This window comes from Budorcas taxicolor, chromosome 22 (assembly GCF_023091745.1).
Source record: "Budorcas taxicolor isolate Tak-1 chromosome 22, Takin1.1, whole genome shotgun sequence".
Classification (NCBI taxonomy): Eukaryota; Metazoa; Chordata; class Mammalia; order Artiodactyla; family Bovidae; genus Budorcas; species Budorcas taxicolor.
This window is the reverse complement of record NC_068931.1, coordinates 47,425,268-47,497,356: the sequence shown is the minus strand read 5'-3', so window position 1 is coordinate 47,497,356 and position 72,089 is coordinate 47,425,268. Positions and strand designations below refer to the sequence as shown.

Below are 72,089 nucleotides of genomic sequence, written 5' to 3'. Positions count from 1 at the left end.
CCTTTTCTCCAAGGAACTCAAAGCACTTTGTAAATGTTAACTCATTCACCCTCTATGTCCCAGGGGGACAGACAGAAATCCTCACCCCTTGGTTCTGCACTTGGTAAAGAGTAAGTCCAGCAGAGGCAGCAAGCATGATGGAAGGCAGGCTCAGACCAACCACTTCCAAGTCTTCTTTCCATATAAATAGTGCTCCTGGTACTGAAATTAAAGCCCTAGAGTCCAATGAGATGTTTCTCTGAAACTGAATGGCATGCATGATAGCAGAGGAAGGGAGCTTAAGTTGTAAGTAGAGGGAGGAAAAGGAACATTTTCTAGCCACATTATAACAGTCAACATTCACTGAGCCTTCCTGAAGTGCCTTCTTAAATGAACAATACAAAGAAATAAAGCGAACCAACAGAATGAGAAAGACTAGAGATCTCTTCAAGGAAACTGGTGATCTGTGACAACTAGAGGGGTAGGTTGGGGTAGGAGGTGGGAGAGAGGTTCAAGAGGGCGGGGATATATATATATATACACCTATGGCTGATTTATGTCGATGTATGGCAGAAACCAACACAACATTGTAAAGCCGTTATCCTCCAATTAAAATTTTTTTAACTAAAAAAGAAAGAAAGAAAATTGATGATATCAAGGCAACTACAAGGATGGACAGGATAAATGACAGAAATGGTATGGACCTACTAGAAGAAGAAGAGATTAAGAAGAGGTGGCAAGAATATACAGAAGAACTAACAAAAAAAGGTCTTAATGACCCAGATAACCACAGTTGTGTGGTCACGCACCTAGAGCCAGACATCCTGGAGTGTGAAGTCAAGTGGGCCTTATAAAGCATTACTACAAATAGAGCTAGTGGATGTGATGGAATTCCAGATGAGCTATTTCAGATCCTAAAGGATGATGCTGTTAAAGTGTTGCACTCAGTATTTCAGCAAATTTCTAAAACTCAGCAATGGCCACGGGACTGGAAAAGGTCAGTTTTCATTTCAGTCCCAAAGAAGGGCAGTGCCAAACAATGCTCAAGCTACTGGACAACTGCACTCATTTCCATGCTGGTAAAGATTATGCTCAAACTCCTTCATGCTAGACTTCAGCAGTATGTGAACTGAGAACTTCCAGATGTACAAGCTGGGTTTAGCAAAAGCAGAGGAACTAGAGATCAAATTGTCAACATTTGTTGAATCATAGAGAAAGCAAAGGAATTCCAGAAAAAAAAAATCTGCTTTATTGACTATGCCATAACCTCTGACTGCTGCAAAAAGTCAGACGTGACTTAGCAACTGAGCAACAGTAGTATGATGCACCAGGCTTGCAACTCCTGAGTCATCTTGTTGCCTCCTCTTCTTAATCCTATGATTGGATAATAATTATCTTCCTTTTCCAAATGAGAAAACTGGGATTTGGAGAGTTTAAAAAGCTTTCTCAAAGCCATCTCTAGATGGTGGCAGCATTGTGACTAGAACCCAGATCTCATTGCAGGGCGTGTGCTCTAAAGCTACATAGGAAACCGCTACTTCCCAGTGTTAAGCGATGCCAGAAACCATCACTCAGTAATGTAACAAAATCCTGTTCTAAGACAAAGTTACCAACCAAAGTCACTAAGGAGGCTGAGGGATGAAGGAAAACCCCCAAGAAGATTTTCTTACCCTTCCTTCTGGCATCCCATCACTTGTGGCTTACATCTACAGTGTCAATAGCTGTTCATAGTATGGTCACACACACTTTCAAGACTGCCTCTCTCCCACCAGGCTATGAGTTCCTTGCCTTTGTCATCTTTGCATCCCTAGTGCCAACATGATACCTGATTCCCAGGAGGTGTCCAATATGTATTTTGGGGAAAGGAAGAAATATAAGACTTTTGGATAGTCCTTAATCCATGTCTGAAAGTGAAAGTGAAAGTTGTTCAGTCATGTTTGACTCTTTGCAACCCCATGGACTGTAGCCTGCCAAGCTCCTCTGTCCATGGATTTCTCTAGGCCAGAATACTGGAGTGGGTAGCCATTCAACCCAGGGATCAAACTCAGGTCTCCCACATTGCAGGGGATTCTTTACCATCTGCACCGCCAAGGAAGCCCAATACCTGTCTGAACCAGTTGCCAATGATCTTATGATTCTATATTTGTAGCTACTGACATAGGTCATAAGTTTTATTTTTATTTTGAAATTTCTCTCTACCCATCATCTTCTACAAATAGGGAACAATCCATTAGCAGAGTATTGAACATCTGTACCATTACAGGGCTGTGGGTGTTCTGAAGACATCCATGAGCTGATGCTCTTTACCCTCCCAGAGTTTACATTCCAGTTAGAGGTGTGATAGTAAAAAACAAGAGACAGTTGGTGAACGGCATGAGATAAATTCATATGCTAAACTGAGGTTTAAACTGGAGAGTTTGGGGGGGTTGGGACTGGGAAGGTTTCATGGAGAAAGTGATATCTGAAAAAGACCTAAATAGAAGGTTAAGTGTCTGTTAGGAAACAAAGAAAATGGCCCTATTGAGAGAACATGTGGGGCCAAAACAGGGCAATGAGTGTGGGCTGTGGGCAGGTCAGGAGGAGAACCAGCCTTCCAGGAGCAGGTAAGATGTATTACATAGGCATTTCTTTTCTAGGCACAGAAATTCACTCAACTGAAAATCAGCCACTGGCACTGGATGTACAAGAAGCTATTCAACATCAACCTCAGATCCAAAAAAATTGTTTCTCTACTCTCTTGTTCACTAACAAAGAAGAAAGGATTTAAATTGGTGTGTCCTCTTTTAAATTAACTCACTGAGATTCATAACTTGAGTTGAAAAACCTAGAAATCTATAAAGAAGTTATACATTCTACACAAAATTGAAACTTCCTGGTACTGCAGTAATTAGAACTTCAAACGCTAATAAAAGACTGTACAGTTAATTAGCAGTAGTCATAGAAGTCTAAGAACAAATATCCTACGTATTAAATACAACAACTAATGTAATTGCCACATACAGATGGAAAAACTAAAGAGAGAGATGGTTAGACTCTCACCCAATAATGTTTTCTCAGAAACTGAAACATTTTTCCTTGGTGTTTGTGGACACAATTCCTTGTTATTTGTTGTTGTTAAAACATCTTGATCTCTTTTACTTATTCAAATATTTAGTGAGTGCTGAAAATAAGTAACATCCTTTCTTTAAACTGGGGTATAGTTTCTTATTAGTTTCCATTGTACACTGAAGTGAATTAGCTATGGTGGTGGTGGTGGTTTCGTTGCTAAGTTGTATTCAATTCTGGTGACCCTATGGACTGTAGCCCACCAGGCTCCTCTGTCCATGGGATTTCCCAGGCAAGAATACTGGAATTCTGGTTCTCCAGAAACAGCTAGATGTACATATATATCCACTCCCTTTTGGATCCCCCTCACACCCAAGTAACATCTTTGATAGGAAATGAAGGTTGGTATATTTGAGCTTTAGGAAAGAACCACCAGGTTTAGAAGTCATCCGTGATTACTTGCATTTAACTACTTAGTTATATATGTGATTCAATGGAAATGTATGCAGAAGTCAACGCAACTCCTTAGTATAGTAATACTATTTTCACACAATCTTTACTGTTAGTATCAGAATATTTTATTTATTAGTGGACTTTTCCAGTGGCTCAGCGATAAAGAATCTGCCTGCAATGCAGGCGACCCAGTTTCGATCCCTGGGTCGAGAAGATCCCCTGGAGAAGGGAATGGCTACCCGCTCCAGTATTGCTGGAGAATCCCACGGACAGAGGAGCCTGGCAGGCTAAAGTCCATGGGGTCACAAAGAGTCAGACATGACTGAGGGACTGAACGTTCACGGTTAAGCTACCCTCTAAATTCCACATCATTTTCTCATCCTAGAGACCAAATTTGTAAAGACACACAGACAGACACACACACATCCAACTGGTGACTGGTTTTGCACATAGGTGAAGTCAATAGCCAGTGATCTAGCATTAGGTGAGGACGTAAGGAACATCCCTCCACAAATCACTCAGCATTACCTCCCTCACCAGCCTTAAAACACTCCATCTCCAGGACAGCTTGATGAAAAGGCTCCTGGAAGAAAACAATATCCCTTATTAAGTATTCTTACCCCTCCACAAAAAAAAGAAAAATCAAATTTGAATCTGACCATACCTCTAGATTTAATGACCAATTTACAGGAAATAAATCAGATAAAGGAACACATTAAACAACACCATGGAGATAAAAGTAGAAAAATCCAAACTGAAAAAGTTCTGTAAGACAAAAACCTAGTTTCTTCAACAGATAAGTTGCAAGGATAAAGAGATGGAAGAGAAACCTATAGATTAAATATTCAAAGATATCCAGCAATCACACTCCTTTTGTATTTACCCAAAGGAGTTGAAAATTTCTGTGCACACAAACATGCACATGGTTTTATAGCAGCTCTGTTTATAATTTCCAAAACTTGGAAGCAACCAAGATGTCCTTCACTAGATGAATGGATAAATAAACTACAGTACATCCAAAGAAGAGAAAATTATTCTGTGCTAAAAAAAAAACAAAACAAAAAAATGAGATACAAATCCATGAAAAGACATGAAGGAAGTTTAAGTTCTTATTACCAAGTGAAAGAAACCCATCAGAAAAAGATCACATACTGTGTGATCCCAACTTAAGAAATTCTGGAACAGACACAACTTTGGAGACAGTAGAAAGGTTAGCAGTTGCTGTATGCTCTGTGTAGGCAGGAACTATGATATTGTGTGGGATCTCCTATACCAAACACAATGCCTAGGCCCAACCAGGTATCAGTGACAAACATAGAGAAATGTTTGTCAAATTAGCAAAAGAAAACTGGAATCACATGATGATCTGCCAGTCTAAGGAAACATGACTCACAAGAATTTGAAACCAAAAAAAAGAGAGAGTTGAGAGGGATGTTGGCTTTAAGCCTGCCTGATAGAGACAGGGGGAAATCAGTGATTTCTCAATGTGTAAGCCTGGGCTAAGGGATATTTCACTAAATATGGGAGTTAAAGGATGCCCAGGACAGTCAGCTGTAGGGTCTGGGATAGTGCCAGCTTGGAGGTCAGGACCACTGGCTTCTGGCCTCATTTCTATAACCACTTGGCTGTGTACCCTGAGCCTGTTTCCTCTTCCATGAGATACACTGGAGCAGGGATTTCTGCACTCCCAGCTTTAGCACATGTTGACTTTATGGCCAAATCAGTAGGACAGAGAATCAGATGTCACAAACATGATCATTTAACAGAAAAATCTCCCCCGTGTCTTGGTTAGATTTCCCCAGAAATAGACTTCAAGATAGGATGTGAATGCAAATACTTTATTTGAGAGATGACCCCATGAAGCAGCAGTAGTGAAGCAGGAAAGTGAGACAAGGAAAAGAAGGAAAGCAACAATGGGTGAGCCACCAATCAAGCAACACTTGTGGGCACACGCAGTCACGCTGGCAGATGATGTAAAACATGCCAGAGTTCTGCCACCTGCGGAGCAGGTATGCATGCGTGCTAAGTCGCTTCAGTCATGTCTGACTCTTGGCGACGCTATGGATTATAGCCCATGACTCTTCTCCCCATGGGGATTCTCCAGGAAAGGATACTGGAGTGGGTTGCCATGCCCTCGTCCAGGGGATCTTCCCAATCCAAGGATCAAACTTGCGTCTCATTTCTCCTGCAGTGGCAGGCGGGTTCTTTACCACCAGCACCAACTGGGAAGCAGGTAAGGAGGAGATTTACACACCTACTTCCATCAAACATTGGCTGGGGGCTAACACCCAAGAGGAGGAAGCTTCCAACAGGTCCAGATTGCAAGGACAGTCACAGATGTTTGCCCTTGGAAGCCATTTGGGCATGTGATCAAACAATACCAAAGGGATACGGGCAGGGTGTCAACAGCATCAGTGGCAATCTGGGGACTTACCTGAGTACATTCCTTCCTCTTGGTTTGGTCCTAATTCCCAGGGAGTCAACTGCAAGCAAAGTCAGATCTTGAGATTTGGCAATGCCTGGAATTACTTAGGGTGATTTTTACTTCTGTGAATAGTCAAAGTGTTAGTCACTCAGTTGTGTCTGATTCTTTGAGATCCCATGGACTGTAGACTGCCAAGCTCCTCTGTTCATGAATTTCTCCAGGCAAGAATACTGGAGTGGGTTGCTATCGTTTTTCAGTCGCTAAGTCATGTCTGACTCTACAACCCCATGAACAGTCGCATGCCAGGCTTCCCTATCTCCTGGAGTTTCACTATCTCCTGGAGTTTACTGAAACGCATGTCCATTGAGTTGGTGATATCATCCAACCATCTGATTTTCTGTTGCTCTCTTCTCCTCCCACCCTCAACCTTTCCCAGCATCTGGGTCTTTTCCAGTGAGTCGGCTCTTTGCGTCACAGGGACTTCCCTTGTAGCTCAGCTGGTAAAGAACCTGCCTGCAATGCAGGAGACCTGGGTTTGATCCCTGGGTTGGGAAGATCCCCTGGAGAAGGCAAAGGATATCCACTCTATTATTCTGGCCTAGAGAATTCCATGGACTGCATAGTCCATGAGGTCTCAAAGAGTCAGACACAACTGAGCAACTTTCACCTCACCTCGCATCACATGGTTGCCAAAGTGTTGCTTCAACTTAGCAATTGGTCCTTCCAACGAATATTCAGGGTTGATTTTCTTTAGGATCAACTGGTTTGACCTCCTTGCAGTCCGAGGGACTCTCGAGAGCCTTCTCCAACACCATGATTCGAAAGCATCAATTCTTTGGCAGTCTTCTCTACAATCCAGCTCTCACGTCCATACATTACCGTGAAAAACCATAGCTTTGACTATATGGACCTGTGTTGGCAAAGTTGTGTCTCTGCTTTTTAATATACTGTCTAGGTTTGTCATAGCTTTTCATCCAAGGAGCAAGTGTCTTTTAATTTCATGGCTGCAGTCAGCACTGGAGTGTGTAGCCATTCCCTTCTCCAGAGGATCTTTTTGACCCAGGGATTGAACACAGGTCTCCTGCATTGCAGGCAAGTTCTTTACTGTACAAACCACCAGGGAAGCCCTATGTTCATTTGTGCATTTCATCTTTCTATAAGACAAAAAAGTGCCGATTCGACACTGCCTCAGTAGTGTGGCCTTGAAGGCTGCTACAAGAATCTCCTACAAAGGCTCAGAGCAGCAGTTTAAAATTTTTGTCGCCTGAAAACCACTTCATCATGTTTCTGGGTCCTGCTCTTCTTTTACAGCTTCAGGGAAGGACTTGAATTCCATCCAATTAAATGTGTACAACTTCAATTGTTTCGAATCTGCCTTCATGCAAATGATACTCTAAGGAACTGGTTCTTCAAGATGAAAAAAGGGGGCTGAATATCGCCTTGGATTTTTTTTAACCTATGCATGCAAGCCTTTTTAATGACAAAGAATACGATTTTCCCTAAAAGTACTTATTCCTTTAAAAAAGAGAAATAAAAACAGTGTTCTCACTACATTCTTTCTTTTTCCTGTTTTCCCCTACCCGTGAATTTGTTCCAGCCACTGTATTTTTGGTTGCTATTTTTCTTGCTTTGAGACTGTGTGTCTCCATGACTCAGATGACCATCCTAGCTGATTTTTTTCCTCATCAGTGCACCGTTTGGCAATGAGCAGACACAACTTGAGGTGATTTGCAGGCAGGACTGGTTACTGCACCAGAAGCAAATCTGCCAGTTCCATCTGGGGCTTGTCTCAGTTTCACATGCAGGTGACTAAATGGCACCTGCCTGCCTCTGCCTCCTCCATCACCAACACACACACACACACACACACTGTTGTGGGCTTCAGCCAACTCTGTACAGTGCAGTGCTCAATTGAAACTCATCAGAACACTTGGAAATGACAGAGTGAACACCAGGAGCCTGTTTCTAATGATATTTTCAATCACCAGGGATTTCCCTCTAAGCCATGCTTGTCTGTTTTTTCAAATTGCTAGAAAGGACATTAATAACGTTATCCTTCCCTCAAAATAGGGTAAGAATTTCATTGAAAAGGGGTTGATGGACTGGGTTTGAAACTCTGGGCTCCCTCCTTCTCCTCCAGTTAAAGGGTCAAACCAGGCGGGCAGCTCTAACATGCTGAGAAGTCAAAAATTCCCTTCTGAAATGATTCAATATTAAGCGGCAGAATTTTTGTTTGTTGTCAGCCGCTACTCTCACATAACAAGGGACAACGAGACCGAGAAATCAAAGATGAAGAAAACCCACAGAATCTCCAAAAACATTACTTCTTATATCAATTACTGTATCAATGCTACACCCTCCCACTCCATTTTTTAGTCACCAACAAGAGGAAGAATGGCATGGAGGAAACAGCATTGTCCCAGAGAGTCTGCAGACTGGGCTTAAATTCCAGTTCTCGATGAGACTGGGGAAGCCACCTCACCTCCCTGGCCTCAGTTTCCTCATCTCTAATCCCTGCCTTTTCCACCTCAGTTATCAATACTGACATGAGCTAAGACACTGGCAATTCCCAATCCATTCTAAGAAATGATAGTTTTTACTGACCACGAGGGCAAAAGAATTAGCACAGGTCCATGAGGGAAGTACATGCAGATGGGCCTGCAAATCATGGCTAAACACAATGGACTCATGAATGAGACTCCCCGTTGCTATGCAGGGAAGTGAGGATGAGGAGGGGGTGGCAGGAAGGGACTGCGGTGGTCTTCTGCTCAGAAAGTAAATAATTTCCTCTCACTATCCACCTATCTGAGATCTGAAAAGGTGAGCAGATGATTCTAATAAGCAGCCCTTTCCAACCTTTTATTTCTGCTTAGTATGGCAGGTGGGGGGGAGGGGGGGAAGGCTCCAAAGTTCCTTTTCCATGTAAATAAAAAATTCTGGATAAAGTATAAAAATTATATTTTAAATATACCACTAAAGTATCAAAATCAAAGAAATACACAGATAACAAAGATAAAGCGAAAGCAAGAACTCTGGCAGCTAAATGGGTTCCAAGGCTAGACTTGCCCTGAGAGTCTCTTCTGAAATCTGAAGACCCTGAATTTTAATTTTGAGGGCTTTGTGGGAGATAAGGTAAAAAGTCTACATGTGCGACTCTGACATAAAGGGGGGATTGCATACTCTGTAAAAGGGCAAGTGGTAAATAAACCTGCCGCTCAGAAAAGGCCAACAAGTAAACCTGTCTATTTCAGCCTTAGTGTTGGATGGAAAAAAATTTCTTCCATCAGAATCTATGTCTACAAACCGGATCTCACACAGCATTTTGATCTGAATTCATGCTGCTTATGCGGTCCAATAAATCTTAAGGTTTGATCCTGGAAACATGGATGACTCTCAAAAACATTATGCTAAATGAAAGAAATCAGATGCAAAATACCACATATTATATGATTCTATTTATATGAAATGTCCAGAAACAGCAAATTTATAGAAGATTTATAGCAAATTTATAGTCTGGGGCTAAAAGTGAAATGCTGAATAACTATAAGTGGGCAAAAGGATCTTCGGGGAATTATGGGAAAGTTTTTTTAACTTTTTATTTTATATTGGACTACAGTCACTTAACAGTGTTGTGACAGTTTCAGGTGGACAGCAAAGGGGCTCAGCCATATATTTGTATGTATCCATTCTCCCCCAAACTCCCCTCCCGTTCAGCAAAGGTCCCTGTACTGTACAGTAGAACCTTGTTGGTTATCCATTTTAAATATAGCCATGTGTACATGTCAATCCCAGATTCCCTAGCTATCCCTTCCAGAAAAGTTTTAAAACTGGATTGTGGTAATGTTTGTTCAACACTGTAAACATACTAAAACTCATTGAATTGTATGTTCAGAATTTTATGGTATGTATGCGATGCCTCAATAAGTTTTTAAAAATTGTCCCAGGTGTACAGACAACCAGCGAAAGGAGTGCAAGTCCCACTAGAGAAATAAAACTTAAGAAAGAATTCCCACAGATAAAATTCCAAGTGAGATGAACAACTCATAGATGAAAATCATAAAACACAAGAAACCAAAATATTTTGAATTAGGACTAGCAAAAACATAAGTAGCAGATCAAGCCTACATAAATGTCAGATGATGGAATTAACTGACAGAATAAATAATAAATAACCAGATTGCTAACTTTATTAATTATAACTATAAAGTAAAAGAGACACTTGGAAATATGTGCAAGCAACAAAAGGCTCTAAATTCTACCAAGCATATTTGGAAGAGATATTCCAGACATATTATATATATATATTTATTTATACTATATTTATACATATAATGTAAAATTGCATATATAAAACATATTATAATAATATATAATTATATTGGCCACACCACACAGTTTGCAGGATCTTGGTTCCTTAACCAAGAATCAAACCCAGGCATGGCAGTGAAAGTGCCAAGTCCTAACCACTGGATCACCAGAGAATTCCCAAAAATTATATTTTTAAATGCACCGCAGAGGTGGCAAAATCATAAGAAACACACAAATAACAAAGATAAAGTGACAATAAAGATAAAGTAAAAGCAAGAATTCTGAAGGCTGAAGTTTATATTTATTTTATATACACACATAAACTCGAAATTGAAATTTTAATGGACTGCTTAAATAATAGGTTAATAGTAGTTAAAAAAGGAATTAGTTAAGTGGAAGGTAGATCTAAAGAAATTAACCAGATGTCAGGGCAGAGAGTATACAAGACATGTAGGGTAGATTGAGAAGGCTTCTCATATGGCTAACCAGAGTTCCTAAAAGACACAAGAGAGTATGGAAGAAGAAATATTTGAAGAAATAATGGCTAATAATTTTTCAGAACTGTTGATAAAACATTAATCTTCAAAATCAGGAAGCCCAAAATAAGTTGAGTCATTATAGTACAACTAGAAAAACATCAAAGACAAAAAGAAAATATTCAAAATAGGCTGGAAGACGTGAGAGTTCAGCTATAAAGGAACGGCAGTTTGAATGACGGCTAACTTCTCAGCACGACAACGAGAGCCAGAACCCAGTGCTCTGATGTCATCAATGAGCTGACAGAATGCAACGGTCACCTTAGTATCCTACAGCCAGAAAAGCTGTCGCAAACTGAATGGAAAAAAAATGTTCTTTAAACAAAGAGAGAGAAAGAAACAGGAAGAACACACTACCAAGAAACTCTCATTAAAGGAAACTCCTAATGGTGTCCTTTTGTCAGACAGAAAATAATTTCCAGAGGTGAAAAAAAATGATGAATAATAGACAAAAAATATTGACATGTGTATGAGTAAATGTGAGTAAATGTGTGAGTAAACTAAACAAGCATTGGTTGTACAAACATTATTAATAATGTCCAAGTTGTTCGACTGAAAAACAAGACTAAAAACCAACAGAACTAAATATAAGGCAATAGAGGCCAATAAGAGGCACAAGGGGTGATCAGAGTTAAAGCATTGTAAGATCTTTGTATCATTCAAGAAGACGATAAAGATATTTAGTCTTTGTTAAGGTAACTAGGCAGTTATACATGACCGGGACAATTATAAAAGAACATATAAACAATAAAAGAAGGGAAAAATAAAATGAGGATTTTTTTAAAAACTCAATCCAAAAGAAGGGAAGGAAGAGGAAAACATAAAAGCCAGAGAAATATCAACAATATCAACAAATGATAGAAATAAATTCAAATACATCATTAATCAAAATAAATCCATTTAAATAAACCAGATTATTTTGTTAAAACACACAGTCAAGACACTGAAGTAACCTAAATGTCCATCAAGAGATGAATGGATAAAGACGTGGCATATACATGCAATAGCTGCTGCTGCTGCTAAGTCGCTTCAGTCGTGTCCGACTCTGTGAGACCCCATAGACGGCAGCCCACCAGGCTCCCCCGTCCCTGGGATTCTCCAGGCAAGAACACTGGAGTGGGTTGCCATTTCCTTCTCCAATGCATGAAAGTGAAAAGTGAAAGTGAAGTCGCTCAGTCATGTCCGACTTTTAGTGACCCCATGGACTGCAGCCTACCAGGCTCCTCCATCCATGGGATTTTCCAGGCAAGAGTACTGGAGTGGGGTGCCATTGCCTTCTCCGACTAGTCAGCCATAAAAATGAATAAATAATGCCAGCTGCAGCAACATGACTGGACCTAGAGATTATTATACTAAAGTGAAGCAAGTTAGACAGAGAAAGATAAATATCATATGATAGCACTTACATGTGGAATCTAAACTATGATACAAATGAACTTATTTACAAAACAGAAATAGACTCACAGATATAGAAAACAGACTTATAGTTTTATTTTCTTTATTTCTGTTGTTCATTCACTAAGTTGTGTCTGACTCTTTGTGATTGAAATAATAAAGTAAATATGATATGAAACACCAAAAATAATTTTAAAAATTTTAAACCACATTGTTAGCTTTATTAGTCAGTACGTCAGTCAGTCAGTTCAGTCGCTCAGTCATGTCCGACCCTTTGTGACCCCATGAATCACAGCATGCCAGGCTTCCCTGTCTATCACCAACTCCCAGAGTTCATTCAAACTCATGTCCATCAAGTCAGTGATGCCATCCAGCCATCTCATCCTCTGTCGCCCCCTTCTCCTCCTGCCCCCAATCCCTCCCAGCATCAGGGTCTTTTCCAATGAGTCAACTCTTCGCATCAGGTGGCCAAAGTATTGAAGTTTCACAACCTAGATGTCCATCAGCAGATGAATGGATAAGAAAGCTGTGGTACATATACACAATGGAGTATTACTCAGCCGTTAAAAAGAATACATTTGAATCAGTTCTGATGAAATGGATGAAACTGGAATCGATTATACAGAGTGAAGTAAGCCAGAAAGAAAAACACCAATACAGTATACTAACACATATAAATGGAATTTAGAAAGATGGCAATGATGACCCTGTATGCAAGACAGCAAAAAAGACACAGATGTGTATAACGGACTTTTGGACTCAGAGGGAGAGGGAGAGGGTGGGATGATTTGGGAGAATGGCACTGTAACATGTATACTATCATGTAAGAATTGAATCACCAGTCTATGTCTGACACAGGATACAGCATGCTTGGGGCTGGTGCACAGTGATGACCCAGAGAGATGTTATGGGGAGGGAGGTGGGAGGGGGGTTCATGTTTGGGAATGCATGTACACCTGTGGTGGATTCATGTCAATGTATGGCAAAACCAATATAGTATTGTAAAAAAAAAAAAAAGTATTGAAGTTTCAGCTTCAGCATCAGTCCTTCCAGTGAATACCCAGGACTGATATCCTTTAGGATGGACTGGTTGGATCTCCTTGCAGTCCAAGGGACTCTCAAGAGTCTGCTCCAACACCACAGTTCAAAAGCATCAATTCTTCGGCGCTCAGCTTTCTTCACAGTCCAACTCTCATATCCAAACATGACCACTGGAAAAACCATAGCCTTGACTAGACGGACCTTTGTTGGCAAAGTAATGTCTCTGCTTTTCAATATGCTCTCTAGGTTGGTCATAACTTTCCTTCCAAGGAGTAAGCACCTTTTCATTTCATGGCTGCACTCACCATCTGCAGTGATTTTGGAGCCCAAAAATATAAAGTCTGACACTGTTCCACTGTTTCCCCATCTATTTCCCATGAAGTGATGGGACCAGATGCCATGATCTTCGTTTTCTGAATGTTGAGCTTTAAGCCAACTTTTTCACTCTCCTCTTTCACTTTCATCAAGAGGCTTTTTAGTTCCTCTTCACTTTCTGCCATAAGGGTGGTGTCATCTGCATATCTGAGGTGATTGATATTTCTCCCAGCAGTCTTGATTCCAGCTTGTGCTTCTTCCAGCCCAGCGTTTCTCATGATGTACTCTGCATATAAGTTAAATAAGCAGGGTGATAGAGGGCAAGTTAGGCTGAGGTGAAAAATAAGTGACCAAAAATCTTAGCTGCTTACAACAACAAAGATCTGCTTTAGTTATTTATTGCTTCAACAAGTCACCCCAAGTCTTAATGGATTATAACAATGACAATCTCTTATTTTTCATGATGCTGTGGTTTGGTTGGGCAAGCTTACGGGCACTCATCTGCTGGATCAGTGGGAGCTGCAAGTCTAACCCGGCCTCACCTTGGTAGGAACTGCTAGAAGGTGGAACTCTCTCCATAAACTCTCTCATCCAGTTGTCTAACCCAAGCTTCTTTACATTGCAGCTGGGCCCCAGGAAAGTGAAAGCACCTTATGGCCTAGACTCTGGAGCTCATTCAATGTCACTTCCACCACAATCTAACAGTCAAAGAAAATCACAAGCCAGCCCAGATTCAAGTAAAGGGCAGCACAGACACGCAGTCGCCCCAGTTTATTTCCCAGTCAAGCAAGATGTCCACTGCAGGGCCATTCCATGTTGCTTTCCACCCAGGCTGATCAAAGTTTCAAAACACTTCCAGTGCCAGGTCACAGGGAGATGAGATCACAATAAAGAACATGAGAGCTCCTAAAGTTCCCAAAGTGATCTTTGCTCATATTTCCAAGTATGTAATTGGCCAAAGCAAATTACATGGCCAGGCCTGCTGGAGTGTGCTGGCTTTACAAGGGGACCTTAAAAGAGATCATCATTAGAAATGCTACTGAAGTGTGAGCTAGTTGGGTGAGGAAAGAGAAGGAAACCACAAAAAGCCTCAATAATATGCAATGCTAAGAATCACAGGCCAAGAGAATATTTCATGTGATGCTAACAGAATTAACTGACACTGACAGTTACAGGCTATTATGGAGCCCATGCCCAAGATGCCAAGTTATTAGAAAGAGTCTCAAAGGGCTTATGCCACTTCTGTGTTCGACACATACCAAGTCCCCTACTGCCATGGAAAGATTTCTGGTTATAAAACTGCAGTGCTAGAATCCCCCAAATTTTCCTCTAGGCCAGCCTACTCCCCTGAGGATCACAGGTACAGGAAAATGTTAGGATAAGTCAGTGTCAGTGATCATTTACTGACCATCTCCTCTCTACGTGGGCTTCCCTGATAGCTCAGTTGGTAAAGAATCTGCTTGCAAGGCAGGAGACCTCAGTTCAATTCCTGGGTCGGGAAGATCCGCTGGAGAAGAAATAGGCCACCAGTCCGGTATTCTTGGGCTTTCCTTGTGGCTCTGCTGGCAAAGAATCCGCCTGCAATGTGGGAGACCTGGGTTTGATCCCTGGGTTGGGAAGATCCCCTGGAGAAGGGAAAGGCTGCCCACTCCAGTATTCTGGCCTGGAGAATTCCATGGACTATGGGTTGCAGAGATTCAGACATGATTGAGTGACTTTCACTTCTTTTCTTGGCTTCTCTTCCTCTCTATGTGCTGTAGTGAATGCCAAACTGAAAGATAACCTCAAAGGTCAGGAAGGAAAGATGTTAAATAATAAAAGATCAACACAAAAGCTTACATATAACAGACAGCTATTGTCTGCTTTCTGCTCTCCAGGCCACATAGGCCACTGAGATATCTGTACTTCTGTTGGCTGTAGTTTAAGGTACACCTAAGACATGCTTACTCCTTGGAAGAAAAGTTATGACCAACCTAGATAGCATATTGAAAAGCAGAGACATTACTTTGCCAACAAAGGTCTGTCTAGTCAAGGCTATGGTTTTTCCAGTGGTCATGTATGGATGTGAGAGTTGGACTGTGAAGAAAGCTGAGTGCCAAAGAATTGATGCTTTTGAACTGTGGTGTTGGAGAAGACTCTTGAGAGTCCCATGGACGGCAAGGAGATCCAACCAGTCCATTCTGAAGGAGATCAGCCCTGGGTGTTCTTTGGAAAGAATGATGCTAAAGCTGAAAGTCCAGTACTTTGGCCACCTCATGCGAAGAGTTGACTCATTGGAAAAGACTCTGATCCTGGGAGGGATTGGGGGCAGGAGGAGAAGGGGACGACCAAGGATGAGATGGCTGGATGGCATCACTGACTCGATGGATGTGAGTTTGAGTGAACTCCGGGAGTCGGTGATGGACAGGGAGGCCTGGCGTGCTGCGATTCATGGGGTCACAAAGAGTCGGACACGACTGAGTGACTGAACTGAACTGAAGACACAGGGAAGTAGAGCAAACAACAAGGCAGCCTGTAAATGATAAAGCAAGCAGTAGAGAGTCCAGGTGCTGGAAGAGATCCAAGGAAGGAAAAATCGCCAAAGCCTGAAATGGTCATATTGAAGGAAGAGGAACCAGAGATGAAACTCAGATGATGACACAAAATTATCCTTTGAAAGAAATGGAAAACTTTTATAAAAAGTGGTAACAACATGAACCAGGCCACTCTCCCCAGAAAGTCCCCAAAGAATGGGGTACGGGAAAGAACGGAAAGAAAGGTCCTGCAAAGAATTACATTATGACTTCCTCAGTGTGGGCTCCGAATCTCGACACACACACACACACACACACACACACACACACACACAAAAGCACTAGTAAGAGGCTACAGCAGGTGACCCACTCTTCCCTAAGCTGGTCAAGCCTCCAGTTAAAACAACCTCCCACTTAGTTCCACTTTTGCCAGTTCGTTGTTGTTCAGTGACTAAGTCATGCCTGACTCCTTGTGACCCCATGGGCTGCAGCACTCCGGTTTCATCTGTCCTCCCCCACCTCCCAGAGTTTGCTCAAATTCATGTTCATTGAGTCAGTGATGCTGTAAGGGGAAGATAAGGGGTCTTGTTGACATTATGTTTGAACCCCTAGGTACCTCCCCCAATGCTGGGCAGCGCTAAGCCTGGTGAATTGGTAAAGTAAGTGCATCCTCTTCTAGGTCCCTTTCCTCCTGCTCTCTTTCCCTCTGTGGATTGCAGCATGTTCTCTCTAATCCCAACTACCTGCCATTGTCACACTTTTTACACCTTCAAGCTAATCAAAGTATATAATCTTGGTGGGACTTTTTGGCAGTGCAGTGATTAAGACTTCCCCTTCCAATTCAGGGAGTTCGAGTTCTGTCCCTGATTGGGAAGCTAAGATCTCACATGCCTCACGGTCAAACAAACAAACAAAAAACCCAAAACATAAAACAGAAGCAATATTGTAACAAAATTCAATGAAGACTTTAAAAATGGTCCATGTGAAAAAAAACTTTAAAATATATTTATATAATCTTGGGGGAAATCTACTAATTTATCCTAACTTATAAATGGTTACTTGAGTTTGAAGAAATGTCCAAAGAAGCAAATCACCAAAAGTAGAATTTCAAGTATTAGCAAGGTAGCAAGGAAGTTGTTCTGAGGGGCAGATATTTTTGCCTGAGCCTCTGAAATTCCAGAATTTCCCCCTGGTGGCTCAGACAGCAAGGAATCCACCTGCACTGCAGGAAACCTGGCTTCGATCCCTGGGTTGGGAAGATCCCTTGGAGGAGGGCAAGGCAACCCACTCCAGTATTCTTGCCTGGAGAATCCCCATGGGCAGAGGAGCCTGGCAGGCTACAGTCCGTGGAGTCACAAAGAGTTGGATACAACTGAGTGACTAAGCACCTCCTATATCTAACACTTTGGGCCTATATACAAAATCTTTTCTATCAATTCTTACTACTTCCTGCTTATAGCAAGCTTTAAAAAAAAATCTGTGGGGTTTTTATTGTCTCCCTGAGCAAGAAAAAAAGAGATGAAATTATATCAACCCCTCCTTCAATGCCCTATTGCAGTAGGATAGCTTGACTATCAAGTAATTTCATATAATATGATATAAAAGTGGAAGAGTGACATCTGGCATTTTTGTTATATTAAATACATCTTTGCTTCTGAGCTAGCCAGATAAACACAGAATATGTGTCCTCCAAAAGGCAGCAGAGATGAGCACTGCACTTAAGTTTGTTGTTGTTTAGTCGCTAAGTTGTGTCCAACTCTTTGCGACACCATGGACTGCCATGCCAGGCTCCCCTGTCCTTCACTATCTCCTGGAGTTTCCTTAAACTCATGTCCACTGAGTCGGTGATGCCATCCAACCATCTCATCCTCTGTTGCCTCCTTATCCTTCTGCCCTCAATCTTTCCCAGCATCAAGGGTTTTTTCCAATGAGTTGGCTCTTGGCATCAGGTGGCCAGAGTACTGGAACTTCAGCTTCAGCATCAGTCCTTAAAATGAATACTCAGGGTTGATTTCCTTTATGATTGACTGGCTTGATCTCCTTGCAGTTCAAAGGACTCTCAAGAGTCTTCTCCAGCACCACAGTTCAAAAGCATCAGTTCTTCCACGCTTCTGTATGGAAGTGTGTATGATCCAACTCTCACATCTCTACATGACTACTGGAAGAGCTATCGCTTTGACTATATAGACCTTAGTTGGCAGAGTGACGTCTCTGCTTTTTAATACACTGTCTCAGTTTGTCATAGCTTTCCTTGCAAGAAGCAGGTTCTTTTAATTTCATGGCTGCAGTCACTATTCACTGCGGTTTTGGAGCCCAAGAAAATAAAATCTGTCACTGCTTCCACTTTTCCCCTTCTATTTGCCATGAAGGGATGGGACCAGATGCCATGATCTTAGTTTTCTGAATGTTAAGCTTTAAGCCAGCTTTTTCACTCTCCTATTTCACCTTCATCAAGAGGCTCTTTAGTTCCTCTTCACTTTCTGCCATTAGGGTGGTATCATCTGCATATCTGAAGTTATTGATACTTCTCCCAGGAATCTTGATTCCAGCTTGAGTTAATAATGTGCTATTAAAACTACATGTGTCAAATTATTTCATGCACATTGCAAATGTATGATATATCACAGTTAGGACAGTGCTATGGTCTAAATGTTTGTGTCCCCCCAAAACTCATACTGAAATCTCGACACCCCCCCTCCCCCACCAAAGGTGATGGTATCAGGACTTAATCAGCTTTGGATGGGCTTCCCTGGTGGCTAAGAGGTTAAAGCGTCTGCCTGCAATGCGGGAGACCTGGGTTCGATCCCTGGGTCAGGAAGATCCCCTGGAGAAGGAAATGGCAACCCACTCCAGTACTCTTGCCTGGAGAATCCCATGGACGGAGGAGCCTGGTGGGCTACAGTCCACGGGGTCACAAACAGTCGGACATGACTGAGCGACTTCACTATCACTTTCACTTAAGTCATGATGGTAAAACCCTCATGAACAGGATTACAGGCTCCAGAGAGATCCTTAGCTCTTTCCACCAGGAGAGGACACAGCACAAAGGTGTCTACTGTGAACTAGGAAGAATATCCTCATCTGACCATGTTGGTGCCTTGATCTTGGACTTCCCAGTTTCCCAGAGTTGTTTATAAGCCACCCAGTCTTTGGTACTTGTTACAACAGCCTGAACAGACCAAGACAGTGTCAGTATGCCTGAGGGCCAAGCTAGATTATGGGCCTAAAATATTTAGGTTTCTGCCACAACCTTACAGGACTGACTAAGCAGGTAAAAATCTCCTACTGTCTGCTTTCACTGATCCCATTTTTCAAGGGTTAAGATGGTAATTCGGGCTTCCCTTGTGGCTCAGCTGGTACCTGGGTTCAATCCCTGAATTAGGAAGATTCCCTGGAGAAGGGAAAGGCTACCCACTCCAGTATTCTGGCCTAGAGAATTCTATGGATTGTATAGTCCATGGGGTCACAAAGAGTCGAACACGACTGAGTGACTTTCACTTCACTTCACTTCAAGACAGTAATTCAGTTTAATCTTAGTGCTAAACATTTGTCTGAACCTAAAAACACGGAAAAACAGGAGACTTGCTCATGGAAGGTTTTGGTTAAAACATACATAGAATTTAGTGTGACAGAAGAAAACAAGAGTTTATTGGTACCTGGTGGATCTAGAACCCATCTGCTTCCATGCATATAACTCTGGGTAGAATTTAGGCTCCACACACACCTAGAGGGGAAGTCCCAACCGTTCAGATGCAATGCACACTCCCAGAGCCCCTGATTTAGAGCTTTTCTTGAATTGTATACATCATTTAGGTCCAGATATTTGTCCTCTTTGATTGTATTTCCCACCCCCTTCCAAGCCACACTCTTTAATTACGGACACATTTTTTCCTTCTCTTCAGTAAATATCTCCAACATGAATGAGGGTACATGTCCTGTTTTACTAGTACACTCTTACAATGCTTTTCCCAGCTTCAGTCTTCCCTTTTATAAGCAAGTGCCCAGGCTCTCTCATTTCCTGTTAAGCCAGGCTTGTACATAGTTACTAGCCTGCTTATTTGAGACTAATAAATGTCTTTGCTTTCTATCCCATTCCAAAGAGTTGATTCTCTCCTGTTTCTCCCCCTCCTCTCTGCCCACCCTTCTCTCTCAATTTACAGACCTAAACTATGGGGGTAATAGGCCTGCCACTAAAGACACCCTTCGAGAAAGCTAAAAATAATTTTAGCATATTAACAAACATTTGATATCTAAGGATATATCTTCACGGTAGCTGGTATTATGGATGGTTGAAAAAGAAATAGAAGGAAGGCAAATTGCAAGAAGCCAAAATGTTAGCTTAAGTTGACCCAGGCAAATCCCTAGCAGCTATGCACCCTAAATGGCCTCCTTTACCTTTGTTCTCAGGTAAAAAAAAAAAAAAAAAAGGAGGGTAGGGGTGGAGTGAAGTTTGGACAAAAGCACTTGATAAACAAGGCCATCTCCTTGTCCCAAAGTCAACTGTAGAGTCCCCATCTAATGTCAGGAAGCCATCCTCCTCCAGCAGTCAATTCTTAGTAATCCAAAAACGTACTTATTTATCCCACTGTCAACAGAAATAAATTATATCCTACTTCCCTGTCTTTTTTCATTAAGGAAGGGGAAAAAAAATGAAGGAATATAATCTATTTCCGCTGTAATTAACACTGGGCATGAGGGATCTTTGCGAAACCTTTGCCCTAGCAACTTTCCCCCTAGCAGAGGATAAAAGGGTGAGAACCTTGGAGTTCCCCTCAGACATCTAACTGAACTCCAAACCCGGAAATCCCAAGAAAGAGAGCGGTTTCCTGCGAGGCTGTCAATTTACACGCATTTCTCATCCCACTGCCGCCCTCCTTAATTTTAGGCGCCCTGATCGCCTAAGGTAGGCATTCGATTTTTATACTTTCAAAACACTCTGGGCTGGAGAGAGGCCCTCCTCCAGGCAAATCCCGCCCGGCCAGTCCTAGGAGCGCGGGAAGGCGCTGTTGCTGCGGTAGGAGGACCAGGGCCGAGCGGGGAAAAGGAGCAGCGAGCAACACTCACGAAATCTGCTGAGCCTTGGATCGCGGACCTAGGTCTGCACCCGTGTGCGCCACACCCGCCAGGAAGCTCCTGCCCCGCCTCCGCCCTGCGGTGACCCGGTCCACCGCGAATCTCCAGTGCCGAAACCATGCTGGGCCACACGGTTCTCCCCAGCCGACTTGGGAATCCAGGGAGAGCGAAGCCTGGCATGACCCCTGTTCTCAGACTACCCAATCTGTTCCCACAGCACTTCCTGCCTCTAGGTAGAGAGAGGAAAGGGGTGGGATAGACTGAAAGTTAAAGGCTTTAACCTCACCCTCTTAAGCTTTCCAAATGCACAGAAACTAGTCAGAGAAGCTCGGACTCGCGCCCTGAGCTTCTGGGGCACCATCCGGCTAGGCTGCGAGACGCAATGCCCTCCGCGGAGAGAAATCCAATGCATCCTCTGCCTTCCAAGACGAGTTGCCTCTCACGACAGAGACGAGAACGGCCTAGGGCCTGCAGAGGCACGGGCAACCCTAGGGAGAAACTTCAGGATGTAGAGGGCAAACGGCCTCTGGCATCTGCTTGAGGCCCAGAGGGCAGGGCGATGGTCCGCGCTAACAACAGCCTGGGGAGTCCCGGGCTGCCTGCAGAAGGCGGAGCCGGGCTAGCCCTGCGCGAAGAGAAACGAAATAGGAATACCCAGCGGGCGCGGTAGGCCGCTGCGCGCGGCCAAATTCTTTCTCCCAGCGAAAGAAGGCGCCCAGAGCAGGAATACAAAAGGGGCGGAAGACCCGTTTCTAAACCAAACCCGCACCGCTTAAAACTGGCCCTTCCCTTCTCTTTGGAAACTCTACACTAGAGCCTAGAGACCTACGAGTTCCGTCCTACCCGAAAGGTAGGACGCTCAGAACACGCCAGCACTTTCTTCCGAGAACCCGCCGCGGAGGGGCACTGAAGGAGAGAGGAGCGACTCGAGTTGGAATGTTTGCACTCTGCCCCTTGATTATTAGATGGAAAGACTAGAAGAGTTCTCGTTGCCTGTGCGTAATTCATTCTGAAACTCTCTGTCCCCGTTTCTTTTCCGTAAAGAGGGCCGGTCTCAACTGACAAAGTTTCAGATGTGGCTGTAACCCCCGTCCTACTCTCAGGCGTAGAGATTATCGCAAAATAGAATAGGAGTTTACCATTCAGATAGCCATTCCTCTGAGCCAACAGTCTCCTCCACCTACCTCCAAGTCTCCCACCCCCATCCCGGAGAAAAAGAAAATCACTGTCTGATTTATATCTTAGCTTCTCCGGGTCAGAGGGTCCTGAAGCTTGCAGCGGATATCCAGAGCTGGGCGCTAAGGTCAGGTCTAGATTTTCCCCCCAGAAGCTAGTACAAAGTGAAAGAAGCAAGAGGGAAAGTGCACCATACCCGGAAACTAGATTTGACTTTGGGAGTGAAAGACGCATTTAATCTAGAGATTTTCCCGCCACCGTGCTTTAGCCCCACATCACCACTCCGCACCCAACAGGTTTGCAAACCCGGCCTCGAGCCCAGGGAACTTGAGGCCCGTGCATCTAGGGGAGGGCAGTCTAACTGCATGAAGTCACAGGGTTACCAACCTGACTTGCTCTCACGCAGCGCTAGAGCCGGCAGCGGCTTGCGCGCGTGTTGACTACGGCGCACAGTCGGTCTGCGGTGCCTTCCACCCGCCAGCACCGGGCTGTTCTCTTAATGAATTACTAATGAGTTAAAATTGGGCAGCAGGCTTAATTAAAGCGTAGAGGCAATGTGTTTACCACATTGTAATTGAACTCATTAGGGCTATGGCTTTTTGTTTTTTAAGCAGCCGCCTTCCTTCTCTGCGTCGAATAATCTATGGGAAGCGTTTATTAGAGAAGGAGGGGGTAGCGGAGAAACAGTCCATCAATTCTTTCAATGAAAAAGACAGGATGAGAATGGTAGGGGGTGGGGGTGAGGAAGGAACCTCCAATCCGTGGATGTCTCGGTGGACTCAGGGCTAGACCGAGGCTTCCCAAAGTTCCAAGGGAAGAGGGACCCGATGAGAGTGCCGGCGTTTGGAAATTTGCCTAGGGAGGGACCAGGCGGGAGCCAGAAAGATGGCCTCTGTGACACCCCAGTACTCCCAAATGTGGCCCATATCCCCACCATCCCCCCTGGACTTCGATTGGACTCGCCCCTCAAACCGTCTGATACTCGTAACGAGATGGATTCGCTAACTTTTAAAAGCAGCATATGAGTTTGGTTCCAAAGCTTTTTTCCCTGGTGGTGCTGAGATGGACTAATTCTCCTTTTGCCAGTTTCCCGGCACCCCTCCCCACTCCGCCCCATTGCCTTGCTGAAGACGCATAAAGGGTGCCCGCGACCAGCGCTCCCTGTGGACTCCGCCCTCTGGGCCTGACCTCACCTCAGGTGGTCTTTTCCCCAGAGGACTGGGGGAGGGTGCCGGCTTTTAGCCTAGGCCCTCAGGCAGCGAGAGAGACGCCCACCTGCGCGCCCTGCGATAACCCTTCTCCTGGCAGGGAGCCCAAGCTTGCCTGCCCGGGCTGCACGCCCCCAAAGCAAATTGTTCCCTCTTGCCTCTGGCCCCGCTCCAGTTATCAGGCCTCCAACCCTGGCCTCCCTTCCCTTAATTTGTACCACTGGGCGTGGAAGGGTGACGGGTGGGAAGCCGAGGTTGGCGCAGCGCTCCTCTCCTTGCCCTGCCCTGCCTGACCAACAGGCGGCGTCAGACACCTAGGTCTGGGCTGGGGAGTAGGGTAGGGGGGTGCGGATCTGAGCAAGCTAAGCGGAGAAGCTGGGCTCCAGGAGAGCGACCCTCACCCCAAACTTACGAACTTGGCCGGGAAGGGACTAGGAAGAGCTAGGTGTCTGCGGAAGACCGCAGAGAACGGGAGAGTCGGGCGGGACAGACTCGCGGCGGAAAACCCGACCGCGAGCGGGAGTGCAGAGGACCGCGGGCGGCGGAGAGCGGCGGTGGAGCCGCGGAGCGCTAGGCAGGAGCGGCGGACCGCGCGCGGACGGCTGAAGACCGCGAGGGCGGCGCAGACAGGTAAGTGGCCCCGTCCTCCGCGCTCGGCCTCCCCTCCTTCGGAGAAAACTGGATTGAAGGGGATTCCAGGAACTTCTGATCGCCGCCACAACCCTACAGCTGACCCCTACCTCCTCTCTTTCCTTACCCCCACCACGCCCCCCACCCCGCTTTAAACGCACACCCATTCCCAATCCCCACCCCGCACCGTTTGTGGATTTTGTCAAACTCTTCCACCCTGTCTATCCTACCTCCTCTCTCCGCCTGACCCGAAAGGTTGAGGTAAATTGTCTCTAATTTGTTGCTAAAAGATTAATTGCAGAGGGTGGGTCGATTTGATTAAGGCAATTAATCTTTGGTTACAACGTTCTAATGTCACTTGCGGGGGTGGGGCGAGGACTGGAGACAGAGAAATAGAAAGAGAAGTTTTTTTTTTTTTTCAAGACGCTGTGGAAAGAGACTTCCCTGCCTGGGACTACGGCCGCATCTTCCCTCCCACACCCCCGCAGCCCTCAGCCCCAGAGCCCACGTGTGGCTTCAGCACCTCTAAGCTGGGACAGCGACTCCCTCGCGCGCGCCTGGTAACTTCCGGTCGCGGGAGTTCACACCTGGCCAGCAGAGCAGGCGCTGACCCGGAGTTTACACTTTGCAGGCAGAGGCTGGAGCTGACCCAGACGAGGAGTACACCCTCTCGCGTCCCCACTGCCCAACCATTGGGCTTCCCTCTCCCCACTTCAAAGCAGGATCCAACCAAACTGAAAATCCCCAAGACTCAAGCCCACCCGGAGGTGGGAAAGGCAGAAACACCCAAATGCTCCTAGTAAAGTTCCCAAAGCTGGAGTTTTCTCTTTTCGTGAATAATTAACGCTGGTCATAAATAACTGATGGAGGCAGTGGAGAAAGGAGGGAGGAGGAGGCATCGAAGAGCCAGGGCGGCCAAAGAGAGATCGAAGAGTTTGTTAAAGGACCATTAAGTAAGCCTTGCTGGGAACGGCATTTCTCTGTAGATGGCAGAGCAGTTTCACCCAGGCACCCAGTCATGGGATAGAAGCAGGGAAGCAAGGCACCCAGGGGATTGGGGGTTGTGCTGACCAAGCCTGCAGCACCCATCAAAGACCCAGTCTCAGCACTTTACCCATTCCTTCCCCTCTAGACCAGACTTATCTTCCCAGAGCCCTCTGAACCTCTAGTCATCCTCCAGCCATCTGTCATTCCCAAAGTGCTGAAGTTCTAGGCTAGATAGTGGAGACAAAGGGATGGATCTAGGCTTTGAGCTCTGTCAGTTCTGCCCAGGCCTTTGGCAAGTCCTGCCCAATCCCAGCTTGCAGGCACCTTCCTAAAGCCACCTCCTCACTCCATCCCAAACTATACCATTTTATTCTTTTTAAAAACCTGTCCGAAAATTTGGGACTTCAGCCTCTTGCTGGTTCATTCTCATCCTTCCACATTAGAACCTTGAAGAACAGGGTAGTACAAACACACACATACCCCACTGCTAAAGGGTCTTACCCTGCCCCTCCACCATCTCCAATTCCTGACTTTCTTTGAGGGTCTTAAGCATGCTGACCTCGGGCACCTTGTATGCACCCCAGTTCTGAACTGAGACTCTTAGGCAGGGGTCTCAGAATCTGGAAGAAAGCCCAAGAGGAAACCCTTCCTCCTAGGTTGGAGGCCAATGCCAGTCTTTTGACCCCTTTAGGAACACTGGCCTCTCACCAGATGGCCAGGCTCAGATGGCCAGCATATGCTTTCAGAGTGAAATTTCTGAGGACCCTTAAGCCAAGGATCCAGCACAATCCTCAGGCCTTCAGTGAGTCCATTCTGCAAGGAAAGTCATGTCTTTTCCTAGTACAGCTTGTCACAGACCCTGGGAAGAAAATATTGTAGACTGTAGCAACCACCACTGGCTGAGAGGTTGGGTTCTGACTTAGGGGCAGGCAGGAGCCTTGTAGCCTTTCCATTGGTTAACAGCTTCCACCAGCCTTACTTCCCTAAGGACCCAATTTGGATATACCAAAGGCCAGCCTGGCTTTTCTGGGTGGGAGCAGAGAAGAGCTTCCAAAGTAGGTTGGTGGCCTCAAGGAGTCTAGATTTTTAACGAAAATTCTCACTTGTCATCATGTGATATGAAAGAAAACACTAAAACCAGTTTTTCTCATCTACTTCATCCCCATCCCAACATTCCAAACCCTGAGCTCTTACCTTTTAAAGAACTGGGAAGTTCTGAATGGGGAAAAAGAATAGGACAGTTTAGGGAATTGTCTTTCTGCCTCAATAGGGACACAACAACCCAATAGGGTTGTGAAACTAGACAAAGGGGTGGGAGGAAATCAGATCTGGAGGAGAGGAGGCCAGCCCTGGAGCCGAGGGTTGTTTACTTCTCATATAAAATATAACTCCCCCAAGCAGGAAGTTGCTGCAAACAAGTATCAATAATGAATGAATCTCCTGTAATAAAATACTTACATAATTAGCACAAGTCAAGTGGTTGCATTATGTTAACCTTTTGCAACTTCAAGCTGGAAAATTTTGCTCCAGAATTCCTCCAAATGCTGTTTTCATTCTCACAAGAGGATGAGAGCCGAGTGCTTGCCCAACCTTCCTCTCTGTTATAAGATGGTTTTCCATTTCTGAATCAGAACGTAAGTACTTCTGAAATATAACAGAAAACTCTCTTTGGTGAATTCAGAACAGTCATTAACATTCAGTTTTAAGTGAATGTTAACAGTAAATAAAGAAATCTCTTGATTGTAATAGTAGTAACAAAGCAATAATTACCCAGTAGGTGGTCATCAGTAATGATAAATGTATCATTATTACTATGTGAGTCTGGGAACTTGGTTTTGGAAACTACTTCAGACTTTTTAGTAGCATGGCTGGTTACAAAGCATTTCTTAGCCTGCAAAAGCCATATAATTTTATACACAATTTAGGTGAAAATAAATTTAAATCTGTATATTACATTTTTAATTTCAAGTTAGTAATTAAAGTTGGTTCATTATATCTCCTCTGAAACCCTCAGTGCTCATCTCCGTGGTTTGTTTGTACAATTTGTTTCTAAGACACCCAAGGTTACACAGTTCTAAAAGATGGAAAATTTAATTATTTGCCAACATTAAGAGTTTGTCGATGATATCATAATGCATCTTGCAAAACTTTGGAACTGGTTATTTTGTCTTTGATCTGGTTAGCTCTGCTTTCACTTTGAACCCCTAACCTCAAGAGGGAAAGCCTTTTTGCTTAAAAAGTACTTTTAAGTACACAAAAATAGAAAATTCCTCTCAATATTCTCTCTGAATATTCAGTGCTTGCTATTCTTTTCAGGGGAAAAAAAATCAATGACTCAGATTTCTAACCCCCTCTACCCTGGGATTTATTTTGCTAATATCTAATTTCACCTTTTGCTACCACTGAGCTAACAACTGCAGGCAGGAGGAAAGCTGAAGTCATGAAGCTTATTGGGCAGCCTGAGAGCACATGATACTTTAATAATGTATTAGCTAATGGGATCAAGCTTGATGGCAAAGGAAAAATTTTTCAAATAGGGAGGAGTGAGAGGGAAAAGAACAGGAAATGGAGGGGAGGGAATGTCTTCATTTCCCCAGGAAATAAAATCCAATGTTCCTTCCACCAGTGTCAGCTGGGGAGATGTTAAATGTATATCTATGTCATTTTCTCTCTTGTGACATGTCAACAGACAGTCTACAGCCCCTCCCCCTACTCCTATTCCTCTGCCTCCCCTCTTCAAGATATAAAAGATCCTGCTCCACACCCGTTCTGCATCCTTAGCCTCAGTTACTTCTTAAATTGCTTCCCTGAAACAAAAGAGCCAGTTTTTTGTTTTTTAAAGCCTCAAACCACATTTCTTGGTCTTGGTGGCAGTTGAAGTCTTCATACAGTTAGACTCTTTTTGCACAAATCCACTAAAATACTCGCCTTAGTTTTCTCTCCCACAGTCTTTATTTCTTGTTCCACTTTCTCCTTTTCCTTTTCTCCTTTCTCCTCTCCTTTCTTTAGGAGTGGCAATCAAAAAAGGCAAGCATCTTGCCTTGTTATTCATGATTATAGCAGCATCTTTGAGATGCATCTTTGCCAATGAAAACTCCATGTAGATGCCTATCCTTTTGTTGTAGCGGCCTAGGTTATTCAGGAGCAGAGACAAAAGCCTGAAGTGATGTGATCTAAATGAGCTCTGGGGTTTTCCAGCTGGGACCACCTCCATTTCAAAGGACTCCCTCCTTCCCAACATGGGGAGGAGGGAAGTGGAGGGGGCAGGCACATATGTGTATGCATGCACAGAAAAAGAGAAAGGAGAAGAGAAGGAAGGGTGAGAGCCTAGTGGGCTATTCCTTGTGCCAATGTCCCTCTTTGATGCACATTCCTAGGTATGTTCAGGGAGCATGCATCTGTAGCCTTACATGTGTCCTCAGGTATTTTGTGTTCCTTTGCATTTTATCTTGGTCCACTAATATTTGCTAAGTAACCACCCAGTATACCAAGTTCATGTTCCATTCTGGATTTTACTACTTCATGTAAACTATGTGTGCATGTGTGTACTTTGCTGTATTTACAAGCTTGTGAGGACTTATGAAGAAATGTGAATTCCTTTTTATAAAGAAGAAAGTCCAGTAGCAAATATTTCCATTAGTCCTTGGCCTCTGTGACCTGGTGGTGTAACCGCTCTTTCTGCCACTCACCCAAGGGCAAGTTTTCTTGGGAGAATGTTTTAAGGGAAATTAAACATTGGTTCCTTCTCCTACTGTCTTTATTTCTTATAAAGGTTTGCTTGAAAGATAAGAAAGAATCTCACTGATTCCCATAGTCGTTGCTGCATGAGGAGCTGAAGGAATCACTGGGGCTGAGATACAGTGCAAAATGTATTCATTTGCTCTTCCTTTCCTCTATTCTGATTTAGATTTTTAGGTTTGTGCTCTCATTGTACTTCTCTTCAGATACTCTGGCCCCAGGAAAAGGGTTCCCATTTATGAACAGTATTTTAGAGAAGGCTCAGAGGATTTTCTCATATCTTCTATGACTTCCATAATGGATGAGTTTTGGTTTGCTTCTGGTCCTTTGTTTCCTTCATGTAATTCCAGCCAAAGCAATGGAGGAAAAACCAGGGAGTCTAAGCTCAGCTTTCTAGGTTGCAGAAAGCTCTTTTGGGTAGAAAGGGGGAACTAAGGACTATCAGCAATTATTATCATTACAGCAATTACCACTGCTAATTTTTATTATCAACTTATTTTAAATGGGTTGAACAAATAGAAGCAAAGGTTCTGGCCACCTGTATACAAAATAAACACTAGACCAATTAGGGGGCAAGATAAAATTTTAATGAAAAGAACTAAGGTTCCTCCAGGGAACCTGGTTCCCTCTATGCTCACCATGAAACTAAAATGCCTTTGAAATCTTTTATTCTGGAGCTATTAAAGACTCCAAACATATCTTGGAACTGTTCAGGCCTAACCCTTGTCTCCATTCTCCAAGGAAAGTGCTTTTAAAGCTAGCATATATTAAGTGACTACTTTGTGCCAAACATTTTACATATATTATGTTATTTAATCCTCACAACACCCCTGTGGGTTACATATCAATCTCTTCATTTTGCAGATGAAGAAACTGGGGTTTAGGGAGGTTAAGTATCAAAGCAGAATTCCACAACTAGTAAATGACTGAGGAGAAATTTGTACCCAGTTTCAATCTAACTGAATTGCCTGTAGTTTCTGATATACAAGAATTCTTCCATCTCTGCTAGTTCTGCTAGTCTTCTGGTTTCGTTCTGGGCCATGCAGGTCTCCTTTTGCAGACTTGGAACTAACAGGAAACCATTTCTTGCCTTACCTGATGCAGAAACATCAATTCCAAGGACACTTCTTGCAGGGACACAGAAGCAGTAATATTTCTGCTGAGAATGGGATAAGAGGGAATGAGTGAGAGAGAGAGAGGCTGTTTCTTTGATCTGTACTGTCATGGGCTCTCCAGTACCGAGACTGGGAGTAGAAAAAGAGGGGATATCTGTTGTTTCTGATTTTAATGAATTTATATTAAGGCCTTTATCTTCCTTTTGGGTCAATGCAAAACACAGACGTGGGGGTGGGGAATGGCTGGAGATGGAGTCCTTTGAGATGGAGCAGGTGTGGCAGAAGTTGGGGCGGGATGCGGTTCTGTGTCGTCTCTTGCCTGTCCCTTAAGTCTGCAAGGCCATGCTGGAGCCCAGAGCCCAATATAAGGGCTCCAGTGATTATAGGCTGGGAGGCTTCTTCCGGGAGGGCGTTGAACGGGGTAGGATCTGCTACGCCTCGAAGCGCTGCACCGCGTCAGCACCGCGGACAGCTCCTCTGTTTTGGCCTTCGACTCAGACCCCAGAGATCACACGGCGCCTCTGGGAAATAGTCACCTTCCAAGGTGGAGGAAGCCCCGGTCAAGTGTGGGTTCGCTTCAACCGATTGTTAAGTTCTGAAGCTGGAAACCTTCATCCACGCAGCCGCGCCCCGCTACGTGCGCCTGCATCGAGGAGTCGCTTCTCCTGTTCAGAGGCAGCCAGCTAGGTTTGTGGTTTTCCTTTGGGTCCGGTGTCTGGGCTCCTTTACCTGTCCCTGGCCTGGGTAAACCGCAGCCGCCCAGAACGGAGATGAGAGTGGAAATGCTCTCCTCCGTGCGGTGATAGATCATGCAAACGGGTGACACCAGTTTAACCAATAAAACAATTTGAATCAATTAGCCGGCTGAGGAGAGTCCCGACGTGTAAAATGCATGTCAGCTCGAATAGGAAAGCATTGATTAACTCGGCCCCTACCCGCTGCCTCCCGCCACCGCCTGCTCCTCCCTGAGCTAGCCAAGCTCTCAGGGGCCAGGAAAGGGACTGACAAGGATCAGACGCCCCTGGTCTGGAAGAAGAAAATGGAAAGGCAGTGGAAAACCATCAGAAAGCCTGTTCAAGCTTAGGAGACAGCAAAGAATCAGAGAGATAGTGAGTGGCAGAAAGTTGCTCACCATCTCAAAACGTATAATCAGGCTGTAATTCCGAAGTCCAGCTCCAGACTGGTGAGGATTTGCTGGAGCATGGAGTCTAGCTTTGAATAACAGTTCTCCACCTTAATCTTTCAAAAATATGATTGGCCTGACAGGTCAAACAGACGCCCTAGACTCACTGGGGTAATAAAAGGCCATGCTATTTTTAGAATTATTGGTGCAAAAGGGCTTAACATCATACATTTCTCTTTCCAGTGAAACTTCTTTGCATTAAAAAAAAAAAAATCTCAGGTTTGTATGGCCAGTAAGTCACCAAGGTAAAGTATAAATGTTTATGTTGAAAGATGATGTAAGGGGGTGGCTACAGGTACCACTCAGATGTGGATTCAGTCCTCAGAGTACCAAGGGTGGGAGGAAAGGCAAAGATTCATTCCATTTCTCTTTTCAAAAAAAAATTTTTTTTTTCTTAAAATAGGGATCTGTAGAGGACAAGGAGCCTTTGGGGGCACAAATGGGAACAGCAAAACCAAAAGGGAAGATCCTGTGATTCTTCCTGCTTGGCAGTGACCACACATCTCCCTGTGGTACATTAATGAGAAGACAGGCTTTTCATTGCTTCCCATTTTTGGTCTTAAAATTTGTCCCATTTCCCGGCTTTCTTTCCATGCAGTTCAGGCTTTCTTTCTAGTAGCCGGGTTCTAGAAAGTGTGAGGAAGCCGAGCCCTCCTTTTGTGCTAACCCCTGACTTCAGACCTCAGACCTCAGACCTGACCTCAGGCCTCAGGGGCTTCTCTGATAGCTCAGTCAGTAAAGAATCTGCCTGCAGTGCAGGAGATCGGGGTTCGATCCCTGGGTCAGGAAGATCCCCTGGAGAAGGAAACGGCAACCCACTCCAGTATTCTTGCCTGGAAAATCCTATGAACAGAGGAGCCTGACAGCCTACAGTCCACGAGGTCACAAGAGTCGGACACAACTTAGTGACTAAACCATCATCTGACCTCAGAGAGGAGGCAGAATCAGGCCAAGGCCCTGGAAACTTCAGAAGAGCAGGTGGGTGGGCAGCCTTCAGCTTTCCACAGAAATGGATTTGTGAATGAAAATGATGCTCTTTTGGCAAATGAGCTAGGCAGGCACCCTGTGAGTTTTCCTTCCTTTAGGATAGGAGGCTCGGAGGGCACTTAGAGAGCATTCAGTTGATTTCAGCCCCTTAGGACAGAGCCCAATTTGTGCCCATAATGTCTTCAGAAACTAGAATTTGGGTGAAATATTACTTCACAGCCATTTGAAACATGCTTGAAGAAACGTTACAATTTTTGTGGCTCTGAAACTGTTTTTTGCATATTCATTTAAAATAGCCACAATCCCTGTATCCCTCACTTTTTGTTCAATTGACTCTTTTGTATTACTGACCTTTAATGAAGTGCTTTCACACATTCATGCTCAAATTTAGTGATGGTCTGTTGATGCTATGAGGCAGTCCTGCCGGGCTTCCAGGTTAGTGCAGGTTGTTTTTTCAACCATTTCCACAGTGTGACTACCCAACTCTAAGCCTGTGTGTTTTACCAGGCGGCAACTGAAAAATTGGCTCTGATAGTAGAGGAAAAACTTAAAATATCTCCCAATCACACTCCCTGTAGGTATTCTTCTTAGAATGTCCTCTAAATAGGCAATTTTATCCCTTTCTGATAAAGGAGAAGTGGTCATTTTGACTCCTAATAGCTGATCCATTAGGAAGTGATACACTGACACTCCACTATATTGTATGTATGCTTTTCTTTGTGAAAGTTATGGGAAATGGTCCTTTCCCATCATCATTATTGTTGTTGTTATTTCCTTTTCTTAAAAGAGCTTGCTTCTACATAATTCCCTGAGAATTTACTTCCCTGGGAGCATCCTCAACTTGCATAAGTGCAGGTCAAGGTTGGGGCCCTCCTTGCTTTCGTGTCTCAGCTTTTCCTTGTGCTGAGGTAGCCTGCATGGCTTTTACACAATGGGTTAGAGAACTATTCTGAATGAAGCTGATTGATGAGTGCACACGTGCTCTCATTGGGGTCCTCACTCAATCGCACTTTCCAAAATAGAGAATGCCTCTCTGCATCTTGCCCTAAAAAGGGGGCAAACGTATATCCCAAAGTGAAGACATTCTCCATGCTTCCTTCCAAGTTTTCAGATTGGGCACGCTACTCAGAAACTCTCTTCCTCCTCGGCTTTTCTCATTGCCCAGTGTTTCAGTGGACCGCTGAAACTATTCTATTCTCCGCTTAAGTGCGGTTCCTCTATCTTCGGAGACACAGTGAGGCTACAGATTTGCGCAGCGTACCCGAGGGAGCATTCGCAAAGCAGGGTGGCTCAGAGAAATGAGGGGAGGAGACGATAACAGGCAGGAATACAGTCAATTTAGAGGCGTCCTTCTAGAATCCGGGGCCTCCGGGATCCAGGTCCCCGGGATGCACGCACACTACAGGGCTCTCTACGGCTGAATCAGATCTGCAGCTCCAGCACCGCGGCTGCGCTTGCTCTGGGTTGGAGAGGTGGTTGTCGATTGCGGGTGGGTTTAGGTGTTAGCTTTCGTGCCTGCTGAGAAAGGATCTGCTCGCTCTGCCTTTCGCTCTCCCTCCTCCCTCCCTGTAACATGCCAGCCCTTTAATGTGGAGTGTCAGGGAGACGGTGACGTCACCTTGCCCGCTGGGTGGCGTCCCCTCGGTCCGACACGAGTTCAGAGACAGAGAAAGGCGCTGTCAGACTGCGCTCCACCTGGGGCTCGCCTGCCGCGGTTTCCGCGCGCCCACACTTTCTACGGTCGAGGGGACGCTCCGCCGCAGTTCCGGCGGTCCTTCTCAGCCGGCCGGGGTACCAGCGCCGTTAGCGCCGACGAGCGCCAGCATCTGCACGCGGAGCCCTCCGAAGTCCCGCCCGCTGGATTCGAGGACTCGCTTGGATGCTTCGCCTCCGAGCGACCTCGGAAGATGGGCCCGCAGCCACGCGAGTAAAGACAGCTAGGGGTTACCAGGTACTGCCGGAACCAGCCGGCCCCCACTTGGCGCACAGCTCGCGGTCCATGATTTGGGATCCCCAGCGGTGGGATTTTCCTGGTGAGGTTGAGGGGCAGCGGAGGGCTTCGGTGGTGATTGGTTTGGGAGCCAGGGGAGTTTAGCTGGGGGTCATTGGCTCGTAAATCGGATAAGGAAGTTCGACAGCTTCCTCGGATAAACTAACTTTTAATTGTCTCTTCTTCCCTCACTCACATTAAAAAAAAAAAAATCTCCCTACCTAAAGCCTCTTATTTGTGTCTCTGCTCTGACAGGAGTTTCTGGGAGCGCTTGGGGTGAAATTGGAGCACCCCAGTCGGACACACGTCTGCCGGGGCAGCGCTGCGGAGGCGGCGGGTCTCTAACGTAGAGCAGCTCCCCGATAGGGCCAGGCCCGCTGAACACATCGCTCCGGAGCGAGAGTTGCCATTATCCCAGGGTCTAATAAGATGAGAATCTTGTTTGGGGAGCGGGGATGAGCACTGAAGGACCATTTGGCAAAGCTAGGATTGGTTATTTCAGGCCCAGGTATCACGGTGCCATTTATCGCCCTGTCCCCTGGAAATACTGATCCATCCAAAGTGACAACAAGCCCAGCTTTCCTCTCTTTGATCCCATTTGTTCAACCTTCCTGGAGGCCACGGAATGTAATGAGAACTGAGGATCCACGGGTCAGAAGGGCGAAGGTTGTCAGGATAGAAGCTACAGGAACCCAGAGAGGACAAGGATATGACCATCTGGGTAAAGGGGTATGCTAGTGTATTCAGTGAAATCTCTATAGTAACAAACTCCAGCGTACTTGGGGGAGGGTGGTGGATACCACTGCCACTGGTGATTTTCCAGGGCAAACCATACTCTTAGCAGCTGCCCTGGACAAGAAGCTGTGCAAAGGTCACTGTTGGTTTCTCAGGGAATGAGCCACTTTGCTTGCTTTGACTTAGTGTCATCACAAAGGTTTCTTTCGCTTGCTTTTGGTGTATTTTCAATTTACTGGCTGTTTTCCCCCATTAAGTACCCCACTGACCAGAGATGACAGGAATTGCACCACAGGCCCAACTCTGGGCTTCTGCTTTCAGCGCTCCCACAGATTATCAAGGCCAAGGTTTATCCCTACCGTGGGGCACTTCTTCCCCCTATAAGGTGAAGAGATATCTACACAAATCAGAAAAAGAAATGTCACAGAAAGTGGTTCACCTTACAACTAAATTTGCCTTTTAAAGCCCACCAGTAAGGATCCCCAAGAGCTGTTCGGTTTCTTTGCACTGTTTCTGGGCTTAACACTCTCGCCTGTACTTATTTGCTCATTGTCATGGAAATGACAGGAAAACAGTATCTGAATATTTTCAAGTCTACAACTTCATTTTTTTAATCAACCTGTTAGAGCCAGAACCACTCAATTTAGCAAGCAGCTTTTAGAAAACTTGAAACACCTATTTTGGTGTAATCTTGCATATAGCTCTGTACATTTTTCCCCAAAATTTTCTAACTGAAGTATCAAAATATCTAATGGCAGAGATCAGGGAGAAGGGCTTTCGTTTGCTTTAATGAGCTATGCCTCAACCGGCAGTGAATTTACCCCAAGGAAACCACAGATACCACAAACATTGCTTTTTTAAAAGCTTGGGTTTATTGTTTTAACCAAAATCAATCTATTTTCAAGCAAATGTGAATGGTCTCTCATTTACAATTTGGGCTTCAATGGCCAAGCCTCAGTTTTCCATGACTTAACAGGCATGCAATTTTATTCTAATGGCTTCCATAAATGCGGGATAAGGTCTTGAGTTCCTTAGCAAGTGACTTTTTTAAAAATTTACGTGGGATATTTAGAACTGAAGTACTTCCAAATCCCCGCGTTTCCAAAGGATCACCTGAAGAAATTTGAGAGAACTTCCCTGTGTCCGAAACTTGGTCCCCTTGCCCAGTGATAATTATATCTTAACCGAAGGAAGTTATTATGATAATTCTTCAGTTAGCCGCACAACCCACCCCTCTGGTAATCTAAAAAGGCTCTAGCCAACGCTTTCTCCTTTCCCTTCCAGTCTCCAAGGCTGACCCGGAGGGCTCGGCCCGGGCTTCCCCGGCGGAGGAGATGGCTTCCAGCCCGCTGCCGGGGCCCAACGACATCTTGCTGGCGTCGCCGTCGAGCGCCTTCCAGCCCGACGCGCTGAGCCAGCCGCGACCCGGCCACGCCAACCTGAAACCCAACCAGGTGGGCCAGGTGATCCTCTATGGCATTCCCATCGTGTCGCTGGTGATCGACGGGCAGGAGCGCCTATGCCTCGCACAGATCTCCAACACTCTCCTCAAGAACTTCAGCTACAACGAGATCCACAACCGCCGCGTGGCGCTGGGCATCACGTGCGTGCAGTGCACGCCGGTGCAGCTGGAGATCCTGCGGCGCGCCGGGGCCATGCCCATCTCCTCGCGCCGCTGCGGCATGATCACCAAGCGCGAGGCTGAGCGCTTGTGCAAGTCGTTCCTAGGCGAAAACAGGCCGCCCAAGCTGCCCGACAACTTCGCCTTCGATGTTTCGCACGAGTGCGCCTGGGGTTGCCGCGGCAGCTTCATCCCCGCGCGCTACAACAGCTCGCGCGCCAAGTGCATCAAATGCAGCTACTGCAACATGTACTTCTCGCCCAACAAGTTCATCTTCCACTCCCACCGCACGCCCGACGCCAAGTACACGCAGCCGGACGCAGCCAACTTCAACTCGTGGCGGCGTCATCTCAAGCTCACGGACAAGAGCCCCCAGGACGAGCTCGTCTTCGCCTGGGAGGACGTCAAGGCCATGTTCAACGGCGGGAGCCGAAAGCGCGCGCTGCCCCAGCCGGGCACGCACCCCGCCTGCCACCCGCTCAGCTCAGTCAAGGCGGCCGCGGTGGCGGCGGCGGCGGCGGTGGCCGGGGGCGGGGGGCTCCTGGGCCCGCACCTGCTGGGGGCGCCGCCCCCGCCGCCGCCGCCGCCGCCTCTGGCCGAGCTGGCCGGCGCGCCGCACGCGCCGCATCACAAGCGGCCGCGCTTCGAGGACGACGACGACTCGCTGCAGGAGGCGGCCGTCGTGGCCGCCGCCAGCCTCTCGGCCGCCGCCGCCGCCAGCCTCTCGGTGGCCGCCGCCTCGGGTGGCGCCGGGGCGGCCGGGGGCGGCGCCGGGGGCGGTTGCGTGACCGGCGCGGGCGCGGCGGCCGGCGCCAAAGGGCCGCGTAGCTATCCGGTCATCCCGGTGCCCAGCAAGGGCTCGTTCGGGGGCGTGCTGCAGAAGTTCCCGGGCTGCGGGGGCCTCTTCCCGCATCCTTACACCTTCCCAGCCGCCGCCGCCGCCTTCGGCTTGTGCCACAAAAAGGAGGACGCGGGCGCCGCGGCCGAGGCCCTGGGGGGTGCGGGCGGCGCGGCCGCGGCGCCCAAGGCGGGCCTGTCGGGCCTCTTTTGGCCGGCGGGCCGCAAGGACGCCTTCTACCCGCCCTTCTGCATGTTCTGGCCTCCACGGACCCCGGGCGGGCTTCCGGTGCCCACGTACCTACAGCCCCCGCCGCAGCCGCCCTCGGCGCTCGGCTGCGCGCTGGGGGAAAGCCCGGCCCTGCTGCGCCAGGCCTTCCTGGACCTGGCCGAGCCCGGCGGCGCGGGCGCGGGCGCGGGCGCCGAAGCGGCGCCCCCGCCGGGTCAGCCCCCTCCGGTCGTGGCCAACGGCCCGGGCTCCGGCCAGCCGCCTCCTGCGGGCGGCGCGGGGGCCCGCGACGCGCTCTTCGAGTCGCCCCCGGGCGGCGGCGGCGGGGACTGCAGTGCGGGCTCCACGCCCCCGGCCGACCCGGGCTCGGTGACCGGGGCCGCCGGAGCGGGCCCCGCGGGCGCCCGAGGGCCCGCGGCCCCCCACCCTCACCTCCTGGAGGGGCGCAAAGCCGGCGGAGGCAGCTACCACCACTCGAGCGCCTTCCGGCCGGTGGGCGGCAAGGACGACGCGGAGAGCCTGGCCAAGCTGCACGGGGCGTCCGCGGGCGCGCCGCACTCGGCCCCAGCGCATCACCACCACCACCACCACCCCCCGCACCAGCACCACCACCACCACCACCACCACCACCCCCCGCAGCCGCCGTCGCCGCCGCTGCTGCTGCTGCCCCCGCAGCCCGACGAGCCGGGCTCGGAGCGCCACCACGCGGCCCCGCCGCCGCCGCCCCCGCCACCCCCGCCGCTGGCCCCGCAGCCGCACCCCCGAGGTCTCCTGTCCCCCGGTGGCACCAGCTGCAGCTACCCCAGCGAGGACAGCTCCGAGGACGAGGACGACGAGGAAGAGGAGCAGGAGGTGGACGTGGAGGGCCACAAGCCCCCCGAGGGCGAGGAGGAGGAAGACGAAGGTCGAGAGCCCGAGGACGACGAGGAGGAAGACGAGGAGACGGGGGTCCTGCTAGCGGACCCCTTGGTCGGCGGCGGCCGGTTCCTCCAGGGCAGAGGGCTGTCGGAGAAGGGGAGCAGCCGGGACCGCCCGCCGGCCGCCGCGGGCGCTTTCCCGCTGGCGCTGAGCTCCTCGCGGCTGCTGCAGGAGGACGGGAAACTGGGCGACCCCGGCGGCCCGGACCTGCCCCCACCGCCGCCCCCGCCGCTGGCCTCGCAGACACAGAGCGGCGGCCTCGGCAGCAGCCCCGGCAGCCCGGTCCACCATCCATCACTGGAGGAGCAGCCCTCCTACAAAGATGTAAATATCCCCTTTAGGCTCCTTCTAGCTAATTATTATTATTTAAATGCACCTTTAGGCGGAATCGGTTACATATGCGCAGGAAAGATGAATCACCAGATTTCCCCACAGAAATGAAATATTCAGTGTGTTTGGAAGGGCTTCTTTCCTACCAAGGGTCCTCCATAAAATGTGGTTTCTGGTCTCTCTCTTTCAAAGCCTCTGGAAGGCCTTGGGGCCTCTTTTTCCCTCCTGTGTTCAAGTTGGCTGCTTGTAGATGTTGGGAAAGACCCCCTAAGTTGACCAAGTCCTTCCTCTAGTCTACCGGTCTCCTTTGCCCAAGCCGGGGCGCCCCCCTGAGCACAGCTGTTCCCCCAAAAGCAGTGGGGCCACAAACTGGTGCAGTCTGAATAATCCTATTATTTTTCTTCTCTATAATTCAGTGCCTCCCCCAACCCTGACCCCAAAAGATCAAAAATACCTTGACTTCAAAAGTTAGATTCAGTTTCGTTTGAACTGCTTTAATGGCTGCTTGAACCCCAGAGCTCTAGCCAGAATGAACACGTCTGTAAGATATTGTGTCCAGTAAGACAAAAGACAGACTCTTTAACAAGACTGGCTTCTCCCAAACCAGTCTCCACTCAGAGAAAGTGCTACCCAGGACCCCTAAAGACCAAAGTTATATTTAAGTGGCTCAGCATTCAGTGTTCACTCAAGTGTGCATAGAAAGCACTCTCAAGGACTTGAAAGTCCAGTGACTCTGTGCTAACTCAGTGTAGATGTGGCAAATAACTTGGCATGTTACTTTACAGAGTATATAATAGATGTATGTTTAACATACTACTTCGTAAAGGATAGGGCAGGTACATGGAGTCATACACTTGTATTTAAGCACAATAACTATTCAAAGAAGATAATCATCAAAAAAAAATGAAGTCTCCTGAGGCTCCACGGAGTCACTTTTATTGATGCTTCTTCCTGCTGACTGTTGACATTAGCATATGGTTTCATCCAGGCATTGATTTGTGTGTCTAATTCTTCTCCATACAGAATCAGAAAACTAAGGAGAATAATCAAGTTATTTTATCTACAAAGGACGACAACAACTTTTCAGGTAAAAGAAAATAACCTCCCCGTTTTCTTTCCTGTTTAATCATTTCTGTGAGACTTATACCCAGCATTTCCTGCTCAGACCACCATTCTGTGGGTTTTCATCCACTGAATTTTATGGTTTTTTTTTTAAATATCACAGTTTATATTTTAAAGAGCTGCATTTCTGTAGTTTCCAAGCAATGACAATTTTTCAAATAACAGCACTGTTGTCCCCAATCTCAACATATCTCTTTGCATTTAAATGGTGTCAGTACTCAAAACATACACAAATACATGTTAAAATTTTTGGATATCTTTGTTTCCCACTTGTCTATACAGATCACTTGTAGATTTTGTGTTTTGTTTGATTCTAGATAGGAACAAGGAGCATAGCTTTTTCATCACGGACTCTGATGCTTCGGGAGATTTTTGGAGAGAAAGATCAGGTAGGCTGGGACAAATAGAAGGAATGAATAGTCAGATGACAGAGAGAAGGGTTGAAATTCATAATCAAAAGACTGAATATTTAGTACAAGGGTAAAGATAAAAAAAATCAATTCCTAGTAGATATAACTAAGAAAAACACAAATGAGAAAGCAGTGACATTAATAGCAATAAGATTATTAATTGCTGGGCATATTTCAGAAGAAAATTCAGAAATATATCAGGTTACACAATGAAACAGGCTGGAAAAGCATAAAATGACAATAATTGAAATGTTCTCTTAGAAACCTTCCATTAAAAAGGATCACAGCTTATTGCTTTTAATATCTGTCAGAAAGACATTAAAGGTGTTTTATGACATCTATGCCAACATTTATATTATCTCCATGATAATGATCTCTACACAAAATGTATAATACATTTACAAAAATTACATTATACAAATTAAATGAAACCACCTTTTACTGATTGCTAAATGTCTCCAAGGGGTTTGGGAAAGACGTGATTAGAAGTTTTGATACTAAGTTGTCTATTGCAGTGTCTTAAGGAGAGGGTTTTGTTTCTTGGGAAAAAGGAATCTAATTTTCCATTTATGTAATGCAAACTGCCTTGGCTTTGACTATTCACGGTTAATTGACTGTCAAACGAGGTTGTTATCCTGCGGCAATGTCTGCAAATTTGCCTGTCAAATGAGACAGAGAGAGCAAGCTAGGAAGTGAGGGAGAAGGAAAAAGAGTGGTGTGGGGAGCAGAAATAAAGAAAATAGGATCTTAAAGAAATCTTATATAACAGCAAAGTACAATGGAAAAGGTCTCCAAACCTTTGTTTTTACTTTCTCATAAAGGAAACTTCTCAATACTTTAAATGGGAAAAGGCAAAAACACCTATTTTAATGAAAAAAAAAAAAAAACCTTTATATATCATAGGAAGAAAGCTGTATATATTATGAGATATTTCCAAATTATTCCCTGAATATTTTATATAAATATCAATCAACATCCAGTTTGGGTTGACTATGCTAAGGAGTTACTAAGAATAATTTAGTGGTATGTCTTTGGCCACATCAAGTCTCCATAAAATTCACAATGCTGGCTTTTGTGCCTTGTGATTTTACCTGGTTGTTAGCACATTTTAAGTGTTTTTCTTATCACTTTCACACTAAAGTATAGCCCTTAAAAAAAAAATTTTTTTAATCACCTTTCACGAATGAATTTGCTCTGTGTCTAACATGATAAAGTTTTTAAATGTGGATTTTTCTGTGATAATCTAAAGTGCACACATAAAGTCACAAAGCAGTGATTTTTGCCCAGAAACTACCTTTTCCCTAAGTGTGATATTTGACAAAATTGAGGCTTGAAATGGAGAGGATTGCTACCAAGGCATTTCTGATGGGTTTGCACACACACAGACACACACACACACAAACACACAGGCACACACACACACACACACACAAGGGTTTATAATTCTATTCGATTGATTCTCTAATATCTAGCCATTTCCCAGACATTTCTGGATAGTCAATTGCTTTTCTTTGTTTGATATGTGTAGAAATTAATAGCCACTGGAAACAACACATTCGTGAATATAAAAAAACAATTTTGGAAACATTCCTCAACCTCAGATCAAATGATATTTAGCAGCTCTGTATAGCTAAAAATAAATTTAAAAGTAGCCCAATTTCTCCCATGCCTGGAAACCACTGATGGGAGTCTATATGTATCCCAGTGAATACAAATTAATCGAGCTGTTTCAATAGCTGACGTGGATGGAGACCTTTGCTAGGTCGGTGTTGTACAACCAGTGAGCACTTGAGAGAATTCCCATTCCTCTCTAACCAAAACAGACACAGCTTGGAAAGAGTTTAAAAGCAGTGTCACATCCTAGTGGCACTGTCAAGTTAATTTGGGGGGAATTTTTATCTGTTTTTATTTTATTTTATATGCAGCCCTATCTTTGAGCATCCCCATGAAGCTCGAAGTCTAATAAAATAAGAAAACTTGCATATAGCAATGACTTATGTTTTCGAAATAATGTATAACCCACTCAGAGACAGAATAGGGATCCCACTTTTCATTTACTTAAGACAAGTTTTAATTTCATGTTGCTTGTTAAAATTAGTACTTTGTAATGTATATGCTTAATTTTAAGGTTGTTTTTCCTAAGTTTGGAGGTTTTTATTTTGGAGTTAGCTATTGGTGATTTTAAAGTTCAAATTAGACTATATTTAATATAAAATAACACATTTAGGGAATAATTCACATCAGACTTCATTTTGCTAAAACTTGACTCATTAGAAGTCTCTTTGCATCTAAGCTCTAACTCTGGGTGCAAACTTTAAAGAAAATAAAAATAAAATTTTATAAATGTTCTATAAAAGATTAAAATATACATAGTTTTTAAAGAGGTATCAATAATTTGTACAAAATTGTGGTATAATTTGATGTTTAAATTGTTAAAATAGTTTTCATAGATTTAATGAGAAGGTCCAAGTTTCACAATCTGAAATCATCTTTTTGGAACTTTAATTTCCTACCTTGTACCTAATAGCTAGTATTCATAATTCTTATAAAAATTTTAAATCAACATTTCAACAAATGTATATACCCGTTAAAAATCTGAATGTTTTAGAACATACTGATTTCTTTACTGAATTATCTCTTCTTGATTCCATATACATGAATAGTCTCTGTAGATTTGTTAAAAACTGAATTTCTCTTCTATGTCTTCCTCCAATTTTCATGACTGGACTGGTTCCATTTGAATATGAGTTCCTCCTGGCCTTGGAAGGGGTTTGGTTCCCCCATACTTAGTAAGTTCAGTAAACTCTAAAACAGGCATTAGAATCAAGGATGATAGCGAGAGTGGATCAAAACCACAGACTAGACTGTTGTTTGATGTTCAGATGGAAATAGGAATGCCGAAAGGAAGGAAGTCAGGATCTGTGTTCACATAAAAATTCCTCAGTGCCTGGAACTCAGGGCAGCACAGTCAATAGTTATGTTGGTAATAACACCTAGTCATACTATTGATCTATTACTAGTCCCTACCTCACAATAATTAATTTAATACAGATTCCCAGAGAAACTTGTTCCACATCGATTTTCCATATTACAATTTCATTCTCACATTATTCAGGGAAGCATGTAGGTAGTAGGTTATATCGTATTATTATTATCCTGTATTGAATGGGAGACAGGTGGGACGTGAAAGGGATGAAAATATATTATTGAAATGAACAAATGTTTGGGTGAAAAATATATTTTTAAAAATTTATCTTGGAGTCACAAGAATTTCATCCTCATGATTCCTTTGCCGAAAGTGTTAGGGAGTTTGGGCTTTTGTAGGACTTGCTGTACTTATGGCTGTCCATGCTTGTAGGGAAGATCAACTCATGGTCTCACAATGGAGAAAATCCCAAAATGGTCACTCAGTTGACCTATGTGCACATGTTTATTTGCTCAGTCATGTCCAACTCTGCAACCATATGGACTGCAGCTCACCACACTCCTCTGTTCATAAAATTTTTCAGGCAAGACATACTAGAGTGGGTTGCCATTTCCTCCTCCAAGGGCTCTTCCTGACCCAGGGATCAAGCCTGCATCTCTTGCATCTCCTGCACTGGCAGGCGGATTCTTGACCACTAAACCACTTAGGAGGCCCCCTTTGGCCTGTTTTGGTATTAAGGTACTTACTTAAGATCAAACTCCAAGAATCCATTCATTTAGCAAAGTGTCAAAAATCCAGATGAACCAAAAAAATTATGAAGCCTTGTGACGAAGTGCTTTGGAGTGGTAGCAATAGACTGCTTTATCCAGAACGCCTTGCTGGTGAATGGAGTTATTTTTCCCCATGTAACAACTGTTAACTTCCACATGTACATGATAGCATTCATTTGTTTATTTACTCAATTACTCCCCAAATATTTCCGAACACCTGCTGTTCAGTTCAGTCGCTCAGTCGTGTCCAACTCTTTGTGACCCCCATGAACTGCAGCACGCCAGGCTTCCCTGTCCATCACCAACTCCCTGAGCATGCTCAAACTCAGGTGCATTGAGTCAGTGATGCCATCCAACCATCTCATCCTCTGTCATCCCCTTCTCTTCCCAACTTCAATCTTTCCCCTCATCTAAGTCTTTTCAGATGAGTCAGTTCTTTGCATCAGGTGGCCAAAGTATTGGAGTTTCAGCTGTAGCATCAGTCCTTCCAATGAATATTCAGGACTGATTTCCTTTAGGATGGTCTGGTTGGATCTCCTTGCAGTCCAAGGGACTCTCAGGAGTCTTCTCCAGCACCACAGTTCAAAAGCATCAATTCTTCGGCGCTCAGCATTCTTTATAGTCCAACTCTCACATCCATACATGACTGGTAGAAGTACCATAGCTTTGACTAGATGGACCTTTGTTGGCAAAGTAATGTCTCTGCTTTTTAATAAGCTGTCTGGGTTGGTCATAACTTTTTTCCAAGGAGCAAGCGTCTTTTAACACCTACTGTATGCTAGCTGTTTCTCCAAGTTCTAGAGATTCAGAGGTAGAATCAATACCAGTCCCTGCTCTCAAGTTACTTTCAATAAAAAAGAGGAAATGTATGAGCTGTAAGACAGCATGAATACTGTAGTAATCTAAAACAATATAACATCCAGTAAGATTTATATAGCCATATGTCTCTTTAGCCAGTGTTTAATTCAGTCATCATTATTGGATAATATCAGTATTTTATTTCTGTCCATATACAGTATAACATAGAATAATGAAATGTCTCTTTAAACTACCTAACAAGTCAGTATGCAATTTTTTATTTTTACATGAATTTTTCACTCCCATGACAATCATTATTATAGTTTATCAGGAAATTTCTGACCTTTTTCTAAACATAAAGACTTGCTTCAATATGTCCCTAATACAGATTCAGTTTAGCAACAACATTTAGTTCTGCTTGGATTTTTTAGTACACCATTTTAATTAAGTTTGGCCTTTGTTCCACCTTTCAGCCCTCTTAGTAACTGTTGAGTGAAAGTGAGTGTTAGTCGCTCAGTTGTGTCCTATTCTTTGCAACCCCGTGGACTGTAGCCCACCAGGCTTCTCTGTCCATGGAATTCTCCAGGCAAGAATACTGGAGTAGGTAGCCATTCCCTTCTCCAGGGGATCTTCCCAACCAAGGGATCAAATCTGGGTCTCCTGCATTGCAGTTGGATTCTTTACCAGCTGAGCCACCACGGAAGCCCCTGGTAACTGTTACTTTTCAGCAATTTTAAAGAAATTACATTTTTTTAAGATTTTTAAAAATCCTTTCTATTAGTGTTCATTAACCTTATTCATAGCAGATATTATACTTCTTTGTAATTAGAGGGACCAAACAAAGTTTTGAGCAGCCAAAATCACCCAGAATCCAGAACCTTTATCTATAGGGCTCTTTAAAATAAGACCCATGGCTTTAAAGGCAAGTAATATAAGATTAGGGGGATGCCAGTTTGGTCAAAATATTACCTACTCAAAAGCGTAAATGACAGCATTTTGCTTGCAATCCCAGAGTCAAGTTTTGCATATCCTTTTTGAATAACTTCAGTGAAGTTAAGTGATTTGAAATTGAATGCAGTGGGGTAAGCCGGTGAGACAGCTGAAAGCTATTGCAGGTCACGGAAATCACGTGAAGTGGAGTCATCCTCCATTTCAGTCCCTTTCATTGTGTAGAAACGCCAGCACCATTGGACTCTCAGCGTGGCTGCATCTTGTTTCATGTATAGAAGTTTTAAAATCAATTTGATTTTCACTGGTATGATTCTCTAGTGTACTTAATATGCTATGGACAGATTCCTGAGAATAGTAAGAAGCAGTTACATTTCTCATGAATATATAGCAGATGAGGCGCTCTGATTTATTATTCCATTCTATTTTAAAACACGCTTATGATTTTTTTTGTAATAAAAGAAGAAGAAAATTTCTAAAAAGCATAGACTGGTAGATCTGAGTTTTAATTCTCTCATCTACTAGATGGCTTTGGGTAAGCCTTTTGACTACTTTGGGTCTCAGTTTATACAACTCTAAATTACTACCAACATTTTTATGAACAATGACTTGAGGTATTTAAATATATGTATTTGAAATGAACTAATCCTCATAATATAGATACAAATTTCTTTTTATTTATGAAAACATTTTCTTTTTGTGGCTTTTAATAAGACATATGAAACTCAAGGAGACAGAGGACAATTTAAAACTCTTCAGAAAAAAATTAAAAATAGCATTAATTGACAAGTTCTAGAACTCAAGAGAATTCTAAATGAACTCACAATTCACTAATCAAAAAAATTTGATATGCTGATTTAAGAAGCAATGTGAATGCAACTCACGATAAATGTTGATCACAAACTATAAACCCACCGATATTAATCTTGCTCTTGTTCATTCTTTTTGGTTAATGGAGTTAATATTTAGTTAGCTCATTTTGTAGCATACCTTCTCCAGTGGTATTGATTTTCTTTTCTCTTCTGTTCTGTGACCTCACTACAGTGCCAAAAGTCACAGGGGAGAAGTTTAATGTAGACTTTAACACCAAGAAATTAACACAAGTCCACGTCCCACTGATAGAGGAGAAAATTACTTAACCTTGCTTTCTGTGTAATTGATTTTTTATACCTTAATGCAGAATGTTCTTAAAAACCTCTCTAAACCATACATTGTGCTAAATCTTGACTATTGTTCAAAGTACCAGTTATATAAATTGTAAATTAACTTTGACCCCATCCAAATTGTACCTCTAAGATAGATTATTAGGGAAACAAAAAATTAACTTCCAGGAGTCTTAACGTCAGATGATAAAACTAAGATTAATTATGAAAAATCAGTGTTTCTTCGCAGGTAAAATACGCATAAGAAGAGTCTCTCAATCAACAGATGCCAGGCTTGTGCTAGGGCTGCCGGGAGTCAGAGGGCGGGACCTCAGCCCAGCCCAGAGAGCATGACAGTGCCCCGGGAACTGTGTGCAGACAAGCTTTGTGTACACATCTTGCCTTCTCTTTCAGGGTCCACTCCCCTGCACCAGAACACATGTGGTAGCACATGAGTCCCCATGGATGACAAACATGTGGATGAAATTTTTTATTCCTCATCCAGGTGTTAGAATGCATGTGTATCTCGTGTATAGACACAGCCCCAAACCAAAATAGTTTCATTGACTGAATTTACCCTTCAGTGTGCATTTTCTGAAATGTATTTTCTCCAAATGTTTTTCATCAGTTGTTGTCAACAGCCATCCTGGGGGAACAGAGAGGACCTTTCAAAGACAAGCAACTTGCTAACCCTGGGGCTGCTGGCTGGGGTAATGCCGCTGAGTGCTGTTTGCAGGCTCAAAGGAGACTCTAAAAGGGAGACAGCCAAGATAAGGAGTAGCAAACAGAGTGGGGCTGAAAGGAGAAGGAAGGAGGATGTGTTTCCATAAGAGGGATAGGCAAATGCCCACAATTTTACTCTGCATCCAAATGTCAGGCATTTTATATTGTACCCTATGTACTTAGATGCCCTGTGCACACACAGGATACAAGACTTAAATGATCTTATTTATTGAATTGAAGTTTAGCTTGAGCACATACTATCTTTTTAATCAACTTTTCCTCCCATCTCACAGCCACCAACAAACAGAACAGGTTATCTGACCTACTCATTTGGCTCTTCAAATTAAATGAGTTCTAAAAAAAGGAAGATTTTTTTTTTTTTTTTTGCAGTTGGACGCCACAGCAGACATGGATGTGAATTAGCATTTTCATCTCTTGGTTAACATTCAGTGCTATAGTTTTGTTTGTCCCTGGAAGAAATTTTCCAAATGGCAGATAGAAACAGAAATTGAAATAATCACAAACTTCTCCAGTTAACTGAAAATAGAGAGTAAAGCTTAGAAAGTACAATGGATCAAAATATGCTTTTTTGGTCTGTAGGAATGAGTTAGTGCTTGAAAAACATTATAATAATTGGAGTTTTTCAATAACATTAATTTGTATTTCTTTCAGAAACCAGATTGGATTAAACGAATTACAAGCATTTGTGGAATGTACCTGTACCCTTCCCTAGAGCAGAGGCATTGGAGGTTACCTGTAGGGCAGGATTCCTCTGCCTTCAGAAAGCAGATTTTCTAGCTGAGGAAGACCAAACTAGCGTAGGAAAGAGTCAATGCCACTTGGCGGACTTCTGATAATGGATGGACTAGTGGGGGTGCACCATAGGGAAGAGAAACCACCTAAAAGAGAGCCAGGAGATGTGGGAAATAAAAGTCTGCCTTGGGGAAAGGGTTTGTGCTTAGTGACAGAGAAATTCAGGTTGGTGGAGCTGGATGGGACAGGGTCACTGGAGAACCTGGAGTGGATCATGCAGTGTAGACCACAGGGGACCACTGCAGGGTCTGTAAGCAGAGGTGTGCCATGGTGTTTAACAGAAAGTCATTACCATTGTGACTTGAAATGTAGCCCTGGTCAATATGTTGGCTTTTTTAAGGTTTTTTCCCCCCTACTTTGGATACTCCAATTTCCCCTTCATCTGCTATTTACTGCTCATGCCTGCTTTGGCATGGCGAATTCTCACATCCCTCTCTCTTGTACTTGCAATTTCTGATGGCTGTGTAAGTGAGGGCAGAACCAAGGGTCGGGTGGAGATGTGGGACTGCCTGGTCCCAGAGGACCGTGGAGAGACCAGGGAAGCAGGAACCATGTGGCTCCAGGCTCTCTGGGCTTCGCTGCACTCAGCAGAAGTGGAGTTTCTCTGATGTGCAATTGTGCTGTCTGTACCCTCCTGGGGCGAGCAGGCTTCACAGGCAATGTCACAAATGTGCGTTTGTGTAGACTCATCCAGAACCACGGCTCTTCATCGCATCCATCTGCAGGATGGATTTTATGCCCGAATTATCCATCATTTTTCAACTTTAAGCTATTTTCATCCATTTTCTTTATAATTAAGATCTCATGCCCTCCTCCACCGTGGCCTTTGTGTAACTTTTTTGTTTTTTTTTAAGGGGGAATATAATGGGAAGATAGTAAGCATTTTAGTTTTGGGATGTCTCCAAACCCATTCATTAATTTTGGAGAAGTAAAATGCATTTAACCTGATGGAATATGTATAAAAATGGGAAGCTCATTGTCAACTAAATCTCATTTATTTAATCTAGTGTTAGACTGCTTTCTTTTCTTTTAACCAGATGGAAAACATTAGCAGTAGTAGTGAACAAACATATCCAGGCTCCCAGAGGTCATTTTTAACCACCATTAAGAATCTGGTTTTCACAGATTAGTAATATACAAAAGGCAACGGTCCAGTAAAGGATACACAAAAGGCAGCTGAAGCTTCTATGCTCCTTATTTACCTAACGCTGACCCACTTTTTAAAACCCTTTGTAAGTGAGACATTTGAACCTTCTGAACTCAAAATTGGCAGATTTTCCTGAGAAGCTGTAGCAAAATATCTGTTTAAAAAAGACACTGATGTAAAATATTATTAACACCTCCACAAAATGGATAAAAAGTTTATTATAAATGTTACCGGTAGATTTGCCTGTTATTTATTTAGTTTTCATTTACTACCTATTTGTTTAATGCTTCATAGCTATGTAAACTTACTAACTGTGAAGTGGAAAAGATAGATGTTTTTATATATCATATATTAATTTTTGAAATTAATTATCTAGTTGAAACGTAATACAAGGTAAGTAGTCCACAAAATACATCAATAGATCAAAAAGAAACTAATAAGCAAGTGGCTTCTAGAGTTGCTTATTGAGAAACTCTCTCATTTAAGTCCTGGGTTGTGGTTGGGGAAGCTGCAGACTGATGAAATCTCACTAGGTTCTGTAGATAGGTACAGACATGTGTGCATGCTTGTTTCCTTTCTTGTTCAACCTCAATATGTAAATATGAAACATCTATGAGTTTAACTGGTTAGCTGACTTTAAAGTAAACATAAGCAAGGCGGCACATAATATGAATTTATCTTCATTTTTAAATACCCTTTTTCTTGGCTTATGGGGCTTCCCAGGTGGCACTAGTGGCCAGTACAGGAAATGTAAGAGACGTGGGTTCAGTCCCACGGTGGGGAAGTTCCCCTGGAGGAGAACATTGCAACTCACTCCAGTTTTCTTGCCTGGAGATTTCCATGGACAGAGGAGCCTGGTGAGCGACAATCCATAGGGCTACAAAGAGTCAGACATGACTGAACCACCTTAGCACGCATGCGCGCGTTCTTGATTGATGTCTGTGTGATTTGTGGTCAGCCTTCATGTTACTCTTCTTTTAATGTTAGTTGCTCCGTCATGTCTGACTCTTTGTGGCCTGGTGGACTGTAGCCCACCGGGCTTCCTCTATCCATGGAATTCTCCAGGCAAGAATACTGGAATGGATTGCCATTTCCTTCTGCAGGGGATCTTCCCAACTCAGGGATCAAACCTGGGTCTCCTGCACTGGAGACAGATTCTTTACCATTTGAGCCACCAGGGAAGACTTTCTTTAAGATAATAGTAATTTATGGGAATTATATTGAGATATGTATGTAAAATGCTTTGCAGATATTTTCTCATCATTTTACTATATGGAGAAGAAAGCCAAAGTATTAATATTCAAAAGTCTGTAGAGAGAGGTAATGTCCAAGATGAGAGTGAGAATGAGTTTGTGCAAATATGGTCTAGATGGTACAGAAAATGGCTGCCATTAAGGAATTCAGGTATGCCTTGGATATTATTAACAATGAGGAGCCAGGGGAAGCGCCTTCCTGTAACTGTGCACATGCTTGTGAACATTTGTGTATTTCTATTTACATGTGCTCACATGCTCATCTGCACATACATACTCCTGACAGTCATCAGGTAAGCTACAGAATCACTGGTTATAATATCATGTTGAAGATTTCTCTGTCTGTCCTTCATACTATATATAGGCAGTGGCTTTGGGAAGAAATTCTGCTTTCCTTTTTGCAGAAATTTTTACCTTCACAGTGAAGTTCTCCAGTATTCCTGCAGGTCCCCAGGACCACTTCCATTCTATTTCTTGCTGAGGAAGGAAAATTAAAAAACAATGAGAAGAGAACTGAAATGATCCATCTGGTCTGTGCTATAATTTAGAATTCATGACCACCCAGTGTCCCTTTCAGTAACAGCTGAAAAGATTTTATTGAATACCTAGCATGTGACCAGCACTGTGCTAGGCACTGGCCATACAGAAAAGACAGAGCACCTGTTTCCAAATAGTACGCTGCCTACTAGGTGCAGAAGGCTGCAAGGAAACAGCACCAAGGACACAGAGGAGCTAACCCGAGGGAAAGAGGAGGGGGATTCAAGAAGCCTCCCCAGAGCACATTTGCTGGACTGCCACATCTCTTTAGAGGAAAATGGAAAGCTTCATTAAATTATTTGGATAATTGCAGATAGCAAGTTGAGATTTTTTTTAAAATTCTGATAGTTGAATGATTACATTTCTTTGCTTATGTTTTCTGGATTATATAGACTCAATTTATGACTTAGCTATACACTTTCTTGGCTCGCTATCATTCTAGTTAGCCCTGCAAAATAGTTAAGAACAACAATCTAAGCTCTATCCATAATATAGTTTGTATGGTTGAAGACGAGTAGCTAAGAAATTATCTTGTTAAGAAATTATCATCAGTAAGCATGTGATTCTTAGAAAGTAACATGACTTATTTCACACCTTTCACTTAGGTTGATTTCCTCTTAAACAACCTATCAATTATTAGGAAACCGCTTCCCTGGTGGCTCAGAGGGTAAAGAATCTGCCTGGAATTTGGTTCGATCCCTAGGTCAGGAAGATCCCCTGGAGAAGGGAAAGGCTACCCACTGCAGTATTCTTGCCTGGAAAATTCCATGGACAGAGGAGCCTGGTGGGCTACAGTCCATGCAGTTTCAAGGAGGGGGGGCTTCCAAGGTGGCACTAGTGGTAAAGAACCTGCCTGCCAATGCAGGAGATGTAAGAGACACGGGTTTGATCCCTGGGTTGGGAAGATCCCCTGGAGGAAGTCGTGGCAACCCACTCCAGTTTTCTTGCCTGGAGAATCCCCATGGACAGAGTAGCCTAGTGGGCTACAGTCCATAGGGTCACAAAGAGTCGGACATGACTGAAGCGACTTAGCACGCGTGCACACACACACACACCAGGCTCATATATTCTATCCCAGGGACAGCTACAGCCACCTCCCACTTCTTCACTGCCCATTTTGGCGACCCAAGAAGACTGAAGGCTGCTTCTGGTCTTGGGGGCCTTCCAGTTAACAGCAGGCTTCTTCACTTCTGATCAGATTTCTACCAGACACGGCGACTCTTCCACCTCCTCTTTTGCTGTTCTAACAGTTAGCATCGTTGTAAAGACTGGCTGGTGATGGGGACGGGAGGGGGTGACGCAGAGAGTCTGCTCTCACGGAGCCACTGTCGCGGTGTAGGTGGCCTCTGACCTCATTTCTGTCACGACCCGCCCCGACCCCGCCCCGCCATGGTTTAGGGGAAATACATGAGCAAATGAGGACAACATTTGGCTCTGAGGACTCCCACTTTGAAGTTATATTAAATACACTCTTTTATAGATAGATAGAAAGTGAAAGTACAAACTTGCAGAAAATAGTCTACACAAAACTAATACTTTTTCCTCCTTTTTCACAAGGTGAACACACACAGGAGACGAATTCACCTCATTCACTCAAAAAGGATGTAGAAAATATGGGGAAAGGTAAAGAAAAGTTTTAATTTTGTAGAACTTCTCTTAGCTTTAAAAAACTAAAGAGATAACAGGAGGATATATTTGCTCTACACCATATTTTAAGCTTGACAAGCAACATATGAATAATATATGGACCATTGGGTGGATATAATTGAGATTAATGCATACATATCAATCAATACATGACACTGTAATATAATACTTTAAAATAATATATTACATTGATTTATATTCATGGATTTCTGCACAAAATCTATCCTATGTCTATGCAACACTTTTTAAACTAGTAAAATATTTTGTCTTATAATAATAAATTGCCATATATAACAGTTCTCTGGAGAGTTATTTGTAAAGATTAGTAAAATGACTCTTCTTTTTTTCTTTCTTAGAAGAACTTCAGAAGGTTTTATTTGAACAAATAGATTTACGGAGACGACTCGAACAAGAATTCCAAGTGTTAAAAGGAAATACATCTTTCCCAGTATTCAGTAAGAAATCACTTTTATTTCATTGCATTATGATACTTGATAACATTTTTATTAGTCAGTGTAAGTACATGATCTTCCTGTGACATCTTTAGTGTTTGGAGATTGTAGCCTGTTATTTATTTTATCCACTCACAGATAAAATTTCTTATAAGAACGTTTTAGTGTTAACTGTATTGGTAGATATGTGTTTGTGCATATATATAGTGTACATTTAAAACATGTATGCAAATATACCCTTAAATATATAGATATATTTAAATAGATATATTAATATTTTTAAAACAAAAGAACTACTGAAGTATTTTTTTCTCTAAGGTAGGAAAAACAAAAGAACAGTTAATTCCTTTTCTCAGATAGTGCTAGAGAGCTGTCTGGTGCTTGAAATATGAAGATTTAAAATTTAACTATTCAATATACCTATATTTTATTAATTAAAATTAGTATAATTTTAGTAGTTTGGGATTCTCCATCCATATTTAGCATTAAAATTTCATTTCAGATTTATTGGCAAAAGAAATTATGGCATAAAAACTTGGTTCTGCTCCCAGAGTCCTAGAATTTCAGAAAGACCTAAGATGGGTGTCCAGATTTCTAAAATTCTTCAGTCATGTTCTGAATCACTCTTAGATAAGTAATGGGTTGACCAAAAAGTTCATCCATGATCCAGTACATCACAGTAGTGTTTTTCAAACTTTTTGAAGTTTCATTTAGTCATATTCCTTTCTCCAGAGAGAGGAAAGTGGGAAATAAAATAATATGTAAACATATTTTAAATTATATACATTTAATTTTTTTCTCAGACTTTGAGCATGTCAGTACCCTTTGTTTATTAAACCAGAAATCAGAAAACTCATGTTGATAATTCCTGGGCAAGAGTCACAAGCAAATATCTGGAAAAAGACTTTTCAGTAATCGTGGCAATTTTAATAGTATGAACATAAAGGTCTACCAGAGCTTCTCAAATGTGATCGTCAGCACGACTGAAAGACTTGCCCTCTTGGCTAGTAGGTTTGAACAGTACTGGGTTCCTGGTAACATGTCAGACTAAGTTGCACCAGAATGTTTAGCAGGGATAAAAATGAAGAGGGCTCATGATGGAAGAGAGTACTGGCCACAACGAACAGCAGAGTTGGCCAAGTTTGAGCTCTGTCAGTATCCACAAGGGAGGTTTGGCGCTCATGATGATACTTGAGTATTTTGAATTTGAAGAATGCCTCCTGTGGCTCAGAATAAGATCAAAGGGAGGAGAATGACCAATAGCTCTTGATAGTGTATTAGGCTCATCATGACATTTGTAGTGCTAAGAAAAAGAGGAACATAGTTAAAATATCTTTGAGACCTTAAAAAACAGGTGCTTCCAAATAATCCAGGATTCCCTAATTTCTAAAACTGTACCTTAAGATAAACTGTACAGATCCTTGCAGCAGTGAGCAGACACTAAGTGATTTGTGTCCCCTCTAAGCTGATGTTTATCTAATTGTTGAGTTTGCGGATCCAGCAGACTGGATCCAGACCCCAGTGAGTCCCCGGAGTGTCTACCTAACTCCCTGTGAAGCCAGGGTAGCCATAATTTTTACCACTAATAAAAGTTGATCAACTGTTTTAAGGAATTGGGACTTCCCCGGCAGTACAGTGGTTAAGACTCTGTACTTCCACTGCCTGGGGCATGAGTTCAATCCCTGGTCAGAGAACTAAGATCCTACATGCCATGGCGCAGCCAAGGAAAAACAAAATCATTTTAAGAAATTAAGTAATTTGTACATTTCTTGCTAGTTATCATAAACATGCAGATGTTTCTGTTTTTTCAAAAGTTGGGATCCCAGTTTCCATTCAGACCCCTCATTCATCCTTTCGTTGTGAGTTAAGATGACTCCTCTATGTTGCCATGTGTATGAAACACTTAGATTAAAAAACAACAGAAAAGTTTTACTCCTTTTTATCTGCAGTGTACTCCACTGACCAAGGAAGTGGTGTGGGTACCCAAGTTTGAATAATGCGTGGTTTAGACCCACCACAAAGAGGCAGTTAATTTCACACCAGTGAAATAGCAAATGCCCATTATGTGCTTGTTAACTAAATGTGAGAGGCCATGAGGCTGGCAGACAGATTTAGCTTCACTCCGGTGGAAAGGGGAGGATGGAATTACTAAAGCCACATCAGAAGGAAGCAGAGAGGAAACCCAAGCAGAGCATTTTACTAGGAGGTGGATTCAGTCAGGACACTTCAAATCTAATTCCCTTAGAACACTGGATACTTAGGCTAAGTTATCACCTGTAACTTACGATTCCAGGCTCAAAATCCCCTGAGCTACTTTGTGGCTCTGCCACTTCCTGGTTGTAGGAGCTTGGAAACTATAACATGGGCCAGATAATCCTTGTCTCATAGAAAGATGAGGACTACATGAGAGAATCCACATTAAAGTCCGAGAACATCCCTAGCACAGGATAAGTGCTTAATAGCATCGGCAGTGACAGTGATGGTGATGAGGAAGCAGGAGGAGGAAGAGGAGATTATTCATTAGCATTGAGTTCTTGAAAAGCATTTCTGGAATACAGAGCATGGTGGTTAGTAGCCGGGTCTCCAGGTTTGGACGCTGACTTCCCCACGGAGTAGTAACCTTAGACAGCTTTTTACCTGACCTCCTTTTTAGCTGTAGAACAATACTAGTGCCCACTTTGTGGCATTGCAGAAAGGATTAAAATGTATAAAGTGTTTAGCATAGTTACTTATCCGTAGTAATGTGAGTCGTTGTTACTATTACCACTTTAAGTATAACATTTATGTTCCTACAGGGGCTTTATTGTAAAGCAGCTGATATTAGAAAGCAGAACTTCTAGAGCTTTATCGGGCTGTAGTTATAGAGGATGGGACAGGCAGCGAAATTGGTTTTGATACAAGACAATTTTGTTTAGTTGTCCAACTTAGCAGAGAAGCGAAGAGAAGTCAGGAGGGGATCCTAAGGAAAGGTGGGAGAAATGTAATCTAGAATTGGGTAGAAATAAGAGTTGGAGGAAACAGATGAAGAGGAGCTTCACCTCTGTCAAAGTCATTGAGGTGACAGTAGAACAACTGGTCCCACATCCTGTGGCGACATCCTGTGTTTAATTAGACAGAGGCCCTGCGCCCAGCAGGCCACCAGACTCTCCCACTAAGGACCAGTCTGATCATTGCTGCAGCTGCAAATCCAGTTGTCATTTTGTTATGACACTGTATCTGCCTTCCCTAGTGAATCTCTCCTTCCTCCCTTCTCCTCCAGCACCCAGCACCTTCCTTTATTACAGCATTCAGGCCTTTGCTGTCATTTTTTAGTCATTTTACTCTCTTGCCACTAGCCATCAGTGTAACCTCAGAGCCTAGCCCTGACCTGGGACCTGCCAAAAGGTTGCTGGATGAAGTCACCAGTGGAGAAGGCCCTTACCCTCTCTCTCTCTCTCTCTCTCTCTCTCTCTCTCTCTCTCATGTCTCTGCTGCAGGGTGTAACCCTGGGTCCTTACCTCCCTTCCCAACTCCAGCTCTTTCTGCTTGCTGCCACTAGCCCAGCCTTCCTAAAAATCTACCTTTGGTGCCACATCTTCCACGCACTATAGTGGTTTTCTGGTGCTGATCATATTGCAACTAATCTGACTCCTGACTGGCTTTTAAAACCCTCCATAATTGCCCCACTCACCCTACATATTTCTCCTTCTCCCCCTGTTCAGCTCGTTACCCCACGGACAGCCCTCACCTCTCATTTTCCACCTCTGCACCCCTTGTTTCTCTAGTCTAGTTCCTCGTCTAGGTGCTCCTCATCGTTTGGAACATAGCTCTAGTCCCGCCACCTCCAGGAAGCCTTCCTGCTCTTGCAGTATGCACGCTTTGCTGAAGTCCTAGTTCCACTGGTGTTTTTTGTTAACTCCTCACTGATTCTTTCACCCTCCGCCTGACAGTTGTAAATAAGCTCAGGAAGCTGTCTTTGTTGCTGCCCACCCAAGAAATTGTGGGCATAGAGTGTACTCTCAATCAATGGTTGATATAAGTTTGGGTGTCATATTCAAAGAGATGATGAGATTGGATCACTGATAAAGGAGATTAGTGAGGACTCATGAATTGAGTCCTTGGATTTGCAGATATGATGACAAATTCATGGCACTGAGAGAACCAAGTAAAAAGGCCAATGGTTTGCAACAAGGAAGGCCTAATGACTGAGGCTTTGTGAAAAACTTAACTGGTAGGTGTTAATCATGTCATTGTTTTAGATTTTTATTTAAAAATCTGTTTCCAAGTTCCTTTTAAGATTACTTCTTAAAAGACCCAACTATATTTCGTCCGTCTGAATATGGTCATCCCGTCTTTCACCTGTGGCTGTTACTAGCTTCATTCTGTGATCAGTAGAATCACAGAATTCTGCTTTGCTCACTCTTTATACAGTGTCCTCTGGAGAAGGAGCGAAGGGAGTTTCTAAAACATGGTATGGATCAAAAGTCTCCATTATTGTTTAAAAGCAGTGACAACAAAATGAAGACTGTGTAAATGAAATAAGCCCCCAAAGCTTATTGCGTGATAAGTAGGCTCTACGGGGGGAATTAGAGCTACCGTATGAGTCCTCTCCTTATTTCTAGTGCCAGGAACGTAGGCTGGATACTTCTTGTTGCTGTTTGAAAGACTCTCTGGCTTTCCAGACTGTCCGTGTGTGCGGAACACAGGTGTTGCCACTGTGTTTGGCTGGGAGACTGCCTTCAGTGCTTTTTCTGCCACCTCCGTTGTTGGGCTCTAAGTAATTCTCATTAGAGAAATCAGCTTACTGATTTTTTCATCTCCAGTTAAATTGTGCCTTCATCGCCTTAGAGCATAGCAAACTTTTCAGTTTTTTTCTTTTGCCAGTTAGCAGTCTTTATATCTCCCAATTTATGCTTGTTGTAGAAAAGTTTAAGTATGCAGAAATATAAAAGAAAGAAAATAAAAATCACCCATAATCTTGTCACCTAGAGAAAACCAATGTCAACATTTTGGAGTTGCAGCCTTTCTAATGCATATTAAGTCATTGTTTAAACAAAATAAAATATTACACACGCTATTTTTTTTTAACCTTCCTTTTTTCCACTTAACGTGAACTTCTTTTCTTGACTACCCAGCAGTCTATAAATGTAATCTTATGTTGGACATTAAAGTTTACCCAAGTTTTAGACATCATTGTTACTATATCTTTGCACAAATCCATGATCATTTTCTTAGGATAAACTCCTAAAAGAACTGCTGTGTCAAAGACATGATCTTTTCAAAGCTCTTGATGCAAAATTTTATGTTGCTTTCCCAAAACGTGGGATTCATATTCCCATCCTTGAAACACCATGTGTCATCTTTTCTTTAGATCTTTGGTAACTTAAATGGAAAAAGTGGTTCCTCATATTATTTCCTTTTCTTTCATTGCTGGGGATATTAAACACTTTGCCTATATCTGCCGTCCCTTTGTACGTGTTGTGAATGCCATAGTCTTTCCTCATATTTCTTTTGATATGTTCATTTTCTTATGGTTTGTGTGAACTTTTTACATACTAAAATATTAATTCTGTATCATGTTGCAAATTTTTTTTTGCTTCAGTTCATTTTAAAATGTTGACTTTGGTGTTTTGTGTTTGCATTTGTTGTCACATCAAAGCTTTAAATTTTTATCTAATCAAGTCTATCAGTCTTTCTGGCTTGCTTTTTGTCTTTGACACCTTTCCTCATTCCACTTCTATAAAAATATTCACCATTTTTCTATCACTTTAATAGCCTTTTGTTTTCATTTTAATTTAAAGAATTGTACTGTATGCCATCAGAGAGCCATGAGCATGAATTAAGTAAGGGCTAGCTACCATCATTCCACTCTAAATTGCCCTTAGCTCTTTCCTCCTCCAAAATCAGCCTCTCCTGGGATTCCAGGGAAGTGGCACAGCCAGCTTCAGGCAGACTTCGTTCCCACCCCTCTCAGTTCCCACCCTGATCAGAGGCACTGTGGAGCTCAAGAGGGACAGAGGAAGCTGCCAAGGCTCAGAGGGCATGTCTCGTCTTCACAGATGGATGCCTGTTTGGGATGTACTCTGGCCTCTGGAAAGCACACTGATCTTCTGAAGGTGTCTGGCCCAGGCACGGGGCCAAGGATGCTGATGGAATGCTGGTTCTTATTGCCTTGTGCCCAGTCTATGGGCTTTGACCCACCTCCAGAGCATCCTGAGGTGGCAGGTGGATGCCAGCCCCTCATACAGCCCCTGACTCCTAATTGTTATCAGTGCAAGTCAAAATTACCCACTTCTCATCTACCAGTACAGGAAAGAGAACTGGATGTCTGAAGCCCAACCAAGTCAATTTGCCTTGTCATCAAATCTTAAAGCACTAGAGAAGGAAAGGGCCTTACAGAGCACATTATTCCATACCCTTGTTTGTTCAGATAAGGGTCTGCGCCTCGAGCCGGCTAACTGTCATTCAAGGCAGATCCAGACCTTCTGGTGGATATTTCAGTGCTCTTTTCATTCTTCATCCATTAACCAGCCCCTGCCGTGTGTCAAGCACTGTGGTGGGCTTTGGAAATTTTAGAAGTGTCTAAAATATATCTGTCTGCCCTCACTGTTTACCTCAAAGACACATGTATGACACCTAATCATAGTATGAACGGTGGATGCATGAACAGAGATATGTGTGCAGTACTGGAGGAGTAGAAGAGAAGGGTGATGGATCCTGGAAGCAGAGGGCAGGAGAATCAGAGAACATGCTGGGAGACATAACATTTGAGCTTGAAGAAATGGGAGAGGTTTGCTCTAAGGGCAAGGTCACACCAGTGGTAATCACACGGTGGCTGGGAGTACAGTGCATGTGTGAAGACTGGAGCGTGGTTTGGCGGGTGATGGGGTGCAGGGAGCTTCCTCCACCGCTGCGCTGTAGTCAGCTGAGTACTTGCTGTTCCCCACTCAGCCTCCACGACTTAGTGCAGAGTGCTGATCACATCTCCTCCCCACTTTCCTCGCCGGTCACCCTCCAAGGGAATCAGGGCTCCTCCTCTAACCCTTGCACAGTACTACAGACTTACCTCTATTACAGCAACTTTCCCATCAAGTTCTGAGATGAGAATAGGAAATGGGTCTTTAAAAAAATACATGTTATAAAAGTCAAGACTGTGGAGAGGATAAAAAGATCAAGTCTGCTAGAGATGGAGGGGAGGGGAGCAGTGAATGAGTAGAGCATGGAGGATTTCAGGGCAGTGAGAATGTTCTGCCCAATATTGTGACGACAGAGACATGTCACTATAGACTTGTCCAAATACACAGACTGTACAAAACACCAAGAGTGAATCCTAAGGTAAACTATGGACTTCAGGTGATAATGGCATGTCAGTATAGGTTCATTCTTGGTGGTCAGTTCTGGTGAGTGATGTTGGTAATAGGGGAGTATGTATAGGAAATCTCTGTAGCTTCTTCTTCATTTTGTTGGGAACCTAAAACTGCTCTATCTTTTTTAAGTCTCTTAAAATTAAAATAATTAAATTAAAATCTCTTAAAATTATTAAAAATATTATAGAAAGATTTGTTGTTCCTGTGTGACTCTTTGCAACCCCATGGGCTGCAGCATGCTAGGCCTCCCTGTCCTTCACTATCTCCCAGAGTTTGCTCAAACTCATATGCATTGAATCAATGATGCCAACCATCTCATCCTCTGTCACACACTTCTCTTCCTGCCTTCAGTCTTTGCCAGCATCAGGGTCTTTTCCAGTGAGTCAGCTCTTCACATCAGGTGGCCAAAGTATTGGAGTTTCAGCTTTAGCATCAGTACTTCCAATGAATATTCAGGACTGATTTCCTTTAGGATTGACTGGGTTTATCTCTTTGCTGTCCAAGGGACTTTCAAGAGTCTTCTCCAGTACCATAGTTCAAAAGCATCAATTCTTTGGTGCTCAGCCTTCTTTATGGTCCAACTCTCACATCCGTACATGACTACTAGAAAAGCCATGGCTTTGACTAGATGGACCTTTATCAGCAAAGTGATATCTCTGCTTTTTAATATGCTGTCTAGGTTTGTCATAGCTTTTCTTTCTTCCAAGGAGAAAGTGTCCTTGATAGAAGTCAAAAAATAAAAAGAACAGTGTTTTTAGTTTCTAAGTATCCGTAATCTCATGAATGGTAAAGGGTTTATCTCCTTGAAAGTGATGGGAAACCATCATGGACTTTTAAGCAGGAGAGTGAAAGGGATTTGAAGAGGAAGGAGGTGGAGGCCGGATGGTTGGTTGGGAAATTTTTCAGGCAAGAGGTGCCTGCATTTGGGAGGTAACAATGACAAAGAGAAGATGGAGGTGGAATATACAGGACTCACACCAGCTGGCTGCCAAGATGAAAAGAAGAGAAGAAAAGATGACAGAGTTTCTGGTTTCTTCAAGGCCCTGCCCTGGCCATCCAGCACAGATTCATGTGAGATCAGGTCAATTTCTCAATTAAAGCTGAAAAAGCTGAAGTTAGCCAAGTCCCCCTTTTAAAAAGATCACATGGAAAAGATGAAACAGCAAGATACACATTAAGAAGTTATTCCTTTCTGGAAATACAATAAAAATGATCAATATGTAGAATGGCAAAGATATTTTGCACAGTATCTCTTAAAGATCCTTCCTTCCTTCTCCGATTGAGGCATATGTGTGTGCATGGTAAGTTGCTTCAGTCATGTCCAACTCTTTGCAACTCTGTAGACTGTAGCCCACCAGTCCCACCAGAATCCCATGGACAGAAGAGCCTGGAAGGCTACATGGGGTTACAAAGAGTTGGACATGACTGAGTGACTAATACACTCTCAGAATTTACTATTTATTCTGATTAAACCACAGTCTTGGAGAAAATATGTCTTCAAATAACCATAGCACAGAGAGCTCACCCAGATGCTCTGTGATGACCTAGACAGGTGGGCTGGTGGGGAGTAGGGTTTGGAGGGAGGTTCAAGAGGAAAGGGATATATATATATATATATATATATATATATATATATATATATTCTTATGGCTGATTCACATTGTTGTACAGCAGAAATCAACACATTGTAAAGCAATTATACTCCAGTTAAAAAAAAAATTTTTTTAAGGGGGAGTGTTTCTGTGGAACTGTCAGTAATGTACTATACCATCAATGTGCTAAATATACCAAAAGTAGATTTTGCACTTTAATTAATTTCTTTCCCTGTTTCTCGCTCCTTCCAGATAATTTCCAGGATCAGATGAAAAGGGAGCTAGCCTACAGAGAAGAAATGGTGCAACAGTTACAAATTGTAAGATGCATTTCTACTTAAAAATAAATTCAAGGTGATGGGTTTGTTTTCAAAACCACCTGATATGTATGAAGCTGCTCCTGGTTTTGCCTTGAAATCCTTTGGTCCACTCACCTCTCCGCTGGTTTAGATGCTAATTGCCAAGAGATTTACTTAGATGCAGGATAAACAGATGTGTCAGTATGTTTCCTCTAAATGTAACTACCTACCATGTGTTGATGGACAGATGTGTACATCGTCTCTGAGAGTGAACCAGAGGTACCTGCATCGTCTTCCACTGTGCAAACCTCCGAACACAGCGCGGGGCTGTGCCAGAGGCCCAGGGAAGGGCCATTGTCTTTGTCTTCCCCCTCCCTCCACCATCCAGACCTGAGCCAGGCCCACCACTGTCAATAGAACTTAGTATAAACACAATTCATCAATTAAATTCCCTTGAAGGATGATGAAAAGAAACGAATTATTTCCAAATGAAGTATGTTACTCACTCTATCCTAATCGTGTCTGAAAGTGGACACGGACTGAGATCTGTTGATACAGAAACAGGGAAACAGGAAAACATCTACTAATTAATGGTGTGAGTGTTTTGTTTTTGTTTTTTGAGTTGTATTTTCTTTTTCTGTTTTTCTCGCCCTTTATCCCCATGCAGACGCATCTGGTATTATTTATTGGTGCTTTGAAAGTCATCTCCCAAGCTTCCTCATTTTCATGAGTACAATGGGGAAATAATCTCTGCTCAGTTTTTGTAAGATATTTTTAATCACTTGGGTAAAGACGTAACACTGATTCTTAATGTTATTCACAGCACTGTTGTTATAATTTGGGTTGTTTGGCGTTTCTGAGCTGGTCCCCACTATCCTTCTGCCATGAAATGTTTGTCTATGCAGACTCGCCTGTCTTGTCTAGAGAGCCAAGCATCTAGCTCTCTGTCAAGATTATTTAAGAAAGATGGTTATTGATGTTTCCTTTCTGCGTGGGAGAAAATCGTGCTTGCTTTAATGGAGATTGCCGAGAGTCATTTTGAAAGCATCCTTGTATTTCATGACATTTTCCCCCATTCTGAGGGCTCTATTAAAAGTGCTGCTAACTCTAACCCTCCTTCTGAGGTTTTCCTGGATCTCAAGTGCTGGTTAACGACTCTCAGTTCTGAAAACCACCTCAACGTAAGATCCTCCTAAATAGGATCCTTCTTCTTGTTTTGGTTTTGTTCGTGTTAGTTTTATTTGCACCTAAATTCACTGGGGAAGAAAAGCATTTTCTTAATCAGTTGGCCACTAATCCCCCACAGGAGTTAAAAAAGAAAAGTGTCTACTGTCCTTAGCTTTTGATACCTAGATAATAAGAGCTGCTTATTACTTGCTGTGAATTTATGTATTGCTTAATTTGCCCAAAGAAAGAATATAAAGATAGAATCAGAGGTACAAGGATATAAAATTTTAAGACTTTACTTATTTTACATAGGATACGATTTTCAGACTCTTAAAACAAAAATTGGCGTACGTGCAACCAAAAATGTGTGACTCCTGGGTGGTGATGAACATAGCAAAATGGGCATTAGGAAAGGAAGCTAAATAATTATTTTAGTGCTAGTTATTAAGGCCAGTTATGTAACTTTAATGTCTTAATTTTCTTTGACACTTGGTTTCTTTAGTAAAAGAGGACGTGACATTGCATCCATGTGATAAGCAGACAGTATTAATAAAGGGAAAAATGTCTCATGTCTTTTGAGATATTTGGTGTATGGGATGGTACAAACTGGTATTGCAAAATATCATTATTGTATTGCAAAGTATTCTATCGTCATGTCGTCATTTATCTAGATAAGTGTTATTAATTCATATGCCTCTAGATAGTAAATTCTCCTGATTGCAAATTAAATTCTTTGGGAGGAGTTGGAATGTTTCCCCCCAACCCTTGTAGGTACCATGTAATTCCTGAAATCCACAAAAGCACATCCACACTGCCAACATGAAAACTGGTGAAATAGGCATGATTTATTCCTTCTGCTTCTTCCCCTGCTTTTGTGTCCCCTATCCTGAAATGTCCGGGTCTTCATGTTGCCTTCAACATCAAGCATGGTGTCTAATATCAAATAGCTATCAGTAGACATTGCTGAATTAATCACCACCCATGGATGCCCCTGATTCTGATAATCTAATGTAGCCATCCTCTTAATTCTTTTCCAGATTTTCCCGGCTTGGTCCTGATTTCCCCACATATTTTTTTGTGCTGGGTAACTACTACCAAAACTATTAAAAGAAGCCTTACTAGTGAATTGTGCATGCATGCTCAGTCGGGTTTGACTCTGGACGGTAGCCCGCCAGGCTGCTCTGTTCATGGAATTTTCCAGCAGAATACTGGAGCGGGTGGCCATTTCCTACTCAAGGCAATCTTCCCCACCCAGGGTTCAAACCTGCGTCTCTTGCATCTCCTGCTTTGGCAGCGAATTCTTTACCACTGCACCACCTGGGAAGCCCCACTAGTGAATTACCAGGAGCTTATGCTTTACTAACAGATACAAGCTTTAAGGTCTGCAAACTTGAGTTCAAGATTCATCCTATATAGTTCATTGTATCAGTTTCTAAACCAAAGGGACCCATTGAAGGGCCAACCTAGTATCTTGATAGGTTATATGATAAGGCACAAGTGCTTAATAAGCATGAAATGCAGATGTAAATCATAAAATGCTATGCCAGTATAAATAATCAATTTAATGGCATGCTCTTTCCCGAAGTAGTACCTCTGTTAGTGGAACTATTGGCTAAAGATACATTTGTGCAAGAAGGACTTGTGTTCACACGATACCATCTGCTTTAGAATTGAGGCAGTGGACTCAAGATTTCTTGAATGGAAACATCCTGTCCCTTATTCAGCTTGTATTTGCTAGAGTACCTGGAGAAAAATGTCTTTAGAATTATATCTAAATCAGGTTGCCAGGTATCACAATTATTGTCTTTCTCAGTATTTTTGGTTTAGTGCTCTAACTCATCACTAAATATGGATACATACTTTGTTCCTTGAGAACAGAACAATTCACCAAAATTATTTTATTCATTTATGCTTAAATTATTTTATATTTAAAGTGTATAGAGCATAAGTTACAGAATAGTCATTTACCTGCAGAATAGGTTTCTTTTCCTTTAAATGAGATGAAAACCTACTGTATCCTGCAGTCATAGAAAATTCAAGTATAATAAAACCATCATATTTTGTAACAATTCCCATAGACCCACAATGCATTTATCCTATGCTGTTACACAGTGTTCTTATTCAAGATTATATTGAAAGCATCTTGGGTATCATTGCCGTAGAAAGAAAACTTATGAATTTCTTTGGTGCCTGCATTTTTAGATTCTCTGCTGACTGTAATCTCCATACCGTTGCTTCCTTTTACAGTTTGTTAAATGCAAAGTTGTGGTGGCTATAGATTCAAATGATTGATTCTCTTTGTACATTTATAAATGAATGTGCATTTATTTCAATGTGAGATTTAAAGCATATGCAGTTTGTTTAACATACCTGGGCCACAAGCTAATTTTTTTTTTTTCTTTACAAATAGCTTAAAATTAGAGTTTTAATGTTCTTAACACAGTTTATGTTATAGCCCTCCACCTCTGCCTTGGGTTTTCAAATGCTTAAAATGTTTTCGTTACCAAACTAGATTTATTCATACAAAGAAATATGTTCCTCTCGGTATGAATCAAAAACATTTTTAGAATTAGCAAGTTCATGAAGATGTTTATTACACTAAATATAATCAAGAGCAAAAGATTTCTCATTCACAAGTGAATTATGATTCTAGGGAAAAAGTATTCAATTTGTAAACCAAAACCATTATCCTTTAGGATTAAGAAGAAAGTGAAAAAACTGTGACAATGTTATTTGTAGTTTTTTTAAAGAATGAAATGAAGGTATTTTACTAAGTGTATGACATTGTTTTAAAGATTTTTACTAGTGTATGGTTGATTGACAATATTGTGTTAGTTTTAGCTGTATGGCAAAGTGAATCAGTTATACATATATATATATGTCACTCTTTCTTAGATTCTTTTCCCATATAGGCCATTACAGAGTACTAAGTAGAGTTCTCTGTGCTAGACAATAGGAAAAAAGCATTTTTAGTTATCCTTATTAGCTATCTATTGCATATATAGTAGTGTGTATATATCAATCCCAATCTCCCAATTTATCCCTCCCCATTTTTAACCCCTGGTAAGCATAAGTTTCTTTCTACATCTATAAGAGTATATGACCTTTTGATTAAAGTTTTTCCAAGGACTAAGATATAATATAATTTACAACATGAGCCGAGATTACTATAATGTCTTGATAACCTTTTTTTTTTTTTTCATTGCTAATTTGGCAACACTTTTTTTAAAGCAAGTACATATATGTAGAGGCTACTACCATTAGCTTTGTTCAAGGCATGTCATAGTTGAAGGCATAGTTGTTGAAGACATTAGTCATCGTTCTTGAAGAACATTGTGAAGCTGCAACAGAAAACACGATAAATGTCTGGACTCAGATTCACATCCTTTGAACTTGCTGGATTGCTACCAAGGGCGCATAGATTAAGGAAAAAAAAAAAAAACGCTTTTAAAATGTGCTGGTCTTTAGGTGCCCTCTACTGTTTTTCCAGAACGCTGCAGTCACACACAGCCAAGGGGAACCGGTCTCAAAGTTCTTCATTCAAAGCCTCAATTAACATCATGTTAGTCCACTAGATTTAGTACTAATGTTTCATCCACTGTGGACTTGTAAAAAAGCAGTTTACAGCTCTCTGATGGTGTGAGCCCTGTGCTTCCTTGCAGGGAAAGGAGCAGTGACAGGTCTTTATCGTTGCTGGAGAAGTGTTCCCTCTTCGGCAAGGACACAGCTCTTCAAAGATAATACGGCCTTTTCTTGGAGGTGCTCTAGGATTGACTAGGATGGGAACTTGCCCAGATTTCTACTCTCTGAACCTGGAGAGTTTTATATATGTAAATGTATGCTTTACATATGTAAATATGTTTTACGTATTTTTAAAGGTAGATCAAACGCTTTATTTTTAGAAAATATCCCTGGGTCCCTAGAGGATTTTGATTTTGTGCCTAAATGTGTAACACATCAGAGGACTTGAGATAAGTCTGAAAGTCTGTGGAAGCCGCCTTAAGATTCTCCAGGAGATGGCTTGACTAAAGTGGGTCCTCTTCCAGCTATTGATCTATTGCCTTGCATCTTGACAATGCAGTCACTTGTTTATAAGTTGTATATCCTTTTTCACATCATTCTCTTTTTGAAATGTAGATCCACTTTAATGTCTGCGTTCAGACTAACTCTCTCTTGGCACAAACTAGGAAATTATCCTTTTTGGCAAAATCTCAATACTTTTGGTACACTAGAGCCAACTAGGTAATTTAGAAGTTACATAATAACTTTCAGAGGTTTTTGTCCATGCCAATCTTGATGATTTCCAAGCTGATCAAGATGAAAAGAAAGCTTTTATGAATTCTAATATGTGGGGTTTACATGGCGTAATTGTCTTAAATGGAGCCTCTAAGGTCATAAGCTTCCCAAGATGCGGAAGACAGAACCTGATGCACCACCGATCATAAAAGTGCCCATTACTTGATGTATCATAAGAAAAGGAAGCTTCTAACTATTATTCTAGGATGCCATCAATCACAGTACAGCCAATTTCAGAAATGTTAAAATCTGAGGGGGAAAAGTATATCTTAGAATCAATGAAATAGGATAGTTTCCATGAGCAACTGGGCCGTATGCTAATATATTCTTTATTTATCATTCATGATTTAGGACTTGGAATTAATAATTCTCAGCTCACAACGTGAGATGAACAGTTCTTCACACAGATCTAAATTTCAGTCTGGAGATTTGAGGATCAAATATGCTTATTTGGAAATGTCCTTTTTTTCCCTGAGTCCTCTTAAAGAATTTCCTTATCAGCTTCCCATCTTAATGAGATGCTGCGTTGCTGTTTCTGAAAAAAGAAAGAGAAAGCATTCTGACTTAGATGTGAAAGTAGTGCCCTTCAGGCAGTTTTCTTTAGGTTAGGGTGAGTACTTTACTGGCTTTGATGAGATGGCTCATGGTGATATTAACTTATCTCGTGTAGTGAGTGCCTGGTACAGAAGATACTTACTAAATCTTTGTGGCATCTAATCTTGATGTTGAGAATGCTTTCTAAATGCAAGAGTGACCCAAATGCATTTTATTAGGTAATTCTCTATACCCCAGGTTTCCATCTTTTCCACTTGTTATCCTAAATAATAGAATTCCATTCAAGGCTCTCTGATAGCATTCATCTAAAGAGAGAGGTGATCCGTGTATTTTTGGCATATTGTTTCATACAACGTAGTGGAAAATCAAGGTTCAAGTGTGTCTCTGTTAATAGCAGCTATAGCATAACACAGAGTGGAAAGACAAGTTACCTAGAGTAGGTCCCTGGGTAACTGTTCTTGTCGTGGTTATCTAGCTGACCTTAGCTCTTGTCCTAAAATGTGAGATTAGGACGCTGAACTTTTTATGGTCCTGTATGAAGCAACATCAGTGCTGCTGTCCTGCCCTTTATCGGATATGTCTCCATTGTATACATCCATGTTGTGGTTGTGTATCTAGACACTGAGACAGTTATTTTAGTTTTTTCTCTCTTTCTCATCAAAAAGACTGTTTGATTTGACAAACCAGTTACTATGGCCAACTGGTCCAGTTAATCTTAGTCACTAGCATCACTGTAGGTTTGTAGCTCCTTCCCGTTAATAAAGGTTCATATTTATGCACTGGTAGACCAGGAGAGCAAAACATAAATATACTGGGAATGTGAGAAATGTCTAAAACAAGACACAAAATATTACTTAATTGAGTGGCTATAGTTTTATTTCCTTCGCTGCTTTTATATAATATCAGCCATAGTTCATGTTACATTCTAGAGGCTGTTTCTTTAAATGTAAAATAGACTTAAATCACTAGATTTCTGAACTTAATCTTGTAATAATGAAGGTGAATAACATAACTAGATTTAATGGAGAGGCAAATCTAAATAATATTATACATGTAGTCCAGTTTCAGTTGTTTGAATTTTCTAGCATATCAAGTGTGAGGGACTTTCATTCAAAGCCCCAGTATTGAAGAGTATTTTTCAAGTTTCAGGTAGAATTCTCAAGGGTCATATTTTCCGTTCAGTGCAATTATTTCTGATGCTTCTTAGTAGTTACCGGGAAATTACCCAGAGTAATACTTTGTATTTAGTTAATCTTATTTGTGATTTATAATGAGACATTTGATTGCTCTAGTTAAATGAAAAGTCACATTGAACTAGCTTGTAATCACATTCTTGTTTGTGACCTTGGACATAAGAATACCATATTATTAAATGCAAGTTTTGTTTTTTTTTTAACTTCTTAAGTCAGATGTCACATAGGAACCTCAGAGACTAGCTGTAGCAACAGTCTAGTGTGATCATCTGCTCTGTCCTGAAATGCTTTCTAATGGGACTTAGGAATGCTGTATCCCAGAAGCGCCACCCTGCTGGGGAGAATGGAGACCTTTTCTCCTCAGGGCAGATCCGCAGGCATTCAAATCGCTAGGCACAATGAAGGGCAAGGGTCTCCATTACACCTCTATCTCCAAGTTTAGCTCACCTGGAGAGTTTTGCTTGTTTTTATCTTACAGATTCCCTATGCAGCAAGCTTGATCAGGAAAGAAAAGCTTGGTGCCCATCTCAGCAAAAGCTAAAAGGTGAGCTCACCAGAGAAAACTCTGAGTTGCTTGCTTGTGTTCCTCACTGATGTACTTGATGGTAGCCCCCTAGCACCGGGGGCTGGGTGGTGCTGCACCCTATGTTTAAGCTGATACACTGTTGAACTTCATTCTGGGCCTGGGACTTCCTGAATAAGAAGCTAAGTGCATCTTACAAATTCTGTGGAAATTTTCTAAAGCTAAGGAAATTCTCAAGTCAGTCTTGTACATGTGGTCTTCGTTCTGTTTTGAGGTTTTCTGCTCCTTCTGGTTCCTCCTAACACCCCGATTCCTGGTGCTTATTATGTTTCCTCTTCTTTGCTCTCTTCTTGGCTCAAATTCTTGCTGAAATCCAGCTTTCAGTGAGTTACTGGCAGATGGTGCTGTGAATAACTGCAGGCGACATAGACCTTCGAGAACTTCTTCTGCAGGTTTAGCCATTCATTCTTTTATAAAACAGTCCTTGTTTCTCTACAGATAAGGACAGATCCAATGCCGCATATCTGGCAACAATTTAAAAGACAAGAATTCTGGACACCTAGGGGAAAGAAGACAGTAAAAATTCAATGACTATATTCAGTTCAGTTCAGTGCAGTCGCTCAGTCGTGTCCGACTCTTTGCTACCCCATGAACCACAGCACACCAGGTCTCCCTGTCCATCACCAATTCCCAGAGTTTACCCAAACTCATGTCCATCGAGTCGGTGATACCATCCAGCCATCTCATCCTCTGTCATCCCCTTCTCCTCCTGCCCTCAATCTTTCCCAGCATCAGGGTCTTTTCCAATGAGTCAGCTCTTCGCATCAAGTGGCCAAAGTATGGGAGTTTCAGATTCAGCATCAGTCCTTCCTATGAACACCCAGGACTGATCTCCTTTAGGATGGACTGGCTGGATCCCCTTGCAGTCCAAGGGACTCTCAAGAGTCTTCTTCAACACCACAGTTCAAAATATTCAGAATTTATCTAACCATTTCAAAAACAACTTTTTATGATATAGAAGAAGATATATATAATTATTAGAACTGAAGGAATGCAAAGCTAGGACACTGTTGTTTTCGTAGCAATACACTAAAATGACCTAGCAGCTAGAACAGCTAAATCAGTGAAAAACTCCGATGTCAGAGGTGGTGTTTGTGTGTGCTCATGGCCAACTAGGATTGTGGTCATTTATCAATTTTATTCATTCCCATCAGAATGATACTACTCACTCCTTCCCTCTGGAACCTATTTTCACCTCAATAGAATTTATTGGCAAAAAAAAGAAATTCTATGCAGTGCAGGTTCGTGGTTCCTCTTCTTTCCTTATGTTTCTCTTCTGCCTATCACAAGCTTCCTATACTATGCACACATGACAGTTCTGCTTCTTGCCATCATCTTTATTAGTGATGCATGCTAAGTGGCTTCAGTCGGGTCCAACTGTTTGTGACCTTGTGGACTGTGGCACACCAGGCTATTCTGTCCAGGGGATTCTCCAGGCAAAAATACTGGAGTGGGTTGCCATGCCCTCCTCCAGGGGATCTTCCCGACCCAGGGATCGAACCCACGTCTATGACATCTCCTGCATTGGCAGGTGGGTTCTTTACCACTAGCACCATCTGGGAAGCCCCTTACTAGTGATAATCTTCAGTATTTGTCTTAAACA

At 43.1% G+C, this 72,089-nt stretch overlaps 1 protein-coding gene across 1 annotated transcript; it reads left to right on the top strand.

Moving 5' to 3' along the window:
• The first annotated feature begins 36,166 nt into the window (after positions 1-36,166).
• Positions 36,167-70,444, top strand: SKOR2 (SKI family transcriptional corepressor 2). Its single transcript, XM_052660587.1, has 7 exons — positions 36,167-38,761; positions 39,791-39,854; positions 40,207-40,278; positions 52,914-52,979; positions 53,360-53,458; positions 62,646-62,713; positions 70,382-70,444. Exons 1-7 carry the CDS (start codon positions 36,167-36,169, stop codon positions 70,442-70,444), a joined length of 3,027 nt encoding a protein of 1,008 aa, XP_052516547.1.
• Positions 70,445-72,089: the final 1,645 nt, after the last annotated feature.

Coding starts and splice junctions, on each gene's coding strand:
- SKOR2 (XM_052660587.1), top strand. CDS start 36,167: ATGGCTTCCAGCCCGCTGCCGGGGCCCAACGACATCTTGCTGGCGTCG. Junction 53,459..62,645: donor TACATCTTTCCCAGTATTCA/GTAAGAAATCAC, acceptor CGCTCCTTCCAG/ATAATTTCCAGGATCAGATG. Junction 62,714..70,381: donor TGGTGCAACAGTTACAAATT/GTAAGATGCATT, acceptor TTTATCTTACAG/ATTCCCTATGCAGCAAGCTT.